Genomic DNA, 72,089 nt, shown 5'->3' on the forward strand with positions numbered 1-72,089 from the left:
AATTAATAGAGGATAAGAAAGAAATCATTTATTTGTTACTTTAGTTTAATCTACTCATTATTTTCTACTTTCTCCGTAATTTTAAGTTAAATTTTAGCCTTAAATTCTCATGAATCTATATTAAAAAACAAATTTTGGCCTTAAATTGTCATTATTATTACTATATTTGTATATTTATATTATAATTATCTTATAAAACTAATGACAATAACCACACAATATTCTTAATTGTTATTAATATACATATATTATAAAACTATTAATGTCTTGGATAACATATACTGGATCAAGTATACATAATCACTTAGAGGTTTGTGACAAATCTAATATTCGCCTCCACACAATAAGACTCACACTGAAAGATAATTAATTGCACGTAAATTATTAAATGTGGTATCATCATAAAATCAATTATAAATAGGAATAGTAGCTTATAAAGTTTATATGTTAGTCGTCCACCTCTCTTTAGTTTTTGGGAAATTTCACATGGTAGCATTGAACTTTCATGAAACGCTATTAGTAGCATTTTTGTAAGATTTTTCTACATAGTAGCATCCAGTTTATGCCTTATCTAACTGCCATAACATTTTTCGTTAAATTCTTGTCAATTTCCATTTAATTTATCATTTTGACGTTTCTACTCTTATTAAGTGTTGGTTGTTGTCTTTATAATTGCTCCAAACCATTTTTATGCTCTCAAATATTTGATTTACCATATTGACGTTACAACATTTAAGTGTTTGCTTTCATTCAAATGGGTGAATTTAACAGTGAACCAAACATTTGAGAGCATAAAAATGGTTTGAGGCAAATTATAAAGATAAAAACCAAGACTTGATTGGGTAAAAACGTCAAAATGGTGAATTTAACGAAAAATTGACAAAATTTAAGCGGAAAATGCGTGCTATGACATTTAGATAAGGTATAAACTGGATGCTATCATGTAGAAAAATCTTACAAAAGTGCTACCACTGGCATTTTACGAAAGTTCAATGTTACCATGTTGACTTTTCCTTAATTTTTTAAAGTAAGTTCACATGTAAATTATTTTTCCAATAATTTATTTTTTTTGTCACAAAATAACAACGTTAATCTTTCAATTAGGTGATAAATATATTTACAAGTATTATGCTAGGCAACAAATAACATTACTAAACTTTAATTACTTGTTACTAAACTAGTACGTGGTTCTTAGTTCAAATCTGACTTAAGTATTATGGACTATAATTTTTCATCACAGATCCAGTTGAAATTCAATTTTTCATCTGAAACCCAAATTATATTCAAATATTCAATATAACGTAAATGTGTACATACAAATATTTCAAAACACCAAGAAAATAAAATTATATTCATATATTCAATATAATATAAATGTGTACATACAAATATTTCAAAACCTGTAGAAAATAAAATGGAAAAGATATTATAGTCGTACAAATAAATGGGCAAAGGGCGACGACATTTAACCTCGCCTTTTAATCACTGAATTGAGAAAATCAGACTGGGCGGCAGTTAGACGACAGGAAAATGGGCCGTGGCTACACAAATGGACTAAAGAAAAACGGATGCCAATGCGTCACCGAATACATAGGAAAGGGGGCAATAGCACCATGGCGTCGCCTTTTATTTCAGTGTTAGGCGACGATCCGTACCCATCACTGGTTGTTGCCAGTGCAGCTAAAAGGGCGAGGACGATGACCCGTTGCCAGCCCATCGCTTAGGTGGACTTTTGTTTTTTCTCTATTATATATATATATATATATATATATATATATATATAAATGCAATTGAATAAATAACAAAAAAGTTGTCGTTCTTGTTCTATTTATCGCATATATGCATTATCTGCCGCTAATTGGTTATATCCCCTTTAGAGTTCCTCCCTTAGTGTTGATTATGTGCTGCTATTTGCCTTTTTGTTTCAAAGGATGTAAATTATGATTGTAGTAAAGCATCATAATCTAGCGTGGGGTGTGAAGGTTGGGAGGATGGGTTAGCAGTTAGACACAATGGATAAATAATTTAGGATACGGACCCTACTCCATAGACCTCTCTCCTTTTCTTCTTCTTAGCTAGGTTAGGTTAAACTGTTGGGATGAGTTATCCCACATCGATAAATTGAAAATGGTGTGCACGCTTTATAAGCTATTAGAGACCTTCTTCCCATTGCCATATGGTTTTGGGATGGTATATATCTCCTTGGTTTATGAAGTGTGTTCACCTCGTGTTCCCCTGTTAATATGCTGGCATTTACAATAAGTCCAGCCTAATTTAACATGGTATCAGAGCCGATGGTTCGATTAACAATTTAAAAATGGTAGGTTCGAAAAGAATGGCGTTCCTACCCTAATTGATTACTCCCACATGCGAACTTGACGGGGGTTCGCATGTGAGGGGGGTGTTGGGATGAGTTATCCCACATCGATAAATTGAAAATGGTGTGCACGCTTTATAAGCTATTAGAGACCTTCTTCCCATTGCCATATGGTTTTGGGATGGTATATATCTCCTTGGTTTATGAAGTGTGTTCACCTCGTGTTCCCCCGTTAATATGCTGGCATTTACAATAAGTCCAGCCTAATTTAACATAAACATGTCAAACATAGGGCAAAAATATTGTACATTTTATTACAATAGTCTTTAGTTAAAGTGTTCATTTAAGTCATCGGGACGATTTTGGATCAAGTGTTTTAAATCGACTTAAAATCAGATCTTGTGTCTAAATTGATTTTTGAAGTCGATCTGGTTAAATTTGTTTTAGTTACAATTTATAAAATCGGGTAAATATCGGTTTGGTGAGTCTGCTCTGAACAACTCTAGCTTTAGTGGTATTTATTTGGTCATCAGGTTGATTTCGGTTTAGATGTTACGAATCAGTTCAGTGTCCATATAAATTTTTTCATGTAGTAATTATTATTGATTTGGCATGTAATTGCAATATTATAGAAGATTGATGAATATTTTTGTGAAATTATGGGTAGATAATTGAAGCTTTTGTTATGCTGTACAAAATAAGGCATAATGGGGAAGCAAATTTTTCGTAGTTTAAGGGAGAGTCTGGGTTGGTGGAAGTGATGAAAACAAATAAAAGTTGTTTATTTAAGCCACCTAATTTGGTTGATTTATTTGACTTATCCCATTGTGATTATATATAATTTATTACTAAAATCTACAGTCTGACTTTGGTTACACAGAGATTAAAAGAAAAAGTGGAGGACTTTGCTACTTTTTGAATTTGAATGAAGATGGTAGAAAAACTTACAACAATAATCTTTGCTTTTTGAATGTTCATCATGAACAACCACTTATTTTAGAAATGTTTAAATAATATAAATATGATTGGTCGTCTACATTATTTTACCCTCCACCAACATGGCAACATTAATTCAAGCATTGATATTTTTTACGTAGGTCAAGTCTTATAAGAAGGTGAAGACAAATACTAATACCAAAAATTTAAAGATTAAATGTCTATTATATTTATTATTCAGTTATTCAATGTATTTCGCTCATAAAATTTATGATTATGATATAAGAAGAAATTGACAATCACAAATCATATCTTTGTGGATGAGAATAAGGAAGTAGAAGATCAAATGTATAGCAAACATATATTGCCTCTAATTTATATCAGTTGTGCCATTTAATTTTAACATATTATCCGATGAACTAATTTAATTTTAAATATCTCTACTTGTGAATGGTTAAAAATTATAAAATTTTGATATTAATAAAATTTACATTTAGACAAATCAAATAAGATCCCACTTGATTATATTTTGAAGTTTAGATTAGAATAAAATACATTAAGAGTGATCGATGAATATTGTCAAAAAAATGAATAGAACAATTAATGTAAATTTAAGGGAGTAGAAATAAACATTTTGAAAAAAAAAACATTTTGAACTTAATTGGGATGGAAGAAAGTAGCAGTAAACTATGATAATATACTAAGAGAGAGAGAGATAAAGTGAAAGAAAAATATGTTTTTTTTGCATGTACATACTTAGCTCTTTATATTACTTATTGCATCAGAGGAAAATTGGTGTATTTTTAAAAAAATAATATAAATAAAGAAAAAAATTGAATTGTGTGGATAAAATTTTAAAAAATTAAAATATATGGATGAGATTAAAAGAAAGCGGTGGACCATTATCCAAAATTAAAATGATATAAATTAAATGGGACGAACTAAAATAAAAAATAGTGCAAATTGAATAGAAAGGAGAAAATATTCGTATAAAGAAGAGTAAAATATCAATAGTAAGAAGAAATTATGATGTTGGAGTAGTATGATGCATTAAAGAAGGAGGATTCAAACTTGAGCTGCAATGTTGAAATTACTCCCAAAGTCTTATCATATATCTACACCTTGACAAAACTACAATTATTAACATGCTTCGTCTACAAATTTTCATACATCCAATATTAATGACATCAATTGTTGTGATTGTATTAAGTCAACTTCGATACATTTAGCCATCGGAAACTACTCACTACTAGTAGATATTAAAAAAAGTGGTGAGATAATACTCACAATAACAAATATATTTTAGGAAAATGATAATAATAATTCAATCATTCATCCATTGCTGTGAATTGTTATGAATGGTATCATGAATGGTGTGACTTGAGTGCACAATTGATGTGTGCATTTATATGTAACTCTTGGATTTTGGAATCCAATGAGTATGGTAATGTGGGTGATTAAGTTGTTAACTTAATGATTGTAGTGTTAAAGTGTGATTTATTATGGTGAAGTATTATGAGAATTATTGGTGTTAATGATGATTAACGAAGAAGTGCAAAGGGTCTTGGAAGATACTTTGCTCGAGCAGAATCTGACAGAGGAAGTCTGATGGTCGCTCGACCGAGCGAGCTCTTTGGGTTGGTCGAGCGGTCAGACAGAATGCATCCAGAAGTTGTTTGTAGCCGAGCCGCTCGACCGAGCAAACTCTCTGTTTTGGTCGAGCGGTTCCTCTGACTTGCCTAGGATGCTGATTTTCGACCTTTCAAGTTCTTGGGGTTGTTTCATATCATTCATTATTCAATATTAATCATGTATTAAGTGAGCAATTGTCATTGAATGTACTTAGTATTATAAATAGAGCTCTCATACTCACTCAAACACACATCAAACACAACCCCTAAGCCAAACACATAGCCTTTTGTTTTATCTCTTACACAATTGTAATACTTCATTTGTAAGAGTAATTTATACTTCATTGATATATAAACAGAAACTATACACGACGGAGGACGTAGCCATCTTTGGGTGAACCTCCTTAAATTTTTGTGTTTGCAAGTTTACATTATCAAACGTTGTTTTATTCTTTGTTGTTTGCATCGTTCATTTAAGTTCTTAGCGTCGTATCAATCTTGGCGAATTATCTCATGAATAATATTATATTTGGATTAACTTCTAATGATCTAGTATTTGTTATACATTTGCCCACAACATATCATATTACTAATAATAGATAATTATAAGGTATTCTGTCAGAAAACTAAGATAATGGTTAGATTATTCGCAACGAACTTTGGCAAATATTTGATTATTAGAAAATAATATTCACAACGGACGAGCAAAAACATTAAATTATTAATTTTAATTTTTTATATATTTTATTTATCTATTAGTAGTATATAGTTTGCTCACCAGATTAACTAAGTTTTTTGAATAATATGTCTAAAATGACAGTAGAAAATGTTTATATTCATCACTTAGTACAAGTGTGAAGGATTATATTCTAAAATTTATATAAGAAGAAATTTGGGTTTGTTGAATCTGATAAATTGATACTCTTATGCTAATTAGTTGGTGTTCTTGTTTTGTCTTTTACCATTTTACATATTATTTTTTATCTGTTTTTATCTAGTTATTTTTATTTATTTATATGCATTTATATATTTTTATGTTTTTGACTACTGAAGATTATTCTGAGAATTCATTTGTAGATCTTTTTGACCGCACTCTCCTTTATAATTAGTTGCCGCCTTCTTTATATCCTCAAATCTTGATCATAGTTTTTTATAAGGGGCACTGGATAAGATGATATCAAATAAAGTAACATTAATAAAAATATGATTTGTTCTTGTCTGATCTAATCATTACAATGAGCAAGTATATTAGGGAACATAGTGAGTAATTAGTCAATAACCACTTTTAGTACTAGATTAACTAATTACTTTGAGCTTTGCGTTAAACAATAATATAAAAATTAAACGGTTGGTTATCACTTATCATTTACTTATATCATCACTACCTGCTCCTCCAAATTATTGATTTGGTCTTTTTCTTGATGTAACATCCAAGCTTGCATGATTTCGATGAATGCTTAAAATCTCATGTATATATTGTAATTATAATTAGAAAAATTAATTCCATGGTATACGTTGAATACCTTACATCGATATATATTTTCGTTTATATATTTGGTTATTTGGGTGTTCTGTTAGTCATAAAGACTTAAATACAACACATCAACACCCATTTCAAGATCAATTTGACTGAAACAATCACCCAAATTAAGACAAGGATTTTTATGTGGAAAAGGTTTTCCACTGTGAAGGATAAAAATCATGGACTAATCAAGGATATCCACCCAAGTCACTTTTATTATCAAAATATTAGAGTATAAGCACCGATATCAAATTACCAAAGTGCACAATCCACCATCAAGCATCAACGACAGAAATACAATAAGAGAGAAAATGAAGATGATTTCACCCAGAAAACATGCGGTCATTGTTTAGTCTCGTTTTTGGAACACCAGACCACCAAATCCGATCAACACAGATAAAATTAAAGCTTAATATGTCACCTACAACATACTAAAAAATAATGCAAGTTGGACCATGTTTGGTCCTCCATCGAAGCTCTTGATGAAGACTGGAATTCTAAAACAAACTCACTTTCTCTTCCCACGCTCTTTTTTTAAATAATTTGTGTTATTTCTATACTCTTAGTTGCTGCCCCAATAGCTCTTTTCTAAGCTACAGTAAGACAAAAAAATACCATAAACTTACAAGATAAGCTTTCCCAAGAACATAATATATAGATCCAAATATGAGTGACCCAAAAATATTATAAATGGGTTGGACGCCTAACAATCTCCCCCTCCAGCACATTATGGAGGAGACAACGTTGCATTAAAGATCATTTTAATCTTAACCTGGGAAGCTTGCCACAAACCTTAATCTTGCTTTAGGAAACAATCTTTGTTAATATATCTGCTCCATTCTAATGCGTGCGGATTTTCTTTAGCTTCGTTTGATCCTCCTCAATCACATTTCGCAACTAATGGTATTTAACATCAATGTGTATAATGCGAGCCTGATACAATACATTCTTGCTCAAATCCAAAGCACATTGACAATCACAAAGTACTACATAATCATCTTAATTAGTTTACACCCAACTCTTGAACATACCTAATCGTGGAAAAAATATTATCTACCAGGTGACATAAGTTGCGATTCAATAATAATGAAGCATAAAAGTGATAGATAAATTAGCTAAAAAAAATACAGAGATTATGTTGCAGTTTCTGTAACCACAGGCCACAACATATACCAAATTATATGTTGTGGTTCCATAAGATTCACAACATATAGTATAATTTTTTTTTGCCTCAAATTTCGCCTCTATACATGTCTTCTTTAAATCCAAAATTTTCATGCCCTTCTTCTTCATCAAGTTTTCATTTTTCTTCAAACTAGTTTTTTATTTCATTTAATTTAAAATTTTCATTTTCTTCTTCTTCAAGTTCTTCATTGTCTTATAACAGCTTCATTTCTTTTGATCTGAATTTTTCAAGTTTTTTCCACCTTTCAACTACTTTAAAGTAATTTTTCATCTTAATTTCTTATCTATTCACAGAAAATAGAAAAACAAAATACGACAAAGCGTTTTTGTGGCTTACTTTGCCACAGAGGCATTAGACGACAAAATAAGCAACAAAACATTTTGTCGCATAAATTCAATTTTGTCTCCTATTTTGTTGCTGAGTTCTGCGACAAAATAAAAGAATTGTCGCCTATTATGTCGCATACTTAATTTACAGGTTATAAAAAAAATTTGAATATTTGTTATTATTATTAAATAATAATAGTAAATATTACCAATATTATTAAATAATAATAACAAATATTCAATTTTTTTTACAAATAATACATTAAAATAATATATAGGCGACTCCTCCCTGCTGAGTGACGTCGGTTGCTCCGCCATGGCAGGCAGGAGGAGAGGCCAATCTCCGAGAAGGAGCTAGAAAAACTTGCTAAGTAATGATCTCACCCCCTTGAATCACTTATCAAGGTTTATTTGTGTTTGGATCCGAATTTATAGAAATTGCAACAAACCCTAAAAACCCAAATCAACAAAATTTCACTCTCATCTTGGCTTGGGAACTGTTTTCTATGGTTTGATTGGATTATATGGTCTCTAGTATATATTGAAGAATGGAAATGCCAACATTAATGGCAGATTTGATAGTCAGCCGTTTTGTTTGGTGTTCTCTTAAACCTAACACTTGCGTTCTCATTTTAAGTTTTATCAAGGTTCCCTGATGACATTGAAAGTTGGGATGAAGATCTCAACGTCTGATAATCGAAGAACTGAGGCCAAATTGGTGTTTTCTATCGAACCCAAACAAAGTAATGGAAAACTCAAATTTTGTCTTTCCCCTATTTAGTTGGCTTTATTGCCTAGCTTGAGTTCTTGGCTTATTGCTAACAACTAAGTATTAATGGTAGCCATGGCTATTCCTACCCTTTTGGTTAACCTAGTATTCGTTATTTCGGGTTTGGTGAGCGTATTGGTTGAAGGTCGATGCTGGCCTCACCTAATCCGGGCTAGTCTTGGCACGCCTAATGAACTGCAAAAGCAGTTGTGTCTTTGGAGGGTAGCAACTTTGGTAGCTATTCCGAACCTTCTCCCAATTAGGGAAAGAACCCCTAATACGAGTTTATCACTTTGGTGATGTGAATGGGTATTCATAGCCATTTGAACTGATGCCATAGTCTTACTGTTGCTGCTGGTGAAATGTTGCGATAGTCTTTATGTAGCCTGTTGGAAATCAGGTTCCATGGGTTCGGTGTAGGTGTTGTGTATTGAGGCTCAACATAACACATGAAGACCCAGTTGCGATTCTCGACTGTTTTGAACCCAATTGCTTTTTATTGGGTCACCTCAAACTCAATGTAAGTTCAACCCAACTGCCTTTGAGTTAGCTATAATGCTTGAGATTCTACTGTTTTGTTGTTATGAGAAATGTTGGATGGAAATGTTATGCCTCTGTGGACGTATTAGGACACTATGTTCCTGATGGTATATGGAGTTTTTGACCATGAACCTTGTCTCAAAGTTATATCTGACAGTAAAGGATTCAATAGAGTCTCATTCGATGAAAGACCTGACCAAGGCCTAGGATGATGGTTATTATTGTTTGTTGCTACCTATGCAAAAGTAGGTGATTGCTTGAGAATCAGTTGGGCAATTGTATTGGTCATTGCCTTGTTTTGTAGTGTTATGAACGACCTTGGTGTCGCTTTTGTAATAGGTTTTTGAATAGAATTGATATCATTTTGTATAGGCTAGATAATAGCTATACCTTTTGAGGTGCCATTTCCATCTTAGCGGATGACGACGGGCTTTTTTTGGACCTTTGGAGCTTCGGTTAGTTGTGGCGCCTATGTCTTTTGACTCTAGGACGTAAAGCTTCGGCTTTTTTCTGGCATATTATAAAATTTACTTTGCAAAAAAAAAAATTAAAATTATATTTATATTAATATATAACAAAACTATTTACATTAATGTATATATTTACAATAAAAAATGTTTAAATTATAATATTACAAAATTTCATAAATAAATACATATATATTTACCAAAAAATGTTAAAATACAAAGATTAAAAATAACCACCACGACTAGATCGCCTACCACCACCGCGGGTGTTATGTGATCCCCGAGAACCGCCCAATCCACCTGGGCTACTACCCATATCATCACCCCAACCTTGACGACCACCTACTCCTGAACCACGGCCTGCATTACTGCTTTCCCCTTGTAATGCATCCGTAATTGCTGGTAAGTTTCTTCGAGAGCTTGTAAGCGCCCCCGCATTTCTCTTATATTTTCTCGAGTAGGGTTGTTCTCGTCGAGTTGAGCTTGCATGAATACGCGAAATTCATGCATATATCGCTGAAGCTCGGAAAGATGCGTCCTCATTTCATCTTGCGTAGCGCAATCTTCTCGAGGGGTGAAACGGTTCTCAAATAGATTAGGGTAGTTTATTGGCAGACCCCAAACCATAATAGCCTGGAAAAGAAGGCATTTTTTTATTTTTATTTACCTCCATAATCGCCTCAACATAAATTTTAGAGTGATCAGGTACTTCGCCCATTCTTATTGCTTCCACTTCTAATTTGCAGTAGTGCTCCTAAAAAATAAATGAAAAATAGATTATATACAAATCAAATATAAACAACAAAACTAGAAATAAATTTCAACTTACTTCCTATCAATGAGAACCATAGGGTTTGCAGGACCCACCGGTAACTCAAACATACTTTTGCTTTCAATGAGAACCATGGGGTTTGCAAGACTCACCGGTAACTCAAACATACTTTTGCTTTCAAGGAGAACCATGAGGTTTGTAAGACCCACTGGTAGGGCTGAACAAAGTTTGGTCTAAACCGTAAACCAAACCAAACCAAATCGGAATTTTAGTATTTGGTCTGGTCTACGGTTTAAATGGTCTGGTTTGGTTTTTTTTTTTTTTAAAAAATAAATTACGGTTTACAGTCTGGTCTCAGTTTTTTTATTTTTCAGATCAAATCGGACCGCAAACCGTACTATGGTCAAAAATCATAATTTTGTATTTAAAAAATTAAGTTGCTACCTAGATATTTTAAGATGTAGTTATTTTTATAAAGCAATATATACTTGAATGATGTTGATGTTATCAACTAATTACAAATTATTATATTTATTAATTGTAGGTGTGAAATATTTACATAAATACATGTATTAATTTGGATGAAAATATAAAAATAAAAAAATCGTAGACCAGACCAGACCGGACCGTTGTAAAACGGTTTGATCCGGTCCGGTCTGGTGATTTAAACGGTCCGGTCCGGTCCGAAAAATTTTCAAAACGGAATTTCTAGTTTGGTCTGATTTTAGTGTCAGATCAGACCAAACCGGACCGTGTTCACCTCTACCCACCGGTAACTCAAATATACTTTTGCTTTCAATGAGAACCATGGGTTTTGGAAGACCCACCGGTAACTCAAACATACTTTTGCTTTCAATGAGGACCATTGAGTTTGCAAGACCCACTGGTAACTCAAACATATATACTTTTGCTTTCAATGAGGACTATGGGGTTTACAAGACTCATCGGTAACTCAAACATACTTTTGCTTTCAATGAGAACCATGGGGTTTGTAAGACCTACCGGTAACTCAAACATACTTTTGCTTTCAATGAGAACCATGGGGTTTGCAAGACCCACCAGTAACTCAAACATAAACTCAAACTCATCTATAAAGGAATCATTTTGACTCCAAGTAAACATAATGAAATTCTATCAATAAGGGAATTGTGCTTAACATCTAATAAAACCTTAATTCTCTGGGTCTATACCATTCTAAGTTCAAGAGACTCGCAATCAATAGCTATTCATGTATAAGGCTTACTGTAGTACATAATATTTATAATACAATGCATAAAGTCGCAAATATTGATAATACTTTGAAACATAAGCATATAAGAGTTTGTTACCGCGTGTGCGTACCTGTCATTACAACTGCAAGACAAAAACTATCGCAACCACTAAATGTGAGGTTCTTAAGCTTCTCTTATGAATTGAGCACCTATGCACGTTCAAAGTATGACTAATAAGTCTACTTAACCTCATATAAGAGTCACTTACTCTAAAAGAAGGTACTCTACTACCATTAGAGCGAGTTCTAGTTCATGCTATTAAACTAATTAGCCAAATGCAACAGTTTCAATTCTAGGTTTGCTTGATACTGCACCAATAATTCTAATCTAATCACAACACACACTTTTCACACTATATTTACGACAAAGTATGTTCTAAGGAACAAAACTTAACTATATATATTGCATTGTCACATAATTATAAATTAGTAGACATAAGATTGAATAAAATAATGTATTACATACAATAGAGACAATACCCAAGGTAGTAAGCTAGAAATAACATGGAATCCATTTCATCACATTATTCAAGACACATAAAGACTACATGAAATTATTTATGTCGCTCACAACATCAAGAATTTCTTTTTTTTTTTGTACGAAGACTATACAACTTACAACAACAATTAGTTTAAGTAATAATGACAATTAATTTAATTCTAAAGTGCAATGAAAATAATGTCGACTCATAATAAGAACCGCAAAAGCCCATTATCAACTCTTAGTAATCAAATAAAATAAATTAACATTCACTATTAATTAACACCTCTTAATGGTATTAAGAATATAAACCACCATTAACAAAAATAATAATGACAATTAACAATCACTTTTTGTGACCAAGAATCCTATCCATTACTAGTAATTAATACTACCACCATTCATAACAATGTCACATACACAAAACTTATACAAGGTTTTTCAATCAATAAAACATCATTGAAACCACAAAAGTAGTACATACTACTTTTAAATTCATCCTAATATAAACCCTAACTTATTCATGTTCAAATTACACTTTTAACAGTTACCCACTATAAATTCTATCAATATAACTTAATTTAAGTTAAAATTCATGAATTTACCCAAAACATTATGATTGAAGCACTAAATTAACAAGAAAGTGAAGCTCACAAAAATGTGGGAAGAAGAGGGAGAGGCACGCGTGGGGGGCAGCACCGCTGCTACGGCTGGCCGGCGGTGGCTGTGTGCAGTTGCTGCTTACAGCTTCTTGGTGTTGAGGATCAGAGATGAAGAAGAAAGATATGGAGGAAGCCATGAGGATGAGCAAGGGTTTTGGGTTCTTTTATTTATTTATTTATTTATTTATTTATTTATTTATTTATTTATCTATTTCTTTCTTTCTTTTTATTTTTCCTAATTCAAAGTTGTAACTAAGGGTGTTCAAAATCGGATACCGGGTCGACCCGGGTCCGGAAATCCGGGTACCCGCTTTTTCGGGTACCTAAAATTGTGACCCGGATCCGACTCGGTTTTGATTGTTTCCTAAAAATTGTATTTTTTTTCCTTATTTCTTTTAATATTTTTTCCTTATTTTTTTATATACTGGATCGAAAACATGATTTTTTTTAAGAAAAAATTGTGTTTTTAAAAATTAGAGCTAAATTAGGCAAAATATTTATGTATTTGAGATATGCCGTTTGAAATATTATTTAAGGACAATAATAGAATATAATTTAACACATTACTTTGAATTTTAACACATATAATTTCTTTTAGGGTTACATGATTATAATATATTAGTTATATTAGATATATTAAGAATAAGCATTTTAATTTTTTTTTTAAAAAAACACCAAACCGGATACCGGATACCCGGTTTTACTAAAATCGAAATTCAGATCCGATCTGAATACCCGATTTATAAACCTGGTACCCAGTCCGAAATACCCGATTTTGACAAATCGGGTTAATTATCCAATTTTTTAAATTGGATACAGGATAATTCGGGTCGGGTTTTGCAAACCGGGTTTTTTTGAACACCCCTAGCTGTAACCCATTTATATAATCATATATTTTACAAGCCTAAAGTAAGACAACTTTCAATATGCTAGCAAAATTTTGAATTACAAGTATAAGTTTAATTTGAACATCTTTATTTGAGTAATTATAAATATACTTTTAATATAAATATGCAGGTATTCATATACAATTATAAATAATCAATATAAACTAATTCAAAATAATTATTAAAAAATCTCTAAAAAATATTATTACAAATAAGGATGCAGGCGGGTCGGGTCTAATAGGAGACCCGCCCCAACCCCGCCCCATCGGGGCGGGGATGGGTCCCGGTTTGATGGGTCATGGGGCGGGTACGGGTATAAAATTCATACCCACCGCGGGGATGGGGATGGGTTTTAGGTGAAACCCGCCCCTCCCCGCCCCATCCATGTTTTGGAATTTGGATTTGATTAGTGGGTGGATCTTAATTTCTTGATTAATTATCTTTTTGTGCTAAAAATTGGTTTTAATTATTTTTTTGAATTTATAATACTATTTCACTTGTTCCCCACTACAGTTGTACAAAAAGTTATTTAATTTGGGTTCTTTAGTTTAATTTAATTATTGGGTTATTTCAGAAAAAATTGTATTTTAGAGGGTAATTAGATTTTTAATATATACTCCATAAATAAACATAACAGTATAATATTGCTTATTTTTTAAAAAATAAGCAATATTAGGTTTGTGGCTCGAATTTATTTCCTTTTTTCTCCACTGTATTGAGGTTGAATGTCAATTATTGTAGGAGTGTTATAAAATAGAAATATTTTAGAACTTTTTAACAATTTTTAAGTATATATTAAATTTGTATATATTATTGTAACACAGATGGGTATTAAGCGGGGATTTGACGGGTGGTGGGGCGGGTAAAATGGGTATTAGACGGGGATGGATACCCAGATGGGGATGGGGATGGGGATGGTATTAGGTACAAACCCATCGGGCGGGGACGGGGAAAAAAATTATACCCCCCGCGGGGATGGGGATGGGGATTGATTTACCAGATGGGGATGGAGATGGTAAAGCCAATACCCGCCCCGCCCCGCCCCGTTTGCATCCCTAATTACAAATAAATAATGATGTGATAAAATGGTGGGGTGTTACACAACCTCTACAATTACTACATAAAGACATATGGGGACCATTTAAGTACCCAACTAGATCAAATTGCAAGATGTTCATAACCATTGTAGATGATTTTAGTAGAATGAGTTGGATTTTTCAAATAAAATGTAAATCAGAAATCCCTAAAATTTTCATGCATTTTGTGAATCTTGTTGAAAATCAATTATCACTCAAAGTGAAAGTTATTAGAACAGATAATGCTGATCAATTGACAAAGGGAGAAGCATTAAAATTCTACCTAACACATGGTATAAGACAGCAAACAAATTGCACTGACACTCCCCAACGGAATGGGGTTGTGGAAAGAAAACAAAGGCATATACTTGAAACCGCAAGATGCCTATTTTTCAATCAAATTCCCAATGAAATTTTAGGGAGATTGCATTCAATGTGCAGTGCACCTAATAAATAGGATGCCCCTAACTATCCTAAATGGAGTCACTTCTTATGAGAAATATCATGGCACCAAACCAATATTAGAACACTTGAAAGTGTTTGGTTGCTTATGTTTTGTCAACACCTTAAAATAAGGTAGACAAAAATTTTCAGAAAGGGCACAAAAATGTGTCTTTTTAGGCTATTTAATTAGCAAAAAGGGATACAAAATTTACAACATTGAACAAAATGTTGAAATTATATCCAAAGATGTCGTTTTTTAATGAAAGATTGTTCCCATATTAATTCTTGAAAGATCAAAAAAAAAAAAACTAAAATCAAATCTTTCTTTCTACCCCCATATGTCCGGAGGCCTCAAATCAAAACATTGAGGAATATAACATATATACCAATGACTCCCTACAAGACTACACTTCTGCCATTGATAATGAGCATGTCATTTTACCATCAAAAACAGAATCAACAGAAGACAACACAAATATTAGCAACACTATTCTTAATAATGACACCAATAGCTTATCTTTGATTCAAAGGAAATCTAATAGAATCAAAACACCCCTATCATATTTAGAAGATTATCATTGCAACTTAACTAAGCATTGGTGTGGTCTTGTGCAATACAAAGATATACATAATTCAAGTGACAAGACTAAAGAGTATTTCAAATACTATGAACCAAAATCCTTCAAGGAAGCTATTACAATATCTCATTGGGAGCTAGCTATGCAAAAGGAAATAGATGCCTTAGAGCATAACAATACTTAGGATATAGTACCTCTACTAAAAGGTAAGAAGGTTATAGGTTGCAAATGGATTTTTAAAGTAAAACAAAAGGCTGATGGATTTATAAAAAGATATAAAGTAAGATTAGTAGCAAAAGGGTATAACTAAAAGTATGGCATAGACTATGATGAAACATTCTCTCCAATAGTCAAAATGTCTACTATTATATGCCTAATTGCCATAGCAGCCACCAAAGCATGGATCTTATATCAACTAGATGTGAATAATACTTTTTTACATGGAGATCTAAATGAAGAAGTCTATATGCAACCACCTCAAGCATACATCACCATCAAGAATAGTGTATGCAAGCTCAAAAAATCATTATATGACTTAAAATAAAGCTTCCAGGTAGTGGTGTGCTAGACTCATGCAAGAATTATAAATCTAGGATATTATCAATCTAAAAATGATTATTCTCTATTCACAAAAAGAGAAGGAATCAACATAACAATCCTAGCAATATATGTTGATGACATCATATTGATCGGAAATAACAACATTGAAATAACCAACATAAAAACACACCTCAACAATGTGTTTAGCACCAAAGAGAAGGAATTGAGCATGCATTTTGATAATGAAATTCACCAACTCAAAGCATGTTTGATTAAAAATGTATGGGTCAAATTTGGGCAAAATAATTCAAACGAGTTTGAATGCATTTTATTTGTTTTAATTAATAATTTAACTATGTTATTTTTAATTGTGATTAAGATTTTGATTTTTATTGTTGTAATATTCTTTACACAAAATCTTGTGAAAGACAGTCTCTTTGAGAGACCATTCCTAATTTGGTCAGTCTATTATCATCTTTTAGTTTAATTAAGCTTTAATGGGCTAGGCATCAGAGGCTGAGAGACGCCTCTCAAAGAGACGATTCTCAGGAGATCAGTTGTATTCTTTATCTAAACTAAATTAAATATTATACTTCAATTGATTCAAAATCATGATACGAAATTATAATCAAAACCATCATCTAATTAGACTAATTAAAAGTCATAAATGACACAAAACGATAATTAAAACAGTAGTTAAAAATAATAAATAATTAAATGCTATTAAATTATGCTAATTACATGTTAATCAATCATATTATCTTCAACTATATGTCATCAAATTAATCAACTTGTAGTAAATATGTAAATGGGACAAATATGTATTGTGGGTTATATATAGTAGTATAAATAAAATTGGGTGTATTAAAGTAGTGTAGAAGTTTTATTTGGTTTTTATGAGGAAAAAATAAAAATATTATTAAAAATTGGAAAATACCAAACTCTTTTGGTGACTAGTATGTTCTAAATAAAATTAGAAATCAATATTTGAAGCCAACAAATTTTAGTTTGATGCATGAAATTATGTTAGATGCTTACCATGAGTCCATGATTATTATTAGTTAAATGTAAAATCTCTAAATCTTTCTCTTCTCTTGGTTCAATATCAAGTATCCACCTCTCTCCTATCATCTTCCAAAATTAATGTCAAATCAGTGATACATAAATCTAACCCCAGTTCCCAAATCTCAATTCAACCCTAATTCTATAGAAATGGAGGAATATCCAGAAGAGCTTCGAACACCACCAGTACCATTAATAGCTTTAGTAGGATGTCCAGAACTCCATTCAACAATCTCTTCTCATCTTCACTCTGAAAAACCTCCAATTAATACCCTTGCATTGCCCGATTTCGACAAGATCTCGATCTTCGCAAAAAGCAAAAATTCCAGTGATTCTTCGTCACCACCTGCGGGCATTTTCAAGAAAGATTGGTTGTTGAAGCATCGTACTAAGATTCCCGCTGTGGCTGTTGCTTTGTTTTCATCTGATCATGTTTCAGGAGACCCTGCTCACTGGCTTCAACTCTCTACTCTTATTGATCACCTTAAGTATTGATTTCTTTCCCATCTCAAAGTATTTAATTGTGTTTTTAGTGATAATTGTTAGTGACTTGATTAAAGTGTCGTTTGATTTGATGCAAATGTGCTGGGTTTCAGTGTTTTATTTAGCTACGATCTAATAATGATGTGATGTCTTATTGATTAAAAATGGATTGCTCATTCATTGAATTGTATGGTTAGCTTTGATTGGGTTAGTATTGGATAGGGAGTTGAATATGGTTACATGGGTTGGTATTAGATTTTAAGCATAGTTTGTAAGTCGTAGAGGTGGTATTCTGATTAATTCATCTTTATGTTGCTACATTTTGTGGCTATATTGTATGCACAAAGGAGAAAAACATGGGTAAATCGGTTTGCTTTAGGGGTTTGTTGTAGGATTAATAGTGTATGAATTGTAATATAGAATAATTTCATGCTACTACTCATGGTATGTCGGTGCCTTGGCGTTAGCTTTCCACCTGTTTGTGCCACACTAGCAAGTAGCATGGTCATTGAGAAATCTTAGTTTTAAATGTAGGGCTCTAAACTTTTGTCTCAGCTCAATGATATGTGGAAGGCGCACTCTTGTGTGCATTTTAGTTTTATTCATTTTGCCTTCTCTTTTGTCAGATTGCTTTTTCTATGCCAAACATAGAAAGAGTGTCTTTTTCGGAAGAAAGAGAAAGACTAGGTATCGAAGAGAGAAAAAGAGAAAAGAAAAAATTAAGGATTTGCTTGGAATTCTAAAACTCAGCGGACCTCTATCCAACTCTGTGTGCCACAATTAACTACCTTCGTTGTTTTTTCTTTGGTAACATTGTGAGTTTGCTATAATCATAAATAGAAGGACAATATAGTCTCATTTAGAAACGTTGTCAGCCTTTCAAGCATCGTTGTGATCATGAATTATTTTTGTTGAATCGTGCTCTTCAAATTAGGATTACAAAATTAGATTGACGTTTTGAGGAAAGAGAAAGTTTAGTGTAAGACTTTCACCTTTTATTAGGCAAGGTGTCTTTGTATTATGCTTGACTTCACCTCTCTTTTATAGAAAATTTTGTAAAAAGCTAACTAAGAGATCATTTGTCATGTCATACCCTTAGACCTATCAAAATTTAATTTGATCGGACTGACTGAAGACAATCTTGATCCGTTTTTTATAAAATTAGCAAATTTGAGTTTTGCATCGACTTTTTTTGAGTTGTATCTTGCTATTGTTGTCAAGTTTATTTTTTTGAGTTTAATCTTGCACAATTGTGTTATTTTTTGCCAAATATATTAAGAAAAACTAATTTAATAATTTTAATGGAAAAATTACATGTTATTTTTAGCTATTCATAGCGAGCACAATAAAACAATAATAAATCTATGATTCGTTGAGTTAGATCCAACCGATTCGAAACCAAAATCTATCCGACCTTCCAATTTGACTAATCTACATACTCTTGAGAAAACTTTCAAAGTTGTTAACATGACATGTGAAGCTAGAATCGTCTTACTAGAGTTATGACTATTAAACCTAGTCAATTTTAGGACATGTGAAGGATTGATTGAAGATTAACAAAGATTTTTGATGAGATAATAAGACTCAAAGAATTTGTTTGTTGATAGATTGATTAGTGAAACTAGACAATGAGTCCATGCTAAGATAGAGACCTGGAGGTAGACTTAAGAATAAAAAGGCTATAAACTAAGTCGAGTAAGATAGAATCATAGTAATGGTGTTGTAAAGTTAGATACGAAGGACTCTTTCTCAGTAAGTGTTAAGTATATTGAATCAATTTTTTACAAGAATGAAGATATTGACTAAGATGTGAAATGGAGGGTTATGACAGAAATATTATCCAACAAGGTGTACCACTAATGTTAAAGGGATAATTTTCAAACAAAAGTAGACCAACCCTACTATATAGTTTACAAGATATGTATGTTAATATGGATAAGTGTGCATCCCGTAAAGGATGCGATTTGAAATGAAAAAGTTGCAACTTTTAGAGACAAAATGAGATAAAATTGTTCACATTGGTTTGGTCATGCGGAAAGAAGAACGAAATCCACTTAGACAACACTTAGAAAAGTGGAAGATCGAAACATTAAGGAGTTTTGAAGTGGAAAAGTTAGCTGGAAATGACGTAAATAATATGAGTGAAAAATGACGTGAATAATTGAAATTTGCACAAGTATATGGCAATACATAGAATGAATGCAAAATTTAGATTGAATGATCATAGAAATTAAAACTTTATTTATAGATTAGTATTAGATAAGGTTGAATAAAAATTTAATCTTTATTATTGATGATCTCTATGTTGATATATTTTGGTTCATATAGTTGAGCCATTTATTAGGATCAAGAGTTTTGTGTTGTTGATTAGAGTTTCAAGTATATTGAACATGAATAAGATAAAGAGATCACGAATATGTAGAAGAAATACTTTGGTCAGTTGTTCAATGATCGTTAATAGGGAGATATAAGACATCTTGATGTAATAACTGGAAGAAAACTGGGAATCAGAATAAAAGAAAATTATGGTGGTATTCCTATTTAAAAAAATAAGCGAAATTCTATATGGTAGCTACCCGTTTTAGAGAAACGTGAGTGATAGCACTTTTTTTAGTTTTTTCCACATAGTAGTAACAAGGTTTCAACTTTACAAAATCCATAGCAAATTCAGTTAAATATTTGTTAAAATTAATTAAAAAGACAATTACACCCTTACTTTTCAAATTTTATGCACTTTAATATTAAAAAAAATAAAAAAATAAAAAAAACTTAAAAAAACCCTAAAACAATCTAACTCACCGGCCACCACCTCAGCCCACCCCATTCCATCCCCACCTACCACCAGTTAGCCTTGTTTGAAAAAACCACCCACCACCTTTATCCATCGAAAAAGCCCACCAACCATCTGAAAAGCTTCACCACTTGTTCGAAAACACCACCCACCACCTTTACCCATCGAAAAAGCTCACCCATCACCTGAAAAGCTTCGCCACCTTTTTGAAAAACACCACCCACCACCTTTATTCATCGAGAAAGACCTCCCATCACCTGAAAAGCCAACTGTTCAAAAAACGCCACCACCAACTTTACCCATCAAAAAAGCCATCCACCACCTGAAAAGCTTTGAAAAACTCCCACCATCAAAAACCTAGCTATAGTGATCTGTGAAATCGAGGGAGGGGGAAGGGGTTAGGTTGGGATTCGACAGGGAAAAGGGTTGCGATGGATGAACAGTTGGGGAAAGGGATAACAGTGGGGAGGGTGGTGGAGGAAAGGGTTTGGGTGGGGGGACGGTGAAGGAGAGGTAGTGTGGCTAGGATTGAGGGTTTGACTTTTTTTAATAAGAAACTAAAAAAGGAAAAACTTGCTACAGATTTTGTAAAGTTGAAACCTTATTGCTACCATGTGGTAAAATCTAAAAAAAGTGTTACCACACACGTTTCTCTAAAACTAGTTGCTACCATATAAAATTTCCCCAATAATAAAGTGTATGCACTTGACTTTTTAAAATTAATCTTGTGAACCATACCTAACCTCCAAGCATTTTTGGAAACCAATCTGATGTTATGTTTGGATAATTTACCATGGAAACTATTCATTGCAACAAATGTTATACTAAAATGATAAAGTAAAAGAAAAATAATTTGTACTTGATTTTTATTGATGTAAAGAATACATATGACGAAGTACCATATGAATTACTTTGGTGGGTTATGGCAAATGAAAAGGTATGTCATATAAGTGTAAAATATGTATGAGGAAAATACAAACCATGCTCAGACATGTGAAAAACTGACACAATATGTCCAAATCACCATTAGTCTACATGAAGTTTGTGCTTTGAGTTTTATTTCTAGTTGCAATGCTCTTATACGAAATAACAAGACTTGTTTAGAGGGCAGTTTTATGTTGCATATAGTTTGACGATGTCATAGCATTGGTGGATGAAATTAGAGATGAGGTCATGTTAAACTTGAGATATAGAGATATGGAGGCAGTCGAAAGAGTTCAAACTAAGTCGGAGTAAAAAAAAGTATATGGATTGTCGTTTTAGTATGCATGATCATATTAGACAACAACAAAAACAACAATGCTAGAACCTCAATCCCAAAAGATTGAGTCTGTTACATGAACCAATATATCAATTTTAAAGGTCGTCCACATGGATTCTTCTTCTTCATTCATTTTGATTATCGACCATATCAATTTGTAAGTCTAGATCCTTCATATCTTTTTCCACTTTTGTCCTCCAAGTCATCTTTGATCTTCGTCGCTCTCATTTTAAGTCTAGGAGCTCCGACTTTCTATTTTTCTTATCGGTTGGCTAATATCATGTCTTTGCAAATGCCCAAACCATCTTAAACGATTCTCTTTAATCTTTTCCTCCATATTTGCAACTTCTAAACCCTTTTATATATCTGTTTCGAAATCTATCCCTCTAGGTATGCCCAATCATCCATCAAAGCATTCACTTTTCCACTACTTCCATTTTTCTACTATGATCCTTCTTTTTTTTAGATCTACTATGATCCTTATAAAGACCGACATAAATATCCATATAGTAGCGTCACGATAAAATTTTCCCTTTAACTTTAAGCGCACACCTCGGTCATATTCCGGTAACAACTCTTCATTTTTGCAACCCACTTAATTCTACAAGTCACATCTTGTTGGATGTCTTCACTACTCTGAAATATAGGCCCAAGGTATTTGAAGCATCCATTTGAAGTGATTTTTTTTTCTTTTTCTAGCTTTATCGTGCCTCATGTTATCGCGTTTATATTGAAATTACACTTCATGTACTCTGTCTTGCTCCGACTTAATCTGAAATCTCGTGACTCCAACTCCTGTCTTCATCATTATTACTTATTATTTACCCCTTCCCTGGTCTCATCTATCAAAACAATGTCATCAGCAAACAATATGCACCAAGGCATGCCTCCTTGTATTAATCGAGCTATTTCATCTAGAATCGCAGCAAAAAGAAAGGGGCTTAGGGCTGAGCCTTAATGCGATTGTGATTAAAATTTTCTTTGTTGCCCTTCCACGTGTTCTAACTTTCGTCTTCACTTTTCAATACATATCTTGCACTATATGAATGTAATTATTAGGAATGCCCTTCTTTGTCATTTCCTTCCAAAGTACTTCTCTTGGTACCTTGTCATATGTTTTTTCTAAGTCAATAAAAATCATGTGCAAGTCTCTTTTTCCAGCCCTATAATACTCCATCATTTATCTCATAGGACGAATTACGTCTACTGTAAATCTTCCAGGCATAAAGCCAACATGGTTCTCTGAGGTGGAGGTCATCTCCTCATACATACATCTATCAATCCTTCCCGAAACTTCATAGTATACTATAGCTCATGAGTTTAATTCCTTGATAGTTAGAGCAATCTTGGATATCAACCTTGTTCTTGTAAATAGGCTTTAGAGTATTTAGTCAAGTCACTTTCATCGTCCCTAGGCATCTCCATACCACAATAGGTTTACTATCTAGCCCAACCACTTTCTTTAGCTTCATTTTCTTCAACGTCCCTTCCACCTCTAATTTTTGGATTCTTTGCGTAAATTCCTTATATTCATTCTAGGGTGTAATTGTTGTAACCCCTACAACATTTTCTTTTTCTCCATTAAATAGCTCTTCAAAGTACTCCCTCATCGGTTCTTAATGTTCTCGTCTTGACCTAGAATGTTCTTATCATTATCCTTAATACACGTCACTACACGCATGTCATTAGTTTTTTCTTGCTTTCTCTTTGCCATCTTATATATATATATATATCTTTTTCTCCTTTAGAATCTATTTTGCAAACACCTCACGAATTGCTATTATTAGCTTGGTTTTCATTTCCTTATAATTGGCTAAGTTTCTATCATTCCCGCACTTTCCAAATGCTAGATAAGATTTTTTCTTTTCCTTGATAATTGTCTTGACCTCTTCATTCCACCACGTTGTATTCTTTACCACGAAACTACCACTTGTTTCTCCTAAATTTTCTTTCAAGTAAATGTATATAGTACTTTAGATCATTTTTTCGTAAGAAAGGAGATTGTTCAAGATGTAAAACACATGATTTAGTGGGGGTGCTCAACATAGTGCATAAATACAACTACAGTCATGGTTACGATAACGGACACGGTGATACGAGAATGAGGATGATGAGGTTTTCGTATTGCCAAATATCATCCTAAACCATGAAATATTGCTTGGAATAACCTTAAACGCGGTTTTTTTAAACCTTTAAGATGCGGGTAATACTTATTCGATAAATTTGAAAACCTTTGCAATACGCCCGATACAATATGGTGCTGTCTTGTTTTTGCACTATGGTGCTCAAGTAGAGAGTTCTAATCTATACTAAGTGACCAAAGCATGCCACTGAGGTTAAATAGAAAATTTTACGCGACTTTCATTCGATCAACATTACCAAGAATACTTTATTGGGCATTTAGGAGACATCATTGTAGAAAGATGGGGTTAACTTAGAGCTTGAGATGCTTACTTAAATATGGATAGGTGGACAATCCCCAAATATAGAATTTCAAATAAAGACAAAAGAAAAAGTTTGGAAGTCACAAATATTAAAGACAAAATGAGAAAAATCATTAAACTTGTTTGGTCATGTGCAAAGAAGATCGAAAAATACACGAGTTACAAAGGTGAAAAGTTGGAAATTTGAGGAATAAAGAATTGAAAGAGGTAGACCGAAAAATAATATGAATTCTAGGAGTGAAAAATGACATGAATAATTGAGATTTGTTTTGAGTATATGACAAAAGATCAATATGAATGAAGAAGTATAATACATATGGATGGTTGTAATTATTTTTCTTAGTTGTAAATTAGTGTTAGATACAGTTAATTAAAGTAGAATCTTTGTTACCGATGCTCTCTCACATTGAATTTTTTTTTCCATGGAACTACGGCATATGTTGATGTTTAGGCTTTGGCATTGCTGTTGTGTGGTGCGTTAGGTTTTCAATTGATGCCTGTTAGTTTGACCATCAATTAGAAAGTTGTTTCTTTAAGCAGAATATGATATCGATTTTTTAAATGTTAGCTAATGCTTTGTAATTGAATATGACTTAGTTTTTTTGGCATGCTACTAAAAGTGTTGATATTGTTGTGTGGTAGTTTTCTAATGCATGTGTGGTTGAGCCTTGATGCTTAATTTTACTGTGTATAATGTCAGCAGTTTATTATTTTATGAATGTATTGGGTAACTAGGAACTGGAAGAATGTATAATGTCCATCTTGGCATATTATGTGGGCATGTAGCTTTTTAATCAATTTAATAAAAAAAAGTATTAGATGATTAAAAATTTTTTGGTTTTGTCTATTTAGAATTATGCCATTTAACAAACTGAAGCTGGGGGATGTACACATTCTGTTACGACAGGCTACTCATGATAATATTGACAACTTTGAGGATGATGAGGTGCGGAGGGAGTGGTCATTGGTAGATGAGATGGATCAAACATGTTGTTCAGTTTGGATTTATATAAATATTGCTCATAAATCGGGAGGAGTATGGAAGATGTTTTAAAAGAGGGAAGTGAAATGAAATAAGAAAGACATGCAAATGTTATAATTATTTTTTCTAAAAGGGATCAATGTTATTTGTTGCCTGGTAAGCAATAGGATTTTATGCATGAGCTAAATTCTTTTCATGGATAGTTTTTTTCTTTTTGTGGATTTTCGATTGGAATGTCATCCTATATTGAAAACTTGAATGTCATTCTATATTGAAAACTTGTACTACTTGGGAATGAATTTGCATTGTATAGGGAAAAGGTCCCACATACTTAAGTTTTTTCTATACATGTAATGTTTGTGGTGAAATGAAAGGCATTTCAATAAGTTTTAAGGTTGGAGTGTTGAGAAAAGTTTAAATTTGGCTTTCATGCCTGATTCTAAAGAAACTATAAATTTTCATAAAGATTTTTGATAGATCTATGAAATCTTAAAAAGGATGACATTTGAGGCTTGGACAAACTGGTATTCTTTCATTTTCTTCTCCTTAATGGTATATTTTGATTCATATGTAGATTATTATTTCATCATCATCGTGTACAAATCCTTCTATGTTAATCTTCTCTACTTTATAGATGTCCAAATAGAAGCACTTCTTTTTCCTTAGACATTTAAAATTTTTTAATTCTTGACTTATTAACATTTGTAGAGCAATTATTCATACGAGGACTACCAAGTTGGTTGTGGTGTTGGTGCAATCATTTTCAGAAGGTTAGTTGGCTTTTTAAAGGGTAGTTTTGGATCTTCAGTAGTTGATATTATACTTTGTTATATTGTATTTGAAGAACTAAATTATGTTATTATGCCAAAAAGCTCATTTGTAGAAATTGTCACGTGCTTTTTAGCTCATTCTATTGTTTACATTTAAATGCAACAATATGTATTGCTGTTATGCATACCTTTGGAAATTATTGTCACGACGTTCCTAGGATCAAATCAACACCATTATATAGGTCAACAACGTTCCGTGAAGATGAGGACACTGGAGTGGCGTAAAATAAGATAAATGAGTAGATATATTTCAAAGGATATAATTCTAAATGATGGCGTAGTAAAAGGTTTTGGAGTTCTAGATATTGAAGACACAACAACATTGCCATAAAATGGCTCCCATGTAAGTGGGGTTTGGGAGGTCGGGTGTACGCAACCTTACCCTTTTTAGTTGTTAGTGATAACAAGAGTTTGTTTTAGATTGACCCTTGGTAGTTAAACACCATATGAAGTGCATGATTTAATAAGTCACTTCAATATAATCCATTATAATCTGAAACAAAAAACTAATTGTTGGCCCCATTGAAATAAGGGATATAAAAAAAGAAGAAAGAAATCGAAAATAGTTTATATAACAGAAGTGAAGAATGAAAATGAAGAATTGGGATTTGCAAGATTGAATAGAGGAAGAGAATTTATGTTGATGATCATAGGAATTGATTTTGTTTACATGTACATTAACATCAGGTACAACATTACATCACCACAATGCCATTATCGACATTAGATAAGGCTGAATGAAGTATAATCTTTATTAAGAAAAATTTTCTCACACTGAATTTTCTTTTTGTTATGTCCCTTATTTCGATAGGCTAAAGATATTAAGGTCTTTGGTTTTGGATTATAATGGATTATATTAACATGACTCGTTAAATCTTCTGCACTTTTTATTTTTGTGAAGTTTCAGATGATGTTTACTACTAAGGGTTAATCGGAAACAATCTCTTTATTATATTGCTAACAAGTGTATGATAAGGGTAAGGTTGCGTACATTCGACCCCCAAACCCCATCTTAGGTGGGAGCCACTTAATGGCATTGGGGTGATGAAATGTGTTCATTTTCTTTTGTTCATGTATCTCAAATTCCACGCTATATTTTTTTATAAAAGCTTTTACATTGCTATTGTTACATACCTCATTTTAGTAAGTTTAGCTGAGATGTGTATGTTAAAAGGAATGAGTGGATATACTTGAAGGATATAATTTGAGATGAAGACATAAGAAAGAGTTCATTTGGTCATTTTTCACATAGTTGAAAAATGCACCAATTAGAAAAGTTAAAAGTTGGAAGTTTTAAGAGCTTAAATAGGAAGAGATAGGTCAAAAATGATGTGTAGGAGTGAAGAATGACTTGAAGACTTATGATTGGTTGAAGCATATGAAAATGAATAGAAATGAATAAATGAGAAGAAAATATGTGGATGATCAAAATCTAGGAAGTTGAGAGCAATCATACTGCATATGAAGAAAAAGCACCGTTGTTTCATGAGTACCGCTTTTTTGCATCTTTTCAGCGCTTTTTAGAAAATCTAAATCACTTAGAAGTTGGAGACAAAGACAGGGGGATACTGTGCGCCTTGAGTCTAAACGCCTCAAGCACGCTCATTGTATAAAAAGCCATGCCTAAGACTCAAGGTGCACCTATCCAACCACCTAGAAATGCTTAGACCATTTTGGTCGAGCCGCTAAATGGTGCATTGCCATTTACCTAGTTTATTAACGCTTACAACTTGTTTTTGCACAGTGAATTAATTTAACCATGGCACCTCACAATTGCGCTTCAGCTCGCTTTATTACACCTTGCGCCTATTTATGTGCTTGACACACCTTTTTTAAAAATTGGATAGAGGAATTTTACCTTGATTTCTAGAGTATCTTGTAAGTGGCTGTTTACCTGTTGTTGATTAGATGATTTGAACGAAGATCTTGTCGTCGCATTACGGAAACGTGCGGAATTGGATTCCAAGTACATTATTAGCTTCTCTACAAGAGATTCAGCTGTAGTGAAGCAGTCTCTTAACAGGCATGGGTTTCAATTGATATTTTGTGGACATCTAGTTATTTTTATATTCCGTTTCTCATTTACTGTTTCTCATTTACTATGTGTGCAGGTTGGGAAGTGTGTTGGCAGAATTAGTTCACATTTATTATCGGGAAGAAGGAAGACGTGTCAGGACACGTGTTGATAAAAAAAGCTTTAACTCTGCAGAATTGAGCATACGTTGTTGCTTTAAGGTAAATTTTGTTTGTTTACCTTTCTGAAAAAGAAACACATGATTATTAGCTATGCCAACTTGCTGTATATTACATGACATAAACAATCTCTTAATCTCTCCCATCACAGTAAACAAAACTTATCTAGATTTTAATGTTGTTTTAGTCATGTGTTAGCTTTCAATGTTCTTCTCATCTACTTTCTGCAATAAACTGATATTGTGGATACTTGGTTTAGAAAGGGTAAAATAGGTAATTGTCATATAGGGAAGACTTGGGGAGTAAGTTAGGATTAAGAGTTATCTTTATTATAAATAAGGGGAATTAAAGGGTCATAAAGAATCAAGAAATTTGTAAACACATATAGTGGGTGAGTTTATACCTCATTTAGGGAGATTGCAAGCATCTCGAATAGCTTGTTTTATCTTTTGTTATTTGTTTTTAGGTTGTAATGTTCCTTTAATCATCAATATTATTATAATATACTTTTCTCCTTATCTCTTTTATCATTTGATTTCTATTTTACTGTTTTAGTCCAATTAGTAGGTTCATAACACTTTCATTTTAATAATAAGACACTACAAACTTAAAAGAAATTTATGTTTGACACTGTGCATTTGGTGGGTATAATAGTCAGGGCCGACTAAATTAGAGGAGCTCCATTAGCTACTGCTCAGGGCCCCTATCGGGGACTCATTTTTTTTTCTAGAAAATATTTGTTAGATGAATACCAAGTATTCAAGAGGATTGAGAATAGAAAAATTAACGATTACAATTGATTTAACGGGATGATGATGATTATTGTTTCTCATTAACCGCCGGACATATTAAAAATGAAGCAATAAGTATTAGAAAGAGATATTGGTTCCATAAAATTATAAAATTTAGAAATATTTTAATATATTAATAAACAAATTTACAAATACCAAAATGTAAAAGAACATACTTTAAGTTTTACGGGTCCATAATTTATATTTTGCTCAGGGTCTTTTGAAATGTCAGAGACGGTTCTGATAATAGTGAGGTTTAATCTCTGGCTTCCTCTTATTATACTAGTTTCAGGATGGACAATCCTTTTTTTTCTTTTTTTTTTGTCTGTAATTCTAGTTCTCACGCCTATCAAAACATTATAACTTGATTGTAATTATATGAGGAGGTTTTTACAATATAAATTATAGGAGCTTCTGCTAATGGCAGAGCGTCGCTGCAATTTTATTATCTTTAATTATATGACTTCCATCAAACAGAACAATTTTTATCAACTCATTGTTTTTGCATTTTGCAGGTTGCTGTATATGCAGAGTTTCGTAGGGATTGGGTTGAAGCATTAAAATTTTACGAGAATGCATATCATGCATTGAGAGAGGTATTTTAATATATATCGTACCTCTTTTAGCTTTCATACTATGAACCCAGGTTCTATCAACTTTTTGAAATGCTTTTAGTGAATGATGGATGGATGATGGTCTATGGGTAGCTTAAGCATTGGATGCCATAGGGATCAGGCCATCAGGGTTGCTTAGTTTGGTTCATAACTTTAAAAGCTCATGGTGCGTCTTAACTCTCAAATCAATGATTTTTTTCTGAGCTGAAATTAAGTTCAATCTAGCTGAAAGTTAAAATTGACTTTAAAAGTATTAATCAACTATATACTCCTTTGTGTTATAAAATTGACATTACTAGAATTAGAAAACATTTCAAGTTTCTTAGAAGAATTGTACAAATCTTAACTCTAATCTACACGTAAAATAAAAAAACATGCTACAAAATATTTTAAACTAGTGTTAAATTATTTCAAGCTTCTTGAGCCCAGCTAGTGTTGCTCGGCTCACGAAAAATTTGAGTTGAAATAAGTTAGGTAGGCGCATAATAACCCTATAGGTTTTGAACGTGGAAACACTCTTTCCTTAAGGACTTGATGTAATATTGCCTTTAGCACAGAGGATTAACTATTAAGCAGTCATATAATTTTTCTTCTCTTATCTTGTGTGGATACTGCACCATTGAACAGATGGACCATTCTATACTTGTCAAACTGGTTGGTTAGGTAGGATTCTGGTCGTTTAGTTCAAGTGTTAAAATTATATGTACATTTTGGACCAATATTTTAGTGGAATATTTACATTTTCTCTATTGAGTGGATTTTCTTCGGTTAAATTGGGCCAGCTTCTTGCGTTATGTTCAGTTTTATGCTTTTTCTAGTAGTTTGTGTTGTTGAGTTTGTTTCCCATAATTTTTGGATACAAAATGCAATTATTAAATATAAGTAAACTCTATGGAGTTTCGAGGTATTAAGCTTAATCTGGCTGTCTTTTACTTTACCAATGAAAAAATAGTTGGATTTTTTCAGTTTGGTTAGGTTTCTTGGGCAAGGTAATATCAAAAAAAATCTGACCCGTAGTAGGTGCAGTAACAGTTATGGGACTACATCACGACAGTGTCAAAAACAAATCATATTCTGGAAGTCAAACTAATCTTACATTTTTATTGACTTGCTTCTGAACACCAGCTATGCATTTTGAAGGATCCATTTTTTTAATTATACATGTTTCTGAATATCATGTTAATCTTCATGGTCCATGGTGGCAGCAATGGGTATACAGTCACAAAGGCTGCAGATTTGGATCATAATAACTATATCAAAGTATTCTGACATGCTCGTGTCCTTGTCTGTCTGTCATAAGAAACTGTTCTACTGATAGTAGATTGTTGACATTGAGCTTTAGAATGAATTAATTTTTGTAGATTTGACTCATATTTTAGCAAGTTGAGTGATGGTTTAGCAATTTCTTTCTAAGTGACACTTGATTTAATATACAGATGGTTGGAACATCTACCAGGTTGCCTGCAATACAACGCTTAGTAGAGATAAAAACACTCGCAGAACAATTGCATTTCAAGATCTCAACTTTATTACTGCATGGTGGAAAAGTTGTAGAAGCAGTTTTGTGGTTCCACCAACATTATACTTCTTACCGGAAGCTTGTTGGAGCTGCTGAAGCTACTTTTCTTCACTGGGAATGGCTAAGCAGACAGTTTTTGGTCTTTGCTGAGCTGCTGGAAACAAGTTTAAAAAATATTCCAGGCTTCTCTGAGATTGTTTTGGGTGGTAAAGATCAGGCTCTGACTGACCTTGAACTTCACCCAGCTTATTATTATCAGGTGATTATCTAGAAACTTCCAACATAAACTATGATGCAGTGCTACTGAATGCTGTGTTGATTCTAATTGAATTAGTCTTTGTTGATTTTCTTCTTTAAGTTGCTTCTTACCTATCTCCTCTGGAATGTACTGTACTCTTGTGAAGGCCTGGAATTGATGCAATTTTCTTTGATCTTAGATACTGTGAAACCTATCCAACAGTGCTCCTGAGCAATTTTTTGTTTTTTTTGATTCCTGTGGAGATTGGATTTTCTATTCCTCATTCTCGAATCTTTTTGGTGTTGTTAGCTCTTGGTTTGGTCCTGCCTCTAACTCATTTTGTTTCTAAAAATGGATGCACATTTTGGAATGTTATTTTTGTAAATGTCAACACCTTATTTTTAATTACATGATTCGTAGTTTTGTTCCTAGTACTGTTCCACAATTACAAGATTGGACAAAAAGTAAGCTAATTTTTGAAGCATTTAAATGTTTGCTTTAAGCCGCGTTACTTAGTTGTCCTTGCCAATGTGTCCACCCTCCAAAAAACTTTCTTTGCATTCACCCTTCTTTCTTTTCATGATTATTCACCCTCGTGTATGAGTTTGTCTTCATCCTTTTTATTGTACCACTATTGACCGTATCTTGCTTTTATGGTATTGCCTCTTTCAGTGAATGCTTTTGTAAAATCTTATTTGACATGTTTAGACTGTTGTGGGGCAATGTTGGAATTGTACACTTTTTCCCCCTTGGTAGTCTTAGCATGGAGTTAGATTCTTTGTTAAGTACCATTTATGCAAAGAGTTTGAGAAGCTTTGTAGCCTATTGTTTAGATGTTAAAAGGTATCTATTTCCTCTGAGCAGCTGGCATCTCGCTATTTAATGGAGAAGAGATCTTGCTTGGAAATTGCTATTTCCTTGTGGGAGGTAATAAGTGAGAATGATGGTGCTGCTGAATCAGTCATACCTTCTAGTTATGTTGGACAGTTTGCACGATTACTGGAACAAGATCATGAGGAGTTAGCCTTGCAACCGTAAGTTTTAGTTGCTACTGACAGTTGTATTTCTAGCTCTATACCTCTTATGCTAATGCTAACGTTGAATTTTTCGCCTTTGGTTGATGCTGCGTCTGCAGTCTGACAGATGAAGAGTTTATCCGCTATTGTATTAACGAAGGGAGAAGATTCCAAGATTCTTTTGAAATCATCGCTCTTCTGAAAAGGTCTCATGAAATGTATACAGGCTTAAAAGATCCCCGGATGGCATCGTATTGCAGTTTTCTAATTGCTAAAGAATATTTTTCTCTGGGTGAAATAGAAAATGCAAAACAAAACTTTAATGCTGCTGTGAATTTATATAGAAATGAGAGTTGGGCAACCTTACTATGGGAAGTCTTGGGTTATTTGCGTGAGTGCGCAAGGCAAGAAGGTTCCTTTAAAGAATTTGTTGAATATTCCCTTGAGATGGCTGCACTGCCCGTTACATCTGGAGATTGTTCTGCCTATAAAGAATGTGGCCCAGCTGGTCCTCCATGTTTTCAGCAGAGAGAGATAATTCACAAGGAGATTATGCGCCTTGTCACTGGAGAATCGGAGTTTGCGTCAAAGGTTGGTGATCAGAAAGTTAGGATAACTAAAGATTCTCCGCTTCACATTGAAGTTGATCATGTAAGCCCCCTAAGAGTGGTTCTACTTGCGTCGGTTGCATTTCATGAGCAAGTAGTTAAGCCAGGCATGCCTACTCAATTTACATTGTCACTATTGTCACATCTTCCTCTCCCTTTCGAGATTGATGCGTTAGACATCCAGTTCAATCAAGCAGAATGTAATTTTGTCATACAGAATTCTCAAAAAGCTTCAGCACTCACTAACTTGAACAATCAAGCGGGTTATCGAGTAGAGACTGCTCAAGCTTTGGCTCTTTCTGAAAATAGATGGCTAAGGCTGACCTATGATGTTAAATCTGGTAAGTATTGTAAATTTTCACGTACTTAACTTAATTTCAAATTCTCTTTGTGGGTGTGAAATTGTTCTGTGGTAAACAGAAGTGAATTTGAAAAGGACAAATATGCAGAAGGTAATGGGAAGAAAGCCCATAATTTCAACAATATTGGAAGATGCTAGGCATGAATATGACTTGAATCTGTTTACCTAAAAAAATTCTTGCACTTTTGTATTGATAGCTATATAGGCAAGAAAGGAAGGGGAGGTAAAGGGAGGAAAAAAGAGTGAACTCAGGCAAGGGGAAGAGGGGGAAAGGGAGGGAAGTAGTGGAATTAAGTGAGAAAATAGAAGGATTTGAATGTGATAAAAGGGGAAAGTGGAGGAAATTTCAAAAACATTGTTCGGATAATAATTTGGTTCTTTAAGGAAAGGAAGGGAAAGGATTTGGAATAAGATCAAAAGCCTTTGTCACACCCTCACAGCCCTCGTGTTTGCTGAGATTTTGAGTGGGTAAGCCCCCCATGGATGGCTCTAAATTTGGGAATCGGAGTGACAAAACACATGGTAGGTGTACTGTCCGTTGTCTTAGCGATTGGAAACAAATAAAAACTTGTAACTATAGAGGAAGGGATAAAGTAATACTGAAGTGTTGATCTATTAACTTTTTGCTGACCTCATTAATAAAGCAACTGTAGCTTCCCACTATATTTCACTCATAAACTCAATAACAGAAAAACTTATTTCAGTGGATCTTTTTCTTGCCATTCCTTAGCCCAGCATATTATGTGTCCCAAACAAAGGAAATTGGATACCTCCCTCTCCCTTTCCCCGAGTCCATTCTATTCAAACAAGTGTTGAGGGTCAATTATGCATTTCCCTCGTGGTAAATAATGATTAATGATGTTTTATACCTTTTAATGTATAGGGAAAGTTTAGTTTACTATCTCTCATATAAAACCTTATTCACTTGTGAATAAATTTAGGACTTGAACTGACTTAAACCCAATCTTGCCTTTAAATAGTATAGTCCAGTTCAGTTCAAAATACTATTTTTCATGAGTCTAATGGAATGAGATTTAGTTAAATTTTCATAAATTTTGGTTGTTCATATTAATTGGTGGTAATTGGAATGAGATTTAGTTGAAATTTTCATAAATTTCTTATTTTATGTCCATTGTAGTGGAGCTCTCACCCTCAGACATGCTTTTCTTCATAATTTTCGATGACTACCTAATACCACATTCCAAGTGGTAATTAATGAGAATGAATTTTGTGAAGAAAAAGAATTATTAGAGTAGGACAAGTATGTTCATAAACCTCATCAAATAGTTTTCCGTGCTAAATTACATTAAGTAGCATTACCATTCCCTCCATTTAATACCAACAAGCAAATGGGCTGTAAAGCCCATCCTCTCCCACCCAAATTTTGATACCCTCTTGTCTCTTGAATTTTACCCCACTTTCTATTTTGTTATGAGTAAGGGAGCTAGTTAATGGCATTGGCATAATGTAATGTGATGATTTGTTTTTTTTTAGTGCCTTTGAGTTTGCTCCTTTACTCATCAAGGAAGTGGAAATGAAGACAGATCTATTAATCTTTTTATGGAGTTGTTTTTGCCAGAATTTCAACTTTTTCATTGCTTGCCATTTATTTGAATTCTTTGTTCTGTCCCAGATCGAAGCGGAAAACTTGAATGCATATCTGTCATTGTAAGGTTTGGATCATACTTCACCATCTGCTGCAGAGCTGAAAGCCCTGCCTCAATGGATGATTTAACGCTTTGGAAACTCGAAGAGTGCGTTGAGAGTTTCCCTACCAAGGATCCTGCTTTAGCTTTCTCTGGTCAAAAGGTGGTCCAAATTGAAGAACCTGATGCACAAGTTGATCTGAGTGTGGTTGCTGAAGGTCCTGCATTGGTTGGTGAAAACTTCATTGTTCCAGTCACGATTTCTTCGAAGGGTCATTCTGTTCACTCCGGTGAATTGAAAATAAACCTGGTAGACACAAGAGGAGGTGGGCTGGTAAGTCCAAGGGAATTTGAGCCATATTCGACAGAAAGTCATCATGTTGAACTTCTTGGAGTTTCTGGACCAGATGTTGAAAGTTCTGTTACTAGCTCTGACAGTATCAGAAACATTCAACATTCATTTGGTTTGATATCTGTTCCAGTTTTGAACGCCAGAGAATCTTGGTCCTGTAAATTAGAAATCAAATGGCATAGGCCAAAGCCGATCATGTTATTTGTTTCGTTGAGCTACACATCTGAGAGTCATGATGCTAATATGCAAAAAATTCATGTTCACAAGAGCATGCAGATTGAAGGTCAGACTCCTGTTATTATCAGTCATCGTATGATGTCGCCATTTCGACGTGATGCATTATTACTTTCCAGAATTAAACCCATTGTTGATGCTGAAAAGTCCCCAACCTTGCCACTGGATGAAACAAGTATACTTGTAGTCACTGCTAAAAATTGCACCGAGGTGCCATTAAGGGTATTATCAATTACTATTGAAGTAGATGATAATGCCGTGGAAAACTCATGTAATGTGTTTCCAGCAAGCAATCAACATGCGGATGCTGTAGGACCCTATATTGTGGTGCCAGGCGAAGAGTATAAGAAAGTCTTTTCCGTCATTCCTCTGACTAATAATTCAAACGTGAGGCTTGGTACAGTATGTCTTAAATGGATGAGAGATGCAGGGCCTCTGAAGCAGAGTGTTTCTGAGGTAATGACCAAACATAAACTTCCCGAAGCAAAGGTTGAATTATCTCCTCTGATTGTGAGCTTGAAATGTCCACCTCATGCTGTCCTTGGAGACCCCTTCACCTACTTCATTAAAATTAAGAATCAAACAGAGTTACTTCAGGAGATCAAGTATTCATTAGTGGATTCACAGAGCTTTGTTTCATCTGGATCCCACAATGATAATATATTTGTCTTGCCAAAATCTGTGCATGTTCTGAACTACAAACTTGTTCCACTAGCCTCTGGTCCGCAGCAGTTGCCTAGAGTCACTGTGACATCCCTGAGATATTCGGCTACATTTGAACCTTCAGTCACTGCTTCTACTATTTTTGTGTTCCCTGTAAAGCCTCAGTTGGAGATGCAAACGGTGGAAAGTAGCGCAAAATCTATGATACCTGCAGCTGATTAGAAACTTGATTCAAAATTTTCTTTTACTTGGATCCATCACTACATGTCAATCTGTTTTAGTGTCCCATTCCTTCAATTTAGAGGCATGAAGATACTTCTGAAATTATGCTTCTCCCGTTGAAGAATCATCTGAAGTCGGCTGTGCAGGAGTTCTGCTATTATACAAATCATTACCCCAAAGACGGATACAGAATCAGCTGTGCCACTCCAACCAGGAATCATATCACAATGTTGCTTTATGGTGATGCTCGGTTGAGACATGAAACTAGTTCAAGAAATCGTCATTTTGAGAAATTAATGGCATTGAGCTATAATTTTCTATACTAACAGTATATATGCAAATCAAAATATTGCAAAGAGTTGTTTAGATGTTACGATGATATCTGGAATTTTTTTATTGAAGTGCCCCGAGTTTTCTTAGATCAACAGAGACTGGCCCTGATGTGTGACTCATTCTGGATGGCTTAGCAGTTAGCACTCCTCAGTTAAACTGCCATTAACATTGATTATCAATTTTGGTGTTTGGTTATGTCTATGTCGGATGATCACTGACTAGCATTTGAAAAAAATGCTTTTTAAACTTGGATTTATCTGGTTATTTTAGATATGAACTGTTCTTTTATACAATCAGTATCAGAGGAGTAGCTTTCTGTTGTTTCGGTTTGTGTCTCATTTCAATTTACTGGTAAGTGATACGCGGTTAGTTTCTTGGACAAAGGTTTTTTTGTACATGATGATAAACTATGGTACTCAGAAGTCAGAATGTTTCTGTAGACTAGTAGATTTTATATTAAAATAAGGATATTAATTTGTAATTTCTGGGATCAGACTCTATTCATGGTCTCTATCTGAAGTTTTCTCTTTGGCAGACATTGTCTTCAGTTTCTATATTATGTAGGATTATAGAGTAGTTTACAACAAAATGAATTCTAAAGTCATAGGAGTTTTTTAATTTAGTGGTTAATAGTTTTTTCCTTCATTCTTGTGGCAGGGAATTAATTCTCACCATTCATAGAAGGATTAATCATAGGAGTTTATTGGGTGCGATCAGCGGAATTTTAGATAACAATTATCTAACTAGGTAAAACCAACTAGAACTTCAATAGTAGCCCCTGTATATGACATATGACTTGATTGGTCGGAAGGATACGAATATTGCAAAATATTATATGATCTATAGATCTTTTCACGTATCATCAACTAACACTTAAATAGTAGTTCCTCTAATTATTCCACGCATACCAAATTGATCTCGCTTATGCTAGTACAAAAAAGATAAACAATTTACACTTTTACATTACTTTTATGGGAGATTAGACATGGAGCAAGTAGGATTTTTCAACGGTCATCAATTCGTTACTCTATATAAAAAAATATAATATTTTACCAATTATAGCCTTGAAATTTAGGCTTTTTGAAATCAACAGCCTCAAACTTTTTTTCTTTTTTACGAACAACTTTCCCTTTTTTTAAAATGACAACGATATAGCCATCTTACTAGACTCCAATCACTTAATACCCAAAAGAATTAATTAAATCTTCATTCATAAAAAGCTAGGATGGGAAACATAGGTTTAAAAATGGAGTCTGAAAAACGACGATGTATTAGAGTTCGAACGATGTGTTTCAAACTCCAATATTACCAAGATCGAGTGTATGAAGTTTTAGTGACAAACAAATTACGCTATCAACGATATCAATGTTTGTAGGAGAAAATAAAGCAATAAAACGACACAAAGATTTAACGAGGTTCACCCAACTAAGGCTACGTCCTCCGGTGTGTAGTATCTCTTATATTATCAAAAGGAGTTCAAAGAACTCTCAAATATGGAGAATTACAATAGAGAAGAGATATAGGCTAGTGTTTGGCTTGGGGTGTATTTTTGTGGATATCCATTTGATGATTGAGAGCTCCCTATATATAGTACTAGGTACATAAATGTCATTAGCTCACTAAATACAAAATTAATATTGAATAATGAATGACATGAAACTTCTCCAAGAACTTGAAAGGTCGAAAACAGCATCTTAGGCACATCAGAGGAACCGCTCGACTGGAACAGAGAGCTCGCTCGGTCGAGCGGAGTACAGACCCTTTCTGGATGCATTCTGTTTGCTCGCTCGATCAATCAATAAGGCTCGCTCGGTCGAGCGGACAGGTCAAGCGACCATTCTGCTTCTTCTGTCAGAATTCTGATCGAGCTTCAATAAATCAAACATAAACCAAGTCCTTTGCACTTCTTCATTAAGTCTCATAACTCTCACACTTCATTACCTTATTAATCTACACTTAATCATCATTATAAATCAATCATCAAAACTTAACTTAATACATCCATATTAACACATTCATGGGATTCCATCCCAAAGGTCATACATGAATGCACCTCATCAAATGTGCACTCAAGTCACACCAATCACAACAGAGTCTTTATAGAGACAACTTTTATTTGGAAATTGAAGAATATAATGCAATTTAAAAAGGGGATTGTTTTTACTGAGTAAAAGGAAGGGAAGTTAGGAGTTGGGTTAATTACTAACTATGGATTACATTCAAAGGTTTGAAAGAAAGTCAAAGGTAATTCTAAGGGTTTAACATATTATAGTTTGAGTAAGTAAAAAGATTTCGGTAACATGGTTGTATCATTGTTGATTTTCAAAATGTGAAGGTTATTGTCAGCAAAAAAAATTAAAGCTATTATTTTTAAAAAGTTTAAACTCTAAAATTGTAGGCAAGAAGCCAAGAATATTCAAAAATAATAATCCTATTCCAGTTGAATATACTTATACTTAATATTTAAGAATCAAATAGAGTAGTAAATTTTTTTTTTTTTGAGTTGAATAGAGTAATAGTCTAATTGTCTCCTAATTTGTAAAACTATATAAATAGACAAATTTAACAAATTAATAAAGATGAATAGAGCAGTAAAACCTCTCTATAATCCCTTTATGTTTACAACGTATCTTTTTAATAATATCAAAATACATTGAATATAATAATTCATCATCATTCTGTGATAATATTGTAAAATTTAATTCTGATGAAGGGTGTCAAACAGATAAGATTAGACCATGTTACCAACAAAATAGTAGTGTGGTGAGACTTCAATAAAAAGTACTTTTTCATCTCTTTGAATACTTTAAGTTAAAAGTTTAAAACACCCTCACGTATAAAATCATAATTAGCAAATTCTAAGGATAAAGTTTGTTCGATGCAAGATAGTTATAAGAGAGGATCGATCTCAGATTAAACTCTAAATACATGGCCTTTTATAATTTTAAGGTATCTGGTTCAATAGCAAGTTACACATCCTAGTCATTTAATAGCAGTTGTTCTAAGTGTGATGTTGTTTAAGAGATTCTGTCTTCTTGCGGAGGACAACCTAGTGTAAGCTCTTGACATTTTGAGACTTTTGGTCACGAAGTTCTAACGTGAGTCATAGGACTGTTGTCCTGCATTATTCTCGTTCTTTATTTATTCTTACTATTTACTATGTTATATTGTAATTCATTCACTTGTCATCTTTCAGGTTTGAAACATATATAAAGGTCTACGTTGCGTCTATTGATGAAGAGGATGATAAGGAAGGGATTTCTCATATGATAGAACATATTGCATTTCTTGATAGTAAAATCATAGGACCCAATCAGAATATCACACTTGACATATGAAGATTAGTGCAGTTTCTGACATTTTATGGGCCTTAGGCAAACTGAAAGAAATTTGAATTTTAACGGGTGTTGGAAAAATAGCAGAGATGAACCCTATATATTATAGTTATCATTATAAATGTAGAGGTGTCACAAACTTCTTAATTGATAAATGAATTGATCATAAATTGCAAATTTTTAAGTGTTTACTTCATTAGCTAAATATTTCAGATTTTAGGGCCCTTTTTAACTCGGGGCCCTTGGCAAATACCTACTTTGCCTATGGTCAGGAATGACCCTGATGAAGATTTTGGTTTATGAAGTATATAATGATTTACATGCATGTGAAGTCATGAATGGATGGAAATTGGGGTGGTGGAGGTGGTATAGAGAAAGGGGATGGAAAATGGGTAGAGAAGTGGAGAGAATAAGGGAGGAAAAGACGAGGAAGATGAGTTTTGTTTGTGTTTTTAGTTTTTATTTACATAAAATTATAGCAATCAATTAGAACATTGACACATGGCATTTTAATAAAAATCATATAGAGTAACCTGTTAATCTAGGTAACCATTGCCTAGAAGTTCTTTCATCATTAAAAAAAAAAGCAACTTTTTGATTGCCCAAAACAGTCAGTATAGAGCTATACCGACTGAATTCTGACTATTTTGGGATAGTCGGTTCAGAATGGTCGAAATTTCATTTTAGTAGGAAAACAGTTGGAATTTCCGACTAACCATGATTAGTCGGAAAATTAGTTGGAAATTCCGATTACCAAGTTAGTCAGAAAATAGTAGAAAATATTCGAATAATTTCCTACTATTAAATAGTCGGAAATTATTCGGAAGACATTATTTCAGAATTTATCTCAAAATGATAAGAAAAAGGTTTTTTAAGAATTTCCTACCACTTTTCTAACCAGATTCCGACCACCAGGTTGGTCGGAAAAAAAAAGATGAAAGAATGTGCCACATCATACCCACGTGGAACCCACATGGCACCTACGTCACGCCCACATGTCGACCACTATGCGACCACATGGCGTCACACCTCAACAATCAGCTTACACACAAATGTCTTGGGGAAGGTTTAAACCTAAAGACCTCATGGATATTACATCTACACTCCAACCAATAGACCATTTATTGATTAGTGATATTATAAGCTATGTTATTGAACTTATAACATAATTAACACTCCTACCACGTAATGTATTATTATTATTATTATTATTATTATTATTATTATTATTATTATTATTATTATTATTATTATTATTATTATTATTCATATTTTCAAGATTAAGTATCTCTTATTTTCTTATTTATGGCAAGTACTAGAATAAAATCAATTTAAGGAATATTGCCATACATTAGAGAATACAAAATAGGTAAATGATAACAATATCCTTATTCTCCGAGTAATCCATGAATTCCATCTTACCTTGATGATTCACTTAGCTGATTTAGAGCATTGATAATATTGTCATATTATCTCCATATTATAGCACTGTATGATTAGGCAAAATACATTTGCTAACAATTAATTAACAGCTAGAATATAAGTTCTTTGTGAACTCCCTACAAAAAAAAACAACTTTCAAACTGCCCAAAAGAGTCAGAAATTAGTTGGTATAGAGTTATACCGATTGATTTTCGATTATTTTGGGATAGTCGGTTCAGAATGGTCGAAATTGCATTTTAGTAGGGAACCAGTCGGAATTTCCAACTAGTCATGGTTAGTCGGAAAATTAGTCGGAAATTCCGACTACCAAGCTAGTCAGAAAATAGTAGGAAATTTCCAACTAATTTCCTACTAATAATTAGTCGGAAAACACTATTTCAAAATTTATCCCAAAATGACAAGAAAATGTTTTTAAAAATTTCCGACCACCAGGATGGTCGGAAAAAAAAATTAACTGAATGAATGTGCCACATCATATCCACATGGAACCCACTTGGCACCAAACACCTCAACAATCAGCTTACACACAAATGTCCTGGGGGAAAATCGAACTAAAGACCTCATGTATATTACATCCACGCTCTAACCAATAGGCCATCTATTGATTAGTGATATTTTAAGCTATGTTATTGAAGTTATAACATAATTAACACTCCTACCACTTAATTAGTGTATTATTTTTTTTTTTGAAGAAATGATTTTTGTCTTACCCAATTAAAAAAAATGAGATACAAGGAATCAAAGACTCCTAGGTTTCCAACTTATCTGTTATCTCCCTATGTTTGCATCAGTATGAACACAAAGCCCACCTTCGAGAAAGGGTTTAGAGTGTCACTCTTCATGTGCATGGGCGATGATCGGGAAGCCTCAAAAAGCTATACATAAAGGCGAAGACAATAAACTAAGCTATCTATGTCAAGAGGCCATGTCCACCTTGACCAGATCATAACCAAATAGTGAAAACAAAAAAAAAAAAAAAAAGCCTACATACATCTTAACCTAAGATATAGTGGTCAAGGCCCAAAATAAGCTCCAGATTTAAGAGCTGAAAACGAATCCTGGAATACATAAAAATATCTAATGTGAGACATACGCTGTAGGTGAGCTTCACGTTGAGTCAAATCTCAATGACGCTGAGAACTTGAATTTGGTCTCCGAAGTGTCTATGACGTTGTCCACCACCAATTTCACCATTGGTACTTTGTGGCTCCACAAGGCTTCGTCTCTTGCACTCCATATTGCATAGATGAGGTTGCAAAGAATGGCCTCAAATTGTCTTCTTTTTTGGCGCCCCATTTGGTTCCTCTTCAGTGTATCCTCCAGAGTCTCTATTGTGTTGTTGGTCTCATATCGCTCCTTTAGATAAGCTACACATTCCTGGCTAAAGCGGCATTGGAAGAAGATATGGTTCAGTGTTTCACTCTCTAAATAGCAGATCGAGCATGTGTCAGACTCAACAATTTCAGTAAGCTTTAGTCGATGTTTTGTTTTCAGACGGTTGTTGAAGGCTAACCAAGCTATGAATCTACTTCTGTGTATGGTTAATTTACTCCAAACAAAGTGGTGCCATCCGACTCTATTACCTCCTCCCCTGATGTCATTGTAGACTTTTGTAATAGAGTATGTAGGTGTGTTCATCCATCTCAAAAGCTTCTCCTTGACCTTACATAGCTTCTTGATGACCTTACATGTAGGTGTATTATTATTATTATTATTATTATTATTATTATTATTATTATTATTACTATTACTATTATTATTATTATTATTATTATTATTATTATTATTATTATTATTATTGTCGTCGTCGTCGTCGTCATCATCATCATCATCATCAATATATTATTACTTGTATTAGTGTACTATTAGTGGTATTAGTGTAGTATTAGTATATTTATAGTTGTATTAGTATATTATTACTCGTATTAGTAGTATTTGTGTATTATTATTATATTATTAGTTGTGTAAGTATATTACTACTCATATTAGTGCATTATTAGTCGTATTATTATTATGTTATTCGTCGTCTGATTTATTATTATTATATTAATAGTTGTATTTGTGTATTATTATTATATTAGTATTATATTATTAGTCGTCTAATTTATTATTATTATTATTATTATTATTATTATTATTATTATTATTATTATTATTATTATTATTATTATCAGCATCGTATTGGTGCATTATTAGTCGTATTAGTATATCATTAGTATAATATTAGTTGTATCAGTATATAATTAGTCAAATTAGTGTACTATTAGTATATAATTAATCGTATTAGTGTATTGTGAGTAGTATTAGTATGTTAAGTCGTCTTAGTATTAGTATTTCATATTAGTGTAGTATTAGTATTATTATTAGTTGTATTAGTATATTACTAGTTGTAATATTATTAGTTATGTAAGTATATTACTACTTGTATTAGTGCATTATTAGTAATTTATTAGTTTTTTAGTGGTATTAGTTATTTTTCTTCTTCTTCTTCTTCTTCTTGTTATTATTATTATTATTATTATTATTATTATTATTATTATTATTATTATTATTAGCATATTATTAAATGTAGTATGTATTAGTTGTAATTAGTCGTCTTAGTGTATTATTAGTATGTAACTAGTCGTATTAGTGTATTGTTAGTAGTATTAGTATGTAATTATTCGTATTAGTCAAATTAGTTGTATTATTATTATTATTATTATTATTATTATTATTATTATTATTATTATTTTAAATGTAGTATTAGTCGTAACTATTAGTCTTAGTGTAGTATTAGTATGTAATTAGTCTTATTAGTCTTAATATATTATTAGTTTTATTAGTATATAATGAGTCGTATTAGTGTATTATTAGCTTATTAGTATATAATTAGTGAATTAATTTATTATTAGTCATGTTAGTGCATTATTAATATATTATTTGTCGTATTTATATATTATTAGTGGTATTAGTGTAGTATAAGTATCTTATTAGTTGTATTAGTTTATAATTAGTCGTACTAGAGTAGTATTATTATTAGTTGGAGTAAATTAATGATGACGAGAGACAAAATAATAATACACAAACAATAGTAGATTCAGTCAAACAAGATAAATAAATTAAACTATTCATACAAAGTATACTTTTTGAGTTACGACAAATTAAACTAGTAACACAAATTAAACAAAATAAATAGGAGTTGTGCATTTTAGTCGAACAAAATAAATAAAGTTAATACAAATTAAACTAATAAATACAAATTTCTTAAAAAAAATTACAAACGAGTTTTAGTAATTAAGTTGGCAGACTAACCAAATTACACACAAAATTGAAAAAACGTTTCCGACTAAATTTTATTCGGAATTCGGTCGGAAAAGAAAATTTTCAGTGGAAAATATTAAATTTAAAATTTTCCTTTTTTTTCAATTTATAATTGTGACCAAAAAATAATTCAGTAGTAATTTAGTCGGAAATTCCGACTAATGCATGTCAGTCGGACAATCAATCGGAAATTTTCGACGGTTTCAATTAGTCAGAAACTTTTAGTCGAAATTGTGCCATTTTTTATTAGTGACTTATATTTCATGCTAAATAAACATTATAATCATGACACAATAATAAATATATATGACTTAATACTTTAATCAATAATAAATATAGGCTTTAGTCGTCTATCATAAAATATATAACCAAATTAATGAAGGGAATTTTTTTCTTAATGGAAGACAAACTTAATCAAGACATTAAACAATTAAGAATTAAAAAATCAAGGTTCTTAACATATTTTAAGAGATTATTGTTCCCAAACATATTTTAAAAGATCATTGTTAGAAAATTTATTTTAGAAGATCAATTTTCCAAAACATATTTTAAAAGATCAAGATTTTAAACATTTTAATTTTTAGGACTTAAAGCAAGATACATTTTAAAGTACTTTCAGCAAAACAAAATGTTAGAACTAAACATTATAAGCATACGCATCTGTCAAGGCCTTGAAAGATCAAATACTTTCAAGCTAAGGGCCTTGAAATTTTTTAAGGTACAAATATAATAAAGTAGAATATAGCATAAAAAATACTAATTAAATTAGAGATGAAAATACTAATTGTGATAGCCGATAGAGATGAAAATTTAGATAACTAAGGACATGATTTTATGAAATTTTGTAAAATTTTGATTTATGATTTTTTATTTAAAAAAAATTTAGTAAAAGTGAAAGTCAAGAGTATGAAATAAATTACTGAAAAAAGAAATATGAGTGACTTAAATTAATTAATAGTATTAAAAAAATCATATGCAATATTATATGCAATTAAATTAGATTCACCTATTTTTTTAGAAATTAATGGTCTGATATTTCGTATAGCTTAGATATTATTAATTTTTCAGCTATAATTAAGTACACATATGTGTCTAAGCATGCTATATACTTGATATTTTAATACTCCCTCCTATTCACCTTAGGTGTCCCATTTACTTTTGAGACACTATTCATTTATCACTCTTAAATTGCATTTTATTATTAATCTATAAGTTAAAACATAGTCATATGGGATCTTATTTGATTCGTTTTGATGTAAAGATTATTAATATCAACTTTTTATAATTTTTAATTATACATAACTCGATATATTACAAATTGAATAAGTGTATTGGATAAAGTACATAAAGTAAATGGGACACTTAAGATGAATAGGTGGGAGTATAATCATTACTCAACTCATATCGTAATATAGTAATAGTAATATATAATAACCATTAGTTCAATTAGCTAGCAATATATTTCATTTTTATAAGGAAAATGTCAAAATATTTGATATTTTTGTGTAGTATTTTTATTTTATTTACTACAACTTAATTACTATAATTGGACTATGAGAGTAACTATTAAATCATGAATCGATCATATTTTTATACTTTTGCTTATTAGAATTTGTGAACGATCACATAATAATAAAAGTATGTGAAATGATGACATATGACAAACTTGTAATGAACTGTCATTTGTCATTCTACAACTTCTTTTATTAAATTATATGATATGATAATATGATTATTATTACTTTAAAATAATAATAGAAATTGTAAAATGACAATAAAAGACAAAGCTCTAATAAGGTATTATTTGTCATTTCTCAACTATTTCATTAATATTTACACAAATTTTCAGACAAGATTGTTTATGGTGAAATTATTTCAATTAAATTGGCCTAATATACACTTATAATTTTAAAATGATATTTTATAATATTCTTCTGTTACAAACTTAAAATTAGAATGATTAATAGAGAAATAAATTAAATGAATTAACTCGTCAAGTCATAGTTATGACCTAAAATTTCGCAAAGAATACGTGTTCCCTAATTTTACTCCCACTTATCCCACTACGCCCCCATCAATTTAAATTTTGGAAACAAATGTTAATAAAATTTCTTTTAATACTCCACATATTTCCTTTAAAAAAAAAAATACTCCATATATTTAACTTTCCCTCAATTTTCCAAAACCCAAAAACCGTCTTCTTCAATTCCAAAATCAAAGGTATGTCTAATTCAAACTTCTGCAAATTTTTTTCCAGTTTTATTGCTTCATTTATTATACTCCATTATATACTGTTTGTCTACTCAGCGGATTAAGTATGTTATGATATTCATTTTTATACTAATTTAATGAATTATGTTCGGAAAATCTGTTACGTATACTGCTCGTTTGTGCAACAGTTTTGTATTGAAAGTGGTGAATATTTTCTGTTTTTGAAAATAATTTTTAAACTCTTTGTGTATTCATCAAGAATTTAATTCTTTAAAGAATAATAATCTGGTTTTTTTTTTTTTTTTTTTTTTTTTTTTTTTTTTTTACCATAATAAATAATTCTAATTTATTAATCCTTGAAATCTAATTGTGGTTGTAAAATCTTGAATCTTTTTGGTGAGTATTATTAGTATTCAAGAAAATTCAAATTTCAAAATTGAAAATTTGAAATTTAGTTAATCTTTTGTTTTTTTTTCCTTGTTTATGAAAAGAATTAATTTTTGTCTCTCTAATGTCGATCAAAGAAATTATAGATTTGATTAACGGTACTTGATGATATTGAAAATAATTAATATTGTAAATTTTTATGATATCTAGGTCATATTCATAGTAAGAAAAGTTTAATTATAAAAAAGTTTTTTTTCCACTATTTTTTATTGCCATCTAATATTACATGTTCAAATGGTAATACATTTATTAAATGGTAATGCTAATGCATTTGTTAAATGGTAATGCATTTGAATGAATTTTGCGAAAAAAATAAAATTGTGCATGGCCATTAAGTTTGTCAAGAGATTTTCTTACCAAAATTATATTAATTTTCCATTACCATTTCCACTATTATACCGATTACCAAAATGAACCGTTAGGGTTGTTGGATTCAGTGTCGTTGCCGGCAATTTATGGGCTTTAGGCAAATAAAATGGGCCCTCTCTATAGAAAGTTAATTCTAAACTTTAATGGGTGTTTGTTAAAATAACAGAGACATACTAAATATATAATAATTATCATTATAAATGTAGTTTGGGCGTGTCATATACTTCTTAATTAATAAAAGAACTAATTAAAAATTGCAAATTTTTTTAAATATCTATTTTATTAACCAAAATTTCAAATATTAGGACTTTTCTAGCTCTGGACTCTAGACAAGTCAATTGCCTACCTCGCCTAGGGTCAAGAATGGCCTTGGTTGGATTTCTGATAGAATCGAGTATTGATCTCAGTTAGAAAATACGATTAATTTATTGATGAAATAATAACTCTGTCCTACTCCTACATGATGATATTACAGATTTGTTGATGGAAATAAAAGGATATTGGGGAAGAAAAGAAAGAAGCAAGCCAAGTGGGTGGTACATTCAACGTGAGTCTTGGAGGAGGAACATAGAGCCTTATGGTGATGGATGGTCCACCAGTTTTGATTATCCAACCACACTTCAAACCACGCATTTTCTTCCAGATCGTGTGATGGGCGATGTTGTTGATCGATATCTTCATAATCCTTCTTATATTAGCTGTAAGGGAACTTCTACTTCTCAATAATCTCCTCCACATATTTCAACTTTCTATTAATTTCAATTTCTTATATTAATAATCTTTGTATTGAAACGAATTAATCAAACAAAATCATATGTGATTATGTTATAACTCATAGATGAAGAATAATATACAAATTAAGGGTGATTGATGCACGGTGTTTAAAGTCAAATTGAACTAACAACTTAAAAAGGAAGTAGTATTATTCTAAACAATTCATTTCTCACATTTAATTCATTTAACGGTTATCGTCTAACATATGCACCAGGTGTATATGTTTAGATTATAAAATAGGTAATTTTATTTAAATTTAATTGGACTATTCTCTAAAAAATTATCACTTTTATCTATTTTGTAACCCAAAATTATAAACTAGGTGTATAGGTTAAGAAAATTCGTAATATGAATTTGTTCATTTAATACCAAAAAAATTTAAAATTTAATACCAAAACTATAGTCCATCTTAGGGGTTCTCTGGAATGCGGGTACTAGCGGTAAAGAGTAGAGACGTGAATATTTCCGAACTTTTATAGGCTTGGATTAAGAGCAAATGCAACAGGATTATCCTAATACCCTCAATTAGTGAGTAAATATTTATATTAATCCCCCTTAAAATAAATCTTTTTCTTGTCAAGATTGACTTGTAGAACTCAAAGTTTCTTCATCTGTTTCATTTTACATCTTTCTCCGTTTAATTTTTTTAGTTTATTCAATCAAAACAAATCATAAAATCTCATATTATAAGATAACATAGATTTTAAAATTAAATTAATCTTTCAAGATTCTTCTAATGATCCCAAAGGTAATTAATTACTCATGTAATTATGTTTTTGTTAGTTAATTTCTTAATTTGGCAAGATTTATTTATGGTAGACCCAGAAATTTTAAATTACGGTGTCATAAAGACCGACTATAATGTTTGGATAAAACGAAAAAAAAAGGATTATAATATATAGTTTACTTGAGTATTCTACATTTGATTTTTCTTTGGAAATTTGATATGATCAAAAACTTTATGGTAGAGAACTCTTTAGCCCCTTGATAGGTATGAATTATAAGGTTTGTGTAGGTAATACAATTTTTTTTGATTTAGTATACTTTAAACTATGTTTATTTAAGAACTTTTGGTAGTTTTATAGTACAGAAGGATGTGTGTTGAAATGAGGAGTTCCATGTATAAGGAAATTAAAATCAAGCTGAAGTTCAATATGCACAAGATGATACTTCGTCATATCATCCTTAGTGAGGGCTTTCACCTACTTTTAATTGAGAAAAGAGATTTAAAACATGTTCAACATGTTCAACCGCACATAAACTTTAAAAATTAAAGGTCTCAATATTATAACATAATATATGTTAAGTGTTTAAAAATATAAAATTATTAAAAAAATATTATTATATATAAAATTTTCATAACGCCTTTAAAAAAATTTCAATTTTAACTCCACCTTATTCATTGAAACTCTCCAAATTAACTTATTCATTGAAACTCTCCAAATTAACTAGCTTTTACTAAGTAAAAAACTAATAGTAAACAAATAAAATTAACTACTTTAAATGCACTACACTAAATAGAATTATAATGTATAACATTTTTGGACTTAACCATCTACTAGAGCGGTAAAAAAAGGTATTTTAGGGACTAGAAATGAATAATTAAATTTTTTGACTACTTTATAAGTTTAATTTTAAGATCCCTTGATTTAGATAGCTAGACACTATGTTGTCGAATATTTTGCACATGTTCAGAGTCATGTTATCAGCTTAAAGATTCGATTTTGTTCCTAGTATTAGAATTCAACGTTACGGGAGATTACTAGTTTAATTCACATTTATCCATCATGTCAAGTGGAATATTTAGTGCAAATTATAAGAAGCGTTTGTGCTAAATCCAAAGTTTTAGTTGAAAGAGTTATTATGAAGGGGTGTGATAGAGTATACTCCCTCTATCAAACGTAAATTGCTATATTTTTCATTTAAATTTTCCCTGAGATTTGATAATATATTTTTTTTTACTATGATCGGTACCTTGTTTAATTTTCATTCCTACATATGATTTATTTTCATACTTTTACCATTCATTATTATTATTATTATTATTATTATTATTATTATTATTATTATTATTATTATTATTATTATACTTGTTGCTAACCACATCGGACAAAGGGTAGTGTAGAGTACTAGCTCAAACTTCCCGCACTTTATTATGCTTCACTTTGTTCTTGAATTATCTTGGCATTATTTAAATAAATAAGTCAAGGTTAACCATATTAGCCATTTTTTCGGTTTAATCAAAACATTTCAAACATAAGATATATGTCATAGGAATACGAATTTTTTTTTTTTTTTTTTAATAAAAACATAGGAATAAGATTTAATATCCTCTTTACCCTCTCTTTAAAGAGGTATGATTATGAATTGTTTGTTATCTTTTCCCATCTAAAATAGTTAATGAGCTAATGTCTATAACTTTTTTATATTTTTTATATTTTTTAATGGGCGTAACTATTATCTGAAGAAGATAATTAAAAAGTTTCCATTGTGATAGTAATTTTTCAATAAGATGCTTTATCATATAGAGTTTTGTTAATTTTTTAAGGGTAAATTGGAAAAAATAAACTAATAATTATTCAATCTGTTGAAAATAAGCTAAAGTATCAATTATTTATAAATAAAGCCACTTATTCCTTATAATTACTGAAAATAAATTCAATTATTGTTTATTCCTAATTACTTGATCACAAAGAAGCTTTGAAGATAAATATAAACTATATGTGAGTTTATTTTAAGCAACATATCTAATAGATGAATTTATTAAAAATAAACAATAGATGAATTTATTTGGATGGATCAAATTAAAAGTTGATTTATTATTAATAATTTATTTTAAAAGCTGCAATTTGTTTTGAAAATTTGAAATTTTCATTATCAGGATTTTAAATCAACATTTATGTTTGTGAATTAATGATCAAACATTGTAATGACTACTAATTAGTGTAGCACATCATGGAACTACTTCGTATTAAATAGAGGACATTACTTCCATTGTAATACTTTGTTCCTCTATCGTAACTTTTTTTTATCCATGAATTATACTAGTAATAAACTTTTGGTGTTTGCATGCAAAGCAAAATAGTTAAATATGAGAGACTAATGGGATGTTTGATTATGATTATTATAATAAAATTAAAATTTAACATAATTTCTAGTTACATTAAAATTGATTTTATAAAATATCTTAAATTAAGTTGTGAAGAATTCAGAAATAAGATGTTCATTATTTTTATAAATTAAGTTGGTGATTATTAATGTTTAATGAATGAGTACGAAATAGTACGAAATAGTCACGAGTCTTATGCCCTATGCTACTCAATTAGAATTCAATACTACTTTTTAGGTTTGGGTCAATTTTTTTGAGATCTAAAATGTCACAGTTAGTCAATTTAACACTTTCAATCCTACACATGATTTGAATTCACCTTATAATTTATTTTAGACTTATTTTGTATTGATTTGGATATAAAATTCTATTTTTGATTTAGACATAAGTAAATATTGATTTGGATTTAAATATCAATTTTGAAAAGACTCATTAAAATGATAATGACTTTGAAAAGATCTTATAATTCTTATTCTATATCCAAATCACGTTCATACAAAATAAATAAATTTATATGAGTTGGACACACAAAACTTTGACCATAGTCATTCTATAAATAAAATGTTGGGACGAGTTTATCTCACATCGACAAATTAAAAATGGTATGCACATTTTATAAGTTATTGGGGAATATATTCTTGGCTTATAACGTATGTCCACCTCGTATTTTCTCGTAAATATGCTGTCATACACAATAAGTTTAGTCTAATTTAACATAAAATTGAGAATTTAATACTTTCTTCTATTCCCTTAAAATGTCTTATTTGATTTTGACATATATGGTAATGCACTATTTTAATCATACATGTCTGAAATTATACTTGATTAAAATTATAAAAAAATAATATTTATAAAATTTATGAAACAAATCAAACAAAATTCTATTTAATTATATTTTAATTTTTAAATTAAAAACAAAACACATAAATAATGTCATAGAAGTAAAACATTTAGAATATAAAAGAGTATTATTAAGAGCGTAAATAATGGCGGCAAAACAATCAAAACAAACACACAAAAGCAACATAAAGCGTTAAAGACCAAAATCCCCCCCGTTAATAAAATCATGAATAAGTATAATAATCGTCAACAAAAAGCCAAAAAGCGTCAAAAGAAACTTCTACAAATACAGTACTACTACAGACTACAGTACTACTGCCAATTTCTATCCATCCTTCTCTGCTGCATCTGCATGATTACTGTACTTCTCTCTCTCTTACCACTATTACAGTTTTTCTTCTTCTTTCTTCCTCTTCTTCCTCTTCCTCTCCCTCTCCGATATTTACTCTCCTGGTGTGGTGCTGTGATCACGCGTTTTTCGACCACTTTTCCAGGGTTCCATTTGCCGACTTTGTAATTATACTGGTAATTCTTGTTCTTGTCTTTATTTTCCTATTTCATTGACGATTCTCATGTTTTGTTGGTGTACTAGGGAGTGTGGTTTGGAATTTGAAGGAGATTGTTCTTCCGAATACCTCGGTTAACTGTTTTTTTAAATTTATTTTTTGGTATGAAAGTCAAGTTTAAATGAAAAGATAAGTGAAAGATTTTTTTCTAAATATTTTGTTACTAACTTGGAAGAAATTCAATTTCTCTCTATATTTCCACCCCAATATCTTTTTTCCATGCTGGTTTAGTGATCAATGTATCATACCGCGTTTCCCAAGCAAGCTTATCATCCAAAAGCATGGTATATTTAGTACTTCATAAAATTTTGCTCTATTCTTAAATTTACTTTTTTATATATAAAGGAAAACTTGATAATAATAATCTAATCTTTTACTTAATAATCTTAATTTTAAATTATTTTTTAATAAATTAATTTTTACTATTAATTTGATGTCAACATACTAATAGAGTAAGTGAATTTAGGTAATCAGTTGACTAGTTTAGTTTACTAAAAAGTTAATGTTAAAATTAATGTAAAACTGAGAAAACTTTTAATATTTACATAAAACATCATCAACCATAAAAAGGTCAAAAAAAAATTTAACAATTTTAAAATATTTTTTCGATATTTTTATTTTAATTTTCTTTTGTTACAACAAGTCTTTTGATTATTAGATTTACTCTAGTTAAATACTTACTAAAGCTTGAATCATTTATGGTTAATCTACTAATAGGTAGGATTAATATATAAAATTATGAAAAAGTTAGATTATTATAAGTAATTTTTTCTTTTAAAATATACATCGATTAACTGCTAAAAGAAATAGAGCAATATTGAGCAATAGAGGTATTGGGTATTCTATTATACAACCGATATTGATATTTTCCACCTAACCTTCACAATCACCATCAGTTGCAAGCTCTTGAGTTAATTAGTTGCACCAAAGAGAAATGTAATACTATTCAAGAAAATAACCTATATATTGGTAATCAATGAAGAGATAATGAATTATAACGATAAATTAAAAGAGAATTAAAATGTATGAATGTGTTTAAAAGAGTGATGAGTCATCGTCCATAATTAGAACGAAGGAAAGTTAGAAAGGCAGACCAAAATCAGTGATTGTGAACTGTGGTCAAATGTGGTTTATGTTTTTTCTGTTGCCATTGTATTCAAGCTTTTTTATGTTTGTCTCCATCACAACCAGTGGTTCCCATCACAACCAGTGGTTCGGCCCTTCTCGGTCCCTGCTCTATGTACACCGACTTCCCCCCTTTTTTATTATAATTTTGTATTTGAGGTTATAGTGGTAGTTTTTTCATTTTCTGGATGTTAGGTCACGTTTGTTTTTCGATTGTTTGTTTAGATGAAAATTTGGATGTTAGACCCTAACGTGCCGCGTCAACATTGTCGATTGTTACAATTTTTTTATATGGACAGTTTAGGATAAAGGCGGGAGTAATTCTTGTTGATGGTAAAATGTATATGGTTTGGGACAAGGTTAAACAATTATAGCACTTTTAGAAAGGGGAATATAACATTTTATTGAGCTCTACTATCTTTGCCCCACCAAATTTGCTCGACATTTGGTGTAAAAATTAAGAAAAGTGGTAAACTTGCATTTTACATGGAAGTGGGTTAAATGTATGGTTTGGATGAATATGTAAGTTAAAATGTGTTACTTAGAATTTGTAAGAGTGTAGGCTATTACTAAAAAAGAAATGGGGCAAATTTGATAGAACAGAGGGAATATGTCTCTTTGTAATAGAAGTATAATGCAATATGTATAGACAGGAAAGCAAGAACAAGAAGATATTTAACAGTTTTTGAGCAACTGTTGACTCACAAGGGTTATTCATTTCTATTCCAATCTGCCCACACACATGTTTACTTATTGTATTTATAATATACTAAACAAGGCTAACCTCCTGATTCAAATACTAGAATAACCGCATAGCATAATATTAATTTTCCTAACATAATTAGTTATTTAGTTATCCGCTAGGACAACTGGCATAACTAGTGATTCATTCCTTCTTTTGATTACTGGGTTTCATACGCCTCTTGTAGGTCTTTGTTGGTTTGACATCCTCCTATTTTTAACAAATGTCCAATTTCCTCTTTTGGCATATTCCTATCAAATGTCCCATTTTCTTGTTTAATAACCTTTTTTCCTTTTACATATTCCGTCATGGGATCCATATATTTACACGATAGTCATTAAATTATTATTCTTTTCTTACTTTTTCCCTTGCTCAATACGCTAATATGGTCCCTCCCCTTTTTTTTTTAATTAAAATTGGTGCATCATCAAATTAGACATTTAATCAGAATATAAGGGAGTACACTTTAAACTTGTAAGGTTTGTGGTGAAGTTGAATTTTCAATTATACTGTAGAGATGCAATAATATAAGATGAGTGTTAAGGACTTTAAATAGTCAACCTGAAGAGGAGCTTTTAGAACGTTGATGGCTTTTGATCTGCTGACTTAAAAGGAGCTCATGTGAGGAATAACCTTTTAGACGACTTCATGGTAAAACTATTGTTTTGCTTATGTTGGTTCAACGACTTATATGGTTCTTTCTTTGCTTTTCTTAAAGTCTTCTGTTAGCATTTTTTTATTGATATGTCTTGCATTCTTTCCCTAGAATTAACTCTTTGTTGAAAGACACACATTGTTGTATTCATTCATTTTTTATAATGATTTCACTGATATCTTGGTGTTCCTCTCATTAGATTCTGGAATGAGGCATATGAAGGAGAAGGGTTCTTCTAAGGATGGTACCTATTATGCAGTATCTCTATGACTATTAGCTTATTACTTTTAAGGACTTCAAAAGCTAATTGCTTCCTAATCGTGACTGATCTTGGGCTTTGCAGCTGCTTTATCATGCTATATAACACTGAAGAAAGACGGCAAACTCATATGTCGTACAAAGTGCACAAAACCTCCCATTGAACCGTATGTGCTTTCAGCTTTCTGTTTCCTACACCATTGCTTTATCCTCTTATTAGGGTTCTCTTTGTAAATTAATTTGACTTGAATTAACGAAGTTTTATCTTGCACTAACTTGATGGTTTACTTTTGTAACTTATATAATTCAAACATCTTTGGGGAAATCTTACAAGTCCATTAATTAAATATATTTTCCCCTTCAAATCTTAGATATCAATAAAGTACACAAATTTGGTATTTTTCCAATCTAATTAAACTTTCATCATGCAACCCTCTTTTTGTAAGCTCAATGTTAAAATGTAGGAATTTAACTTTGTTTTATTGGGTTTATTATTCTAGTGATACAATAATCCCCTGATAAATGACAATGATAGACTATCACCATACATCTTCAATCCTGCATATTATGATTGAACAACTTGATATTTTTTCTTGTTTTTACGAAAAATATGTTTTTTGATCTTCACATTTAGGAGATGCTATTTTGCTCACTCTTTCTACATTTATTCTTTTGCAAACAAATTGTAAATATGGTTTTGCTGTTCATCACTATATCGTTGCTAAAATGCAGCTCATTATCTTGGAATGTGGACATAGTAAAGAGGACTGCAGCAAATGATCTTCAAGATTTTCCACGTTTCTTCCTTTATCCTGCGTTTGAGAGGCACAACAAGGAGAATGCTGAATGGATAAAATTTTTGACTTTCCTCTATAAATACAATAAAGTGAGAAATTCTAATCTTTTTCATTAATAAAATGCGAAGCCGGTCTGTGTGCTCTAGTACTTTTCCTTGTTTGTGTTCTTTAAATTCTTGCCTTATGTGATTTAGGTATCTAGCCAGCCATCGTGGTGGTAAAATGTTTCCTTCCTACTCTTTCAATCCCTTTGCATTTTCCCATTGATACTTTGATGGTCCTTATATGAAAGCTTTTTGGGAACCCTGGGGCAAACTCAATGTGATGAAGGCATATTAATTTTTTACATGTGATCTTAACTAAGATGATTTATTGTTAAAATATAGACGACAACAACAATGCCAATGTCTTTGTTCGAACATATGAGGTTGGCGACATGAACAAGAACAAATTAATGTGAGGGATTGAGTGTAACAAAGATTATACTTGATTGGCCTATCTAATATTCCCTTCGTTTCTTAAAGTTTTCATTTGCCATTTTAGGTTGTTTCATTTATTATTCCTATAAAAAAATTTTCGATTTATATCATAAATTTTAGACAAAATTAATCTTCTCCATCCTCATTTTAATATTTTAATAATACTTATGATCCCCACATATCTTACACTAACTTCAAATTAACATTTTTATATTGTTTATAGTCCCCACATATTTCCCACTAATTTATAAAATTTTATTAATAGTTGTGGTTTCTATATTTTATTCACTAACTTTCTTTTAATACTTTTTTTTAATGTTTATGGTCTCAACTTTTCTTTCATCAAATTTATTATTCAATAAAATAATATATCCACCATCTAAAAGATTTTTTTTTTTGATTCCTGCGAATTTTCGTTGTGGGAACTTTTTTAAGGAACGAAGGGAGTACTAATTAACAACTTAGAAATTTTATTCCCTGATTATTTGCGTATTTTTATGCATTTAATCATTTATAACTATCAAACTATAGACGTTATAATAGTATAATATATTTCATCACTGAGTACTATGATTCCTTGTGTTGGAGACAGCATACTGGATTCCTTTCTTGGATTTCTATGCCGCTGGTGTTCTTCTAACACCTTAGTTTTGTTGCCTTTTTGTCATCAATGGGTTTATCATGTGTTTTCTTGTAAATCTTGATTTTAAGACTCTTGATTTCTTTAGTCCGCCGTGCATCTTTTTTATACATTGCTACTATACACACAAGCTGTGAATTTGACATCTTATGTGTACCACAAAGCACTCTAATCACTTATGGCGCCTGTGTAGGACAATTAGCAACATTGTGCGTACTTGAATTGCATTGAAGGATGTATATGATGTATCCTTGATTTATCTTATTAAGTTTACTTGTCATTAAAAGACCTTTTTCAATAGTGATTACACAAAGACAAAATCTTGATAACACGTCTTTGACTATATAAACCTAGACATCATCTCAGTGAGTCCCTAATGTGAGTTAATTTCCCTTCCAGATAATTTTGATCTTGACTTTTGTTTATAAAGTGCCGAACTTTCTCCCTTACAAAAGCTTACCCTAGTGAGTAGTGACTGGTCAAACTGTCCTCTTGTAGAGATTGTTTTTTGCTTTCTCAATTTATTGGCTGCTTTGGAATATGCTTAGTATATAAAATTTTAAACCCTTATGTGAATTTTTGTTGTGATAAATTATTAATGTATCAATGCAAACTTTTCTTAGTTGCAATGACCTAATATTTGGAATAATTAGTTACAAAGGGGTAATTAAAGTAATAATATATTAGTTGTAACTTGGGAAATAAGTTAGTATTAAGTGGTAGTTTTTTTTTTATAAATATGGGTATTAGGGAGTCATAAGATATCATGAAAATTGTTAAAACATTTAGTGGGTGAGTTTAAACTCAATTAAGAGATTTCAAGCTTCTCGAAGTGCTTGATTTATCTTTTGTTATTTTGTATTCTTCCTTTAATCATCCTTTTATCATCAATATTACCAAATAATTTCTGTTTGTCTCATTTCATATTTATTTTCAGTTTTTACTGTTTTATTGAATTGGTCAGTTCAATACCCCAACTTATAATAAAACTACCGCTTAATACCAACTTATTTCCCAAGTTACAAATAACATATTAATTACCCAAATTACCCCTTTGTAAACTAATTATTCCAAATATCAGGTCAATGCGTAAGTATGATTGACACATATTTTGATGATCTTGTTGTAAAAGCACACCGATTATTATTTTGACGTGGTTCATTAATGATTGAAGGTTGCCACTGTACTATTTGATGATCTGAAGATTTATGTACTTCCCCCTGAATCCAATGAGGCAGCTACAGAAACAACTGATGGCCTGTATTTTGATCATGCTGTGGTGGTATATGAGTTGAAGGAGCTATGTGGCACCTCTGTCAACCAAAAGCATGTGAGATCAGGTAATTTCTTACCTTGTCTCCAACAACGCACGTATGAAAGTTTTAAGGTAAAATAGGGAACATGTTTGTCACACAACATGAATCTAATTTTGTTTAACTCTTATTTCTTTTATCGCTATACCATGTCTAAGGATTTTCATCCTCCAAATATTGACCATCTCGTCTACAAATCAAAAACCTCATAAACGAGAACTTGAGAACCTAAAGGCCTAAACTTAATCATTAAGAATCACTGGAGTCATTCCTTCCACATGATTCATTGTTCTTTTTAGAAATCCAAATCTCCCACTCTCCTCGGTGAACCAATGTTTGTTGTGTTGCTTCAAATGAGGATTTATTTACCATTTGTGCTCAAGTTCTACCTATGCTATTAATTTAGTTTACATGAAGTCTTGGCAACTTTGGAGGTGGTGCTCTAATCTAGACTGTGAGTCCTTTACCAATTGTAGGGTTTGTACTGGAAAATGCAGTCAAAGTATCTCCAGATATGCTTTCAATTCCTCCAGCTGATTGCATTAAAGATGCTCCTGCCGTTGAGTCTAATGCCCACGTGAAGGAAAATAGTTATACCGAAAAGGGTACCAGTTCCTCTATCTCAAAGTGTCATGAGGCAGTTGACAGTACTAAGCCCTTCTCGATAAAGGTAGATGTTTCTCCAGAAAAGAGTTATGTTCATGCAGACCCCAGCTATCTGAAAACACTTGGTCAGGCTCATTCTAGTTGGATATTTGGTGCAATTGCTGAGCTTGTTGACAATTCAAAGGATGCAAAGGCATCAAGGTCAGTTCAAGTCCGATGTCTACAGGATTTAAAGTAAACTGTATAAACTTCATACCTTTTCTGCAATGCCTCTTAAGTATGCATCGACTTTTACTATAACATTATGTGTTAAATAAAAGGCCAGAATTTCAATTCTAGGCCATTCTTAAATAACAAGGAATGGTATCTTATGTTAGCAATTAGTTTTATAATTTGCCAATTCTACCCTTGATGTTTTTCTTAATTGAAAACAATTTCGTGGTCTGGGAAAAATGTATTGTTTTACATTGAGAACTTTATAGTATTTCAACCAAATTCATTAAAGTGACCTTTTGTGGTTTATATAATCAAATAAAGCATTCTTATATTTTCAATGATTGACAACATTTAAAATTTGTTTGCAACAGACTAAATATTGCTATCGAGACCATATTAGATAAAACTCTGGGTAGTGAGATTCCTATGCTTTCTGTCATTGATGATGGTAATGGAATGAATCATCTAGAGATATTGAGGATGATTTCATTTGGGCACAAACAACTTGATGAAGATAATGCAAACCATATAGGAACTTTTGGCATTGGCTTCAAGGTAGATTTTCATTAACCTTCTTTTTAAATTTTTCCTTTTTATTCTAACTGCGCGGCCCTTTCATTGTATGCCTATGTTAGGATTCCGGATTTGATATTGATTTAACTTGCTTCCATCAAATAAATGTATACCCAGTGGTGTTTGATTGTGAATTTGGTATCTACTTTATTCAAACTTTGTAATCACGTGGGAGTGAGACGAAGTATGTCTTGTCCAACTTGACTATGTATGTGCCTTACTGTTGGACTTGTCTATTTATGAAAATATTTTATAATGAGCCTTATTGTGATCTTATACGACATTTCATTATCCCCATGATAAGTGGCTCTCACCTAGGCATGCTTTGGAGCTCTGATGTATGTAATCTTATTTTTCTATCAAAGAGTATGTTTTTGGTTGCCCTTGACAAAAATAAATCATATGTACCATCACATAAATAGAAAGTGCATCTTAATTACCGAGTCATTTTTTTTGTTACTATCTTATTTACCATCAAAATTGTACTCATTTTATGTATCTATCTGCAATCTTTAAAATGTCTCATTGGGTACGAATGTGAAACATATGCATCATATAAGGCAACAATGGAAGGAAAATGTAGAGTCAAGTCTTAATGTAATGCGGTGTTTTTTTCATAAAAAATTGAATCTATAGTTAACGCGTTGTAAAGGTTCTATAAATTGTTCTCATCAAAAATCTAAAATTATGTATGCACCATTTCAAGGGTTATTTCATGCTTTCAACTGATATTTGACGTTATGATACCGCTCACTCTCGCTACTGCTAGGTTAGTGCACGGTTTGAAGTTTTTCGAGATAAACCAAACTGTTATAGACATCAAGATGTATCAAATTGATCCCAAAAAGATTGACTTAGTCGGTCCTATTTTTGGTTTTTCAAATTGTATTAATAATTAAAAAATAAGAAATAGCAAAAAAAATACTATCGTTAGATTTATAGCATGGAAAGAAAAATGAATGCCCTAAAACATGAATAAATGATTCAATTGACTAACAGAAAATCCAAACTATATTTAAGATATGCAAAAAGACAATGTGTGATAAAAAAATTCACAAATAAATAAGTCATCAAATAGAATCCGAAATTTACAGTTTGACTACAAAAAAGAGAAATTCAACAAATCCCTTAATTTTAGTGAAGCATCATCAGAAATGAACAAGTTATAATAGCGCCACGAGAGAGGCTATTGAATAAAATAGTAGTAGAAAATAGAAATTCAATAAACTCCTTAGTGTATAATTGTATTTTAACTGTATGCTTTAAATATAATTTATAAATGATAAATAATTGTATTTAAGAAATACAGTTTAATGGTTTTGATTTACCGTTGATGACCAAAATTGATTAATTTACGGTTTACGGTTTGGTCATGTGTAATTTTTTACAAATTAGGATATCGTAAACCATTCAAGAAAAAGAATTAATCAGATATGAGACTGTAAGCGGGACCAAAAAACTATATTTCAGCCCTTTTCATCTGCTGTACAGCTATGGTTCGTACGTTGTACGTGCTGGATACTTTAAAGCTTCAGATTCCTGATGCATCTTGGGTGTTCCATAAGATCATGTTGTGCTGTTAGTCAGAAACGCAAATGAAGACTGCAATATTAATGAAATGCCACGTCTTGCAAATATCTCTTTGATATCATGATTTCATTTAACCTATTTTTATGTTGCTTCTGTTAATGTGGCATACAAAATCATTCCTCAATAATCTAATGTATTTTTTTTCTTCAGACAGGATCAATGAGGCTGGGAAAAGACGCTTTGGTCTTAACACAGACAACTGATTCTCGTTCTGTCGCTTTCCTTTCGCAATCATTAAACGAGGGAAATGATGTAAGAGACCTCAAACCCCTGTTTTACCCCCTTTCCCTCTTGATGAGTAACAGTTTAGTGTGTCATCAAATTTCATGTGTTGCTTTTTTTTTTTTCATTTAATATACAAGGTAAATGATGTTTTCTTCCGTGTGTGTTATTCCTGCCCATTTTGGGATTTTTTTGGTTATTATTAATTAAAAATAAGGATTTAGACAACCAAATGCATCCCCCTTCCCACTAGTTTGTAATTGCATGTGCTACCCATTACAATGTTAAATTGGAATGAACAAGATATGCATTAAGTTTGACAATAAATTATTAGAATTGCAAAGTGTTAAGTTTATTGTATATATTATTGACCATAAATATTTAGTTTTATCTTCTATTTTTCATTTTTCCATATTACCCAAATTATCAATTTATGCTGAATGATATTACATGTTCTTTCTGCGACTACCACTGGATTTGGTCCTTGCTTAGATTGCATCTTCCAGATATTCATCCTGTGAACTATGTGTTATTTTATAAGCAATATAGCTCAAACTCGAATACAAATTTTTCACCCAGATACTTGCAGTGATTGGCGTTTTTGTTTAAAAGATTTAATTTAAATGTAATTGGCAAGATTCAAGTTTTTGTGTCCGACACTAGAAACTGAGGTGAAATGAGGAGTAAAAATAAACTCACAAAACACAAGCTCATTCGTCTAGTTTTTGCTTGTGGTTGTGTGCTTGCATGAGCTATCTGATGTGTGAAGTGTTATCTGTTCTGTATGTATATGTATTTGGTTTTTTACAAAATGACGTATTTCTTTTGCTATGCAGAATCTGCAAATACCTGTTGTCAGCTATCGTCGACGAGGACAGTGCATGGAAATTGATACAAATGTACAATCTAAAGAACTAGCGAAGTACAATTTGAATGCAATAAAGGAGTTTTCACCATTTGATGAGTATTTGATTGGTGAAAAAGCTGGTTTGTTTAGAGGAAGTGCAGGAACACAAATCTATATATGGAACTTGGACAAATGGGGTTCAAATTACACTTTAGAGTGGCAAGAAGGCATTCCCGGTGGGAGCTCTTTTAACCAGGGTGACATATTTGTTCGTTCTAGACGTGTGAGAACTCGTCCAGGACAAACTAGTCGAAAGGTTGGAAACACTTACCATCTTTCTCTTAACATATATCTTAGTTTTGATTTTATTACTAAGCAATACTATTGGATGTAAATAACATCAGTAGACTATCGTTATATAATCAAAATATGGCTGTTTTAAAATAGTTGTTTTTCCCTTCTCATGTTGATATTCTATTTTATAATTCTTTATGAAAAATCATACATAAATGTTGTTGACACTATCACTTTCATATATCGGTTAGTGACACATCAAAATTTGCGTGATTGCTTTTCAGGTTCATCTTGACTATTCACTACGGTCATATTTGGAAGTCATATTTCTAGAGCCTAGAATGAAGATATATGTTCAAGGCTCACTGGTAATTTTCCCCAACTTTGTTCTGCTATCACTATTTTCATTTTCCTTTTGATGATCGAGAAATTGTAACTCTTGTGGACAGGTTAAAAGTCGTCCTTTGGCCAAATCTCTCAACAATACTGTTGTGCTAAATGCTGAAATTATGGGCAAACAAGTCCAACTTACACTTGGTCGTTGTCGGATAGAGTGGGATGAAGCAAACGGAGGAATATTTTTGTATTGGCGTGGACGTCTAATTGAGGTTAAAAAGAACACACACACACACACATATATATATATATATATAGATATAGATATAGATATATATACATGAATGTAAATATATATATATATATATATATATATATATATATATATATTTATATTTATATTTATATATATATATATATATATGATCAAACAAGAAGACACAGATATGTACATATATATACACACATATATACCTACCCTTCTAATTTGTTGAGCCTTACAAAACAAATGCCTAAATTATGTAATTTTGTTCCTCACTTTCGTTCATTTTAGGCTTATAAGAGAGTAGGTTGCATGATTCACAGTGCTGATATGGGTCGAGGTGTGATAGGTGTAATCGATGTTACTGGACTAATGGTGAGTTTAGTTCCTTAGCTGTTTCACTAGACGAGAAGACAACATGATACTAACACACTGCACTGAATTATCTTTTCATGCATGTTTAAATATTATCCTCATGCTCTCAGGATGATGAAAACGGTTGTGTTTGGGTTCATAACAACAAGCAAGGATTTCAAGATTGTGAACAATATGCTTGTCTTGAAGAATGGTTGGGAAGAGAGGCAGATGGATATTGGGATAAATATTTTGATGCTATAGAACTGGTATATTGTTTGTTCTCTTCCTATGTGTATCCTATTCTAATTTCGTACCCTTGTAGTCCCGATTAGAGGTGTTCAACTGGGTGGGGCTTTGCTACTGAAACCATATATAATACCATAAGCCCTTCTTTTCTTTTCTTTTTCCTTATCTTTTCTTTTTAGTTATTTTCTTTTCTTGTTGTAAAGTAAAAATTGTACATGCGTTTCCAAATCTCTAAAATTAGCGTTTCTTGTTTTCGTTTCTTTTTATGTTTCTAGTATCAGATCGAATTTCGTTTGAGGTAACATTGGGTGAAATTATGTTTCTTTACTTCCCATATTCTTGTTGCTGGTGGTAATTGGATTGTAACTGCTCTTCTCTTTCTCATGTTGATATTTACTTACTGTTTGATTTTTGGTATCAGCAATTACATTTGCAGTTGATCTTTGAGGTAGCATTCAATGTATCGTGGAGGCTTTGGCTTTTTTTATTGTGTTGTATAGTTACCGCTCAGTGTACATTTAATTTCCTTGCAATTCAATGATGTATATTTTAATTTTTTTTAATGACAATGATGCGAATCTTAGTCAATCTGATATTTCAGTGTATATATTCTGCTTGCAAGCTGATACAATTCTTCAGGAATATTGGTCTTATCAGTGGGCTTTGCGACTGAAACTGTATTTGTTTTTTTCAGAGAACGGGCAATTCTCACTACAAGCCTGATAATGAATGGGTGCAATGTGACAAGTGTAGGAAGTGGAGAATGTTAAGTTCTAGCTTTAACAGCAAGAATCTACCTAAAGAATGGTATTTAATCCATGACTTATCTATTTCTAAAATTATGACCTGCTCTTTGTTTATAGCATTATAAAGCTCCCTCTATTCATTATCACGACTCATTCTGCTGAAAGTTTGATGAACTGACTATAGGAAGTAACAGGAGATCATAGATATACTTGTATCTGTTTGAGGCTTAAGTGATGTAATTTGCTCTTTGTAGAACTTGAAGGCGTTTATAATCTTTTAAATTATCTTTAAATGAGTACTCCATTCCTCAACTTCGCATGACTTGCGTCGCTTTCCTTTTCTGGGTTTTCCCTCGAGTTTGCTGTTTTATTTAATTTGAAGGGTGCTCTACTAATTCCCTCTGGACCCTCTCTCTACTTCCACTCGTCTTTACCTCACCCACATGCTTTTTTTCTTCTAAAAGCAACTCTCCCCTAATGGAGAAACTAAATGGGGGGTAAAGTATGTTATAGTAATATTGTTGTAAACATTGGCAGCATGCTGTTTTGGATGGTTTTTTAAGGTATTCTTTTTAACTTTTTATGTTGGCAGATAGACCTTGGATAATGACATGGTCTTTACTCTTATAACTGTAAATAACTTTATTTTCTGATATCCTCTTTTGTGCTTTATTTTAACAGGTTTTGTTACATGAAACCTTTCAACGGGAGATGTAATATGCCTGAAGAACAACTTGGGCAAGGAGTTATCACAGTGGGGCTGAAAAGATCATGTCATGATCCTAGCTTAGCTTCTAATTCTGAACAAAGTCACCAGATTGATAATGACAGTCCTTTACCAGAAGGTATCTACTTAACCCGACCTTCCTTGCATTTATCATTATTTTTCATATTGTTTGAGTTTTTCACTTCGAAGTTGAAACTGCGGCCCTACTTGTCGCACGATGCATCTACTATGTTTCTCATTCATATGTTTATCATGTTTTCTAGGGAAAGACCAACATGAATCAACGCTACGAGCTGATCATGATCTTATTGTTGATGTAGTTGTGGAGCGACCTGTCTTAAAGAGGCTTAGAAGGCGACCTCCGCGGTATTGTTGATGTTTTCTAAGGAAAAACCTCTGCCTTAAAGTATCATATTCATGATGCCTTCAAACTCTTGAACTCATAGGAACTAGGAACACCCCCAACACTTTCAAACTTCGCTTGCCTTTTTGTGTATATACTCAACTACAGGTTTTTATTAGTACCTCCTTTTAGTCTCCCATGTAGCAAATTTGAAAGATCATTTACCTAGTGCGCCCTCATTGTTTGTATAGTCAAACTCAATTTCTTTTGTGCGTCTTTTTTTACAAATAGCGTTCATATTTATCAAATGTTATTTTGACAGAAAATTTTCTGACCTCTAAAGTGGTCATCCATTCTTGTGTTTCCGACTTCAAAGAGTTAATCTTGTGAGAGACTTGGTAAGACGATTTTAAATAAAGAGTCTATATTTTCATAATATGTAAGAGATGGACTATTTAACTTAAAAATTAGGTGTATCTCTCGATGAGACATGATAATTTCAAATGTGTAGAATAACTTTTGATAATACTGTATAAAATGTATTTGGTGATCTTTTGTGAAATGTTGCTAAGATACACTTATAAGAATTTTTGAAGTTAAGCAAAAAAAAAAAAAATTAAATAAATAAACTAAGATTCAAACTATCTCCAAAAGTAAGCGTGACCTATTATTATTTCCCATAAGAGTTTGAATTGAAATTTATGAAGGTTTATACTGTAAATATTTTTATAAGAAAAGTAAATTTAAAATACTAAAAAAATTCAGAAACACATATGCAACAAAATATTTTGTTAAGAATATAATAAATTAAAGATCTTGCTTTTTGAGTATTTTGTTTTCATCTTTTCTCTTTTTATTAATGACCGCCTTGAAATTTTTTTTACGAGATTATTTAATTTTTCATTGGTGGCAGTGCGACACCTCGTGCCTACTCTCGGGTTGGACCTAGGGATGGTCATGGGTTCAGGACCCTGTTGGACCCCCTCGGACCCGCCTCTTTTATAAGGGTCTGAGTCTTAATTTTTAAGACCCGTCGGATCCGGATCCAGGTCTGGATCCAAAAAATTTTGACGGGTCCAGGTCCGGCTCCTAAGGTAAAGACCCGGACGCGAACCCTAAACTTTTAAAATTGAGAGTTAAAATTGAGTTGGTTGGTAGGTTTATAGGGATGGTGGCGGACTATCAGTGACTTAGGAAGGTACTGGTGGGTCCGAGTCAGGGTCTGAAAATTTTGGACCCTCAGGGTCCGGATCCGGGTCTGGATCCAAAAAAAATAATAGGGTCCGGATTCGGGTCTGGTCAGACCCGCCCCATGACTATCCCTAGTTAGACCTCATGCATTATAAGTGGAATTTTTGAAGTTGTTAAGCAAAAATAATAATAATAATTAAATAAAAAGATTCAAACTATTTTCAAAAGTAAGCGTGAAAATCACAAACCTATAGCTTGGAGCTGTTCGCAATTAGTAACTGCGAACAGGTCAAAAAAGACAAAATAGTTGTTCGCAGTTATTAACTGCGAACAGCTATTTGTCATGTTTTGACCTGCTCGCAGTTAGTACTGCGAACAACATGCTGCACAAAAACAGGTTAAAATAATTGTTCGCAATTAGTAACTACGAACAGCTATTTTGTCTTTTTGACCTGTTCGCAGTTACTAACTGCGAACAGCTCCAAACCATAGGTTTGGGATTTTCACGCTTACTTTTGGAGATAGTTTAAATCTTAGTTTATTTATTTAATTTTTTTTTTTTTTGCTTAACTTCAAAAATTCTTATAAGTGTATCTTAGCAACATTTCACAAAAGATCACCAAATACATTTTATACAGTATTATCAAAAGTCATTCTACACATTTGAAATTATCATGTCTCATCGAGAGATACACCTAATTTTTAAGTTAAATAGTCCATCTCTTACATATTATGAAAATATAGACTCTTTATTTAAAATCGTCTTACCAAGTCTCTCACAAGATTAACTCTTTGAAGTCGGAAACACAAGAATGGATGACCACTTTAGAGGTCAGAAAATTTTCTGTCAAAATAACATTTGATAAATATGAACGCTATTTGTAAAAAAAGACGCACAAAAGAAATTGAGTTTGACTATACAAACAATGAGGGCGCACTAGGTAAATGATCTTTCAAATTTGCTACATGGGAGACTAAAAGGAGGTACTAATAAAAACCTGTAGTTGAGTATATACACAAAAAGGCAAGCGAAGTTTGAAAGTGTTGGGGGTGTTCCTAGTTCCTATGAGTTCAAGAGTTTGAAGGCATCATGAATATGATACTTTAAGGCAGAGGTTTTTCCTTAGAAAACATCAACAATACCGCGGAGGTCGCCTTCTAAGCCTCTTTAAGACAGGTCGCTCCACAACTACATCAACAATAAGATCATGATCAGCTCGTAGCGTTGATTCATGTTGGTCTTTCCCTAGAAAACATGATAAACATATGAATGAGAAACATAGTAGATGCATCGTGCGACAAGTAGGGCCGCAGTTTCAACTTCGAAGTGAAAAACTCAAACAATATGAAAAATAATGATAAATGCAAGGAAGGTCGGGTTAAGTAGATACCTTCTGGTAAAGGACTGTCATTATCAATCTGGTGACTTTGTTCAGAATTAGAAGCTAAGCTAGGATCATGACATGATCTTTTCAGCCCCACTGTGATAACTCCTTGCCCAAGTTGTTCTTCAGGCATATTACATCTCCCGTTGAAAGGTTTCATGTAACAAAACCTGTTAAAATAAAGCACAAAAGAGGATATCAGAAAATAAAGTTATTTACAGTTATAAGAGTAAAGACCATGTCATTATCCAAGGTCTATCTGCCAACATAAAAAGTTAAAAAGAATACCTTAAAAAACCATCCAAAACAGCATGCTGCCAATGTTTACAACAATATTACTATAACATACTTTACCCCCCATTTAGTTTCTCCATTAGGGGAGAGTTGCTTTTAGAAGAAAAAAAGCATGTGGGTGAGGTAAAGACGAGTGGAAGTAGAGAGAGGGTCCAGAGGGAATTAGTAGAGCACCCTTCAAATTAAATAAAACAGCAAACTCGAGGGAAAACCCAGAAAAGGAAAGCGACGCAAGTCATGCGAAGTTGAGGAATGGAGTACTCATTTAAAGATAATTTAAAAGATTATAAACGCCTTCAAGTTCTACAAAGAGCAAATTACATCACTTAAGCCTCAAACAGATACAAGTATATCTATGATCTCCTGTTACTTCCTATAGTCAGTTCATCAAACTTTCAGCAGAATGAGTCGTGATAATGAATAGAGGGAGCTTTATAATGCTATAAACAAAGAGCAGGTCATAATTTTAGAAATAGATAAGTCATGGATTAAATACCATTCTTTAGGTAGATTCTTGCTGTTAAAGCTAGAACTTAACATTCTCCACTTCCTACACTTGTCACATTGCACCCATTCATTATCAGGCTTGTAGTGAGAATTGCCCGTTCTCTGAAAAAAACAAATACAGTTTCAGTCGCAAAGCCCACTGATAAGACCAATATTCCTGAAGAATTGTATCAGCTTGCAAGCAGAATATATACACTGAAATATCAGATTGACTAAGATTCGCATCATTGTCATTAAAAAAAATTAAAATATACATCATTGAATTGCAAGGAAATTAAATGTACACTGAGCGGTAACTATACAACACAATAAAAAAAGCCAAAGCCTCCACGATACATTGAATGCTACCTCAAAGATCAACTGCAAATGTAATTGCTGATACCAAAAATCAAACAGTAAGTAAATATCAACATGAGAAAGAGAAGAGCAGTTACAATCCAATTACCACCAGCAACAAGAATATGGGAAGTAAAGAAACATAATTTCACCCAATGTTACCTCAAACGAAATTCGATCTGATACTAGAAACATAAAAAGAAACGAAAACAAGAAACGCTAATTTTAGAGATTTGGAAACGCATGTACAATTTTTACTTTACAACAAGAAAAGAAAATAACTAAAAAGAAAAGATAAGGAAAAAGAAAAGAAAAGAAGGGCTTATGGTATTATATATGGTTTCAGTAGCAAAGCCCCACCCAGTTGAACACCTCTAATCGGGACTACAAGGGTACGAAATTAGAATAGGATACACATAGGAAGAGAACAAACAATATACCAGTTCTATAGCATCAAAATATTTATCCCAATATCCATCTGCCTCTCTTCCCAACCATTCTTCAAGACAAGCATATTGTTCACAATCTTGAAATCCTTGCTTGTTGTTATGAACCCAAACACAACCGTTTTCATCATCCTGAGAGCATGAGGATAATATTTAAACATGCATGAAAAGATAATTCAGTGCAGTGTGTTAGTATCATGTTGTCTTCTCGTCTAGTGAAACAGCTAAGGAACTAAACTCACCATTAGTCCAGTAACATCGATTACACCTATCACACCTCGACCCATATCAGCACTGTGAATCATGCAACCTACTCTCTTATAAGCCTAAAATGAACGAAAGTGAGGAACAAAATTACATAATTTAGGCATTTGTTTTGTAAGGCTCAACAAATTAGAAGGGTAGGTATATATGTGTGTATATATATGTACATATCTGTGTCTTCTTGTTTGATCATATATATATATATATAAATATAAATATAAATATAAATATATATATATATATATATATATATATATATATATATATATTTACATTCATGTATATATATCTATATCTATATATATATATATATATGTGTGTGTGTGTGTTCTTTTTAACCTCAATTAGACGTCCACGCCAATACAAAAATATTCCTCCGTTTGCTTCATCCCACTCTATCCGACAACGACCAAGTGTAAGTTGGACTTGTTTGCCCATAATTTCAGCATTTAGCACAACAGTATTGTTGAGAGATTTGGCCAAAGGACGACTTTTAACCTGTCCACAAGAGTTGCAATTTCTCGATCATCAAAAGGAAAATGAAAATAGTGATAGCAGAACAAAGTTGGGGAAAATTACCAGTGAGCCTTGAACATATATCTTCATTCTAGGCTCTAGAAATATGACTTCCAAATATGACCGTAGTGAATAGTCAAGATGAACCTGAAAAGCAATCACGCAAATTTTGATGTGTCACTAACCGATATATGAAAGTGATAGTGTCAACAACATTTATGTATGATTTTTCATAAAGAATTATAAAATAGAATATCAACATGAGAAGGGAAAAACAACTATTTTAAAACAGCCATATTTTGATTATATAACGATAGTCTACTGATGTTATT

At 32.0% G+C, this 72,089-nt stretch overlaps 4 protein-coding genes and 1 long non-coding RNA gene across 8 annotated transcripts in view; 2 read left to right on the top strand and 3 right to left on the bottom strand.

The window, feature by feature from the left end:
* Nucleotides 1-9,930: 9,930 nt before the first annotated feature.
* LOC130820815 (uncharacterized) lies at nt 9,931-13,030 on the bottom strand. Its single transcript, XR_009045263.1, has 3 exons — nt 12,872-13,030; nt 11,808-11,886; nt 9,931-10,448 (listed from the first exon to the last, which is right to left on the bottom strand). It is a non-coding gene; the product is annotated as an uncharacterized LOC130820815 (long non-coding RNA).
* A 4,380-nt stretch (nt 13,031-17,410) lies between these two features.
* LOC130820120 (uncharacterized) lies at nt 17,411-37,581 on the top strand. Its single transcript, XM_057685371.1, has 9 exons — nt 17,411-17,954; nt 26,136-26,197; nt 28,166-28,280; nt 28,369-28,492; nt 29,757-29,837; nt 31,292-31,633; nt 32,477-32,646; nt 32,748-33,577; nt 35,231-37,581. Exons 1-9 carry the CDS (start codon nt 17,617-17,619, stop codon nt 36,712-36,714), a joined length of 3,546 nt encoding a protein of 1,181 aa, XP_057541354.1. The 5' UTR covers nt 17,411-17,616; the 3' UTR covers nt 36,715-37,581.
* A 5,351-nt stretch (nt 37,582-42,932) lies between these two features.
* Nucleotides 42,933-43,463, bottom strand: LOC130821638 (uncharacterized). The gene has a single exon (XM_057687426.1). It carries the CDS (start codon nt 43,461-43,463, stop codon nt 42,933-42,935), a length of 531 nt encoding a protein of 176 aa, XP_057543409.1.
* Nucleotides 43,464-47,206: 3,743 nt separating this feature from the next.
* LOC130821267 (uncharacterized) lies at nt 47,207-67,144 on the top strand. Of its 3 annotated transcripts, XM_057686955.1 has the most exons (17): nt 47,207-47,348; nt 48,631-48,855; nt 56,166-56,210; nt 56,310-56,391; nt 56,957-57,110; nt 59,315-59,480; nt 59,930-60,260; nt 60,647-60,830; nt 62,589-62,690; nt 63,497-63,823; nt 64,086-64,169; nt 64,251-64,409; nt 64,691-64,774; nt 64,885-65,022; nt 65,697-65,809; nt 66,430-66,593; nt 66,739-67,144. In XM_057686955.1, exons 1-17 carry the CDS (start codon nt 47,225-47,227, stop codon nt 66,849-66,851), a joined length of 2,595 nt encoding a protein of 864 aa, XP_057542938.1. In that variant the 5' UTR covers nt 47,207-47,224; the 3' UTR covers nt 66,852-67,144. The 3 variants fall into 3 exon arrangements, with proteins under 3 accessions (XP_057542938.1, XP_057542939.1, XP_057542940.1); XM_057686956.1 differs by lacking the exon at nt 64,691-64,774; XM_057686957.1 differs by lacking the exons at nt 47,207-47,348; nt 48,631-48,855 and adding an exon at nt 53,175-53,403.
* A 1,513-nt stretch (nt 67,145-68,657) lies between these two features.
* LOC130821356 (uncharacterized) overlaps nt 68,658-72,089 on the bottom strand; it is a 10,694-nt gene continuing 7,262 nt past the window's right edge. The window contains exons 4-10 of one of the 2 annotated variants that reach the window (XM_057687085.1): nt 71,821-71,904; nt 71,581-71,739; nt 71,220-71,303; nt 70,972-71,109; nt 70,185-70,297; nt 69,401-69,564; nt 68,659-69,255 (exon numbers count right to left, since the gene is read on the bottom strand). In XM_057687085.1, the coding sequence (XP_057543068.1) occupies nt 69,143-69,255; nt 69,401-69,564; nt 70,185-70,297; nt 70,972-71,109; nt 71,220-71,303; nt 71,581-71,739; nt 71,821-71,904 (855 nt within the window). In that variant the 3' untranslated portion in view covers nt 68,659-69,142. Of the gene's footprint in view, nt 69,256-69,400; nt 69,565-70,184; nt 70,298-70,971; nt 71,110-71,219; nt 71,304-71,580; nt 71,740-71,820; nt 71,905-72,089 lie in introns of both variants that reach the window. The other variant, XM_057687086.1, reaches the window with a different exon arrangement.

Source organism: Amaranthus tricolor, chromosome 8 (assembly GCF_026212465.1).
Source record: "Amaranthus tricolor cultivar Red isolate AtriRed21 chromosome 8, ASM2621246v1, whole genome shotgun sequence".
Taxonomy (NCBI): domain Eukaryota; kingdom Viridiplantae; phylum Streptophyta; class Magnoliopsida; order Caryophyllales; family Amaranthaceae; genus Amaranthus; species Amaranthus tricolor.

Bases quoted from the DNA above. Each gene is read 5' to 3' on its own strand.
- LOC130820120 (XM_057685371.1), top strand. From the start codon at position 17,617: ATGGAGGAATATCCAGAAGAGCTTCGAACACCACCAGTACCATTAATA. The intron at 26,198-28,165 runs GTTAGTTGGCTT...GTTGTTGATTAG, and splicing joins GGTGCAATCATTTTCAGAAG to ATGATTTGAACGAAGATCTT. The intron at 33,578-35,230 runs GTAAGTATTGTA...GTTCTGTCCCAG, and splicing joins GACCTATGATGTTAAATCTG to ATCGAAGCGGAAAACTTGAA.
- LOC130821638 (XM_057687426.1), bottom strand. From the start codon at position 43,463: ATGAACACACCTACATACTCTATTACAAAAGTCTACAATGACATCAGG.
- LOC130821267 (XM_057686955.1), top strand. From the start codon at position 47,225: ATGTTAATAAAATTTCTTTTAATACTCCACATATTTCCTTTAAAAAAA. The intron at 48,856-56,165 runs GTAAGGGAACTT...TCCTCTCATTAG, and splicing joins TAATCCTTCTTATATTAGCT to ATTCTGGAATGAGGCATATG. The intron at 65,023-65,696 runs GTATATTGTTTG...TGTTTTTTTCAG, and splicing joins ATTTTGATGCTATAGAACTG to AGAACGGGCAATTCTCACTA.